The 50,636-nt window shown below is 31.5% G+C and overlaps 3 protein-coding genes across 4 annotated transcripts; all 3 read right to left on the bottom strand.

Annotated features, from left to right (window-relative positions):
* Positions 1-26,104: 26,104 nt before the first annotated feature.
* Positions 26,105-31,887, bottom strand: LOC133315778 (protein IQ-DOMAIN 14). Of its 2 annotated transcripts, none has more exons than XM_061517446.1 (7): positions 31,458-31,887; positions 30,760-30,806; positions 30,251-30,339; positions 29,219-29,620; positions 28,065-28,304; positions 27,286-27,417; positions 26,105-27,039 (listed from the first exon to the last, which is right to left on the bottom strand). In XM_061517446.1, the coding sequence occupies exons 3-7, from the start codon at positions 30,314-30,316 to the stop codon at positions 26,302-26,304; spliced, it is 1,578 nt and encodes a 525-aa protein (XP_061373430.1). In that variant the 5' UTR covers positions 30,317-30,339; positions 30,760-30,806; positions 31,458-31,887; the 3' UTR covers positions 26,105-26,301. The 2 variants fall into 2 exon arrangements, with proteins under 2 accessions (XP_061373430.1, XP_061373431.1); XM_061517447.1 differs by having other exon boundaries at positions 29,219-29,617; positions 31,458-31,886.
* An 8,306-nt stretch (positions 31,888-40,193) lies between these two features.
* On the bottom strand, positions 40,194-41,602 carry LOC133315795 (uncharacterized). Its single transcript, XM_061517468.1, has 2 exons — positions 41,542-41,602; positions 40,194-40,734 (listed from the first exon to the last, which is right to left on the bottom strand). The coding sequence occupies exons 1-2, from the start codon at positions 41,571-41,573 to the stop codon at positions 40,194-40,196; spliced, it is 573 nt and encodes a 190-aa protein (XP_061373452.1). The 5' UTR covers positions 41,574-41,602.
* A 4,626-nt stretch (positions 41,603-46,228) lies between these two features.
* LOC133315804 (uncharacterized) lies at positions 46,229-50,185 on the bottom strand. Its single transcript, XM_061517476.1, has 6 exons — positions 50,141-50,185; positions 48,521-48,914; positions 47,913-48,223; positions 47,767-47,820; positions 47,032-47,513; positions 46,229-46,611 (listed from the first exon to the last, which is right to left on the bottom strand). The coding sequence occupies exons 2-6, from the start codon at positions 48,817-48,819 to the stop codon at positions 46,312-46,314; spliced, it is 1,446 nt and encodes a 481-aa protein (XP_061373460.1). The 5' UTR covers positions 48,820-48,914; positions 50,141-50,185; the 3' UTR covers positions 46,229-46,311.
* Positions 50,186-50,636: the final 451 nt, after the last annotated feature.

Raw genomic sequence — 50,636 nt, 5'->3', positions numbered from 1 at the left:
AAAAAATATTTAGGAAGTGGATACATCTTAATGTATTAAAAAAAATTCCACTTACTCAAATATGTATTGAAGTGGATACATATGATGTATTTGAAAAAAATTCCCACTTACTCATGTACGTGTAGAAAAAACTTATCAGTACAAGTTTTTGTTGAAGATACCTAAGTAAATGAAAATGGTACTTTTATATGTTCATGTTTGCAACCAACTCTTAAAAAAATTTGCTAAATTTTTTATGTGTAAAAAACATAGTTAAATAAAATCACCTATAATGTAGTACTTGCTGACTGTCGAGGAAATTCAAAAAGGGTTGTTGTGAAAATTCAAATAAGACCAAAATGACTCTAATGTTGGAAAAAATTATTCAGCAAACTAAAATTATATTTTTCCATTTTATTTTACTTAAGGGTTGTTGTGGTAATTTAACCATATTTATTTATCTATATTTTATTTTTAACCAAATATAAACTTAACAAATTAAAATCAAATTTTTCGATAATATTTTATTCTATCAAATAATTTTTTTAAATTTTTCTATCAAACTTACTTCCCCACCCTATTTCTAATAATTATACTTCTGTGGTAAAAACAATGGGTTTTATTAATCTCATGTTAAAGGAGATAGTTATCTCATGTCATAGAGATAAATTTGTGGGCTCCACCACTGGAAAAATAAAAGAAAAGAAAAAAAAAAGTGGCACAGTTATCGAAGGGTGTGTAAGAGAGAAAATGTATCTTATGTAACATAAGAATAGTTTTTCTCAAAAACAATTTATCCTTCACCAAACGTGACTGCATGTCAATATGCGTGGTTTGCTAATTTCGATGAGCGAGGTTGCAGAGTGTGTGTGTTTAATGAGGTAAATGAGTCAAATTTAAATTTTATAAACTTGATATTAAGAGTCGGTAATAACTCGTATTAGATAACGAGGGACCGTGTGTACTAAATGACAAAGATTTGTGATTTGAGGGCATTTTTGATATATAATATAAGATCAGATCTAATAGTATAAGAATTAATTGTATAATATCTAATTGTATAAAATTTGATTAAATTTAATATTATTTAGTATTTGACATAATATTATATAAAATAATACATTATATAAGATAAATCATTCAGTATTTGATAATACACTGTATAATAATATTCGATAGGATAAAAATAAATATTTTTGACAAAAATACCTTTTAATAAAGAATTTATATAATAATTCCAAATATGTCATATGATATTAATTTTTGTAAAAATCTATTCATCAGTTGTCCGAAAAATATATTAATTTTTGTAAAAATCAAAATCTTTAATATTTTAAAAATTAATATATTGAAAATTAATTTTTATTTTAACATATTAATATTAAAATAATATATTAATTCTTGAGAATTGCACTGATCAACAATGTTAATACACCAACCCTTTCCATCCACCAAAAAAAAAAAAAGAATACACCAACCCTTTATCAAGTTTAATTTAACCCCCCAGACCTGATTAAGTTATACATTATTTTGATGTATTAAATGATTCGGCTTTGTTTACCGAAAAAAATAAAATGATTTGGCTTTATAAGTTTATATTATACGATGGTTACATCAAATAACTAAAAATATCATAACATATAGTATAAGTTTATACTATCAGATCTTATATCACACTAAATAGATACTTAGAGAAAAATATGTATGCATAATAATAATTTACTATTATCACTCAATATAGAAATTGTAATTCTATATATTGAGAAATATAATTCTATTTATTATTATCTACTACTTAAGTCCAAGATTTAAACAGTCTTCTACTATCTTCTTATTTTTCTTTATCTTTCAGTATAAGAATGACAACTAAACACTAAAATAATAAATAAATAAAAATTTAAGAAGATATTTAATAGAGATAAAAATTAAACTACTAATGAGTTAAAGAAGTTGAATTCAAATTTTATATTTTTAAGCAAGTCAAACCAAAACATTTAGATTTGGCACATTTAAACAAACAAATAAGCTTAAGTATAATATATATTTTTTACAAGCCAAATCTGAGCTTTAATTTCTTATAAAAAAAGTGTGAGCTTTGATTTCTTACCTTTAACTCAGTTCATTTAAAACCAGATTTAAGATGTAATGATAAAATTTATTTTATAATAGTTTAAATAAATATTAAACGAATTTTAAAGATTTATACATTTAGGAATTATCTTCATGCTATCCCATTTTTTTTCAAAATACTAATTGTTCTAAGATTTTTGTTCAATTTTAATTAATGTTATTTTAGAAAATAAAAGCAATGTTATTAAAACCGGCCCGGTCATTGACTCGGTCAAGGTACTGGGTCACTGGGTCATTAGTTTAACCAGTGGGTCACTAGTTCAACCGCATGATCCGGTAATTATATGCAATTTTATAATTTAATTAAAATTTATAAACATACTCAAATATCTAAGCAAAAATGACAAAAAAGCTCAAATATTTTAGTATAAAAAATAATAAATCACATATTGTTATACAATAAAGGATCAAACAAAAATATAATGATCGTGATACAAGGCTTTAGGTTCAGAAAATGACATCTTTAACTATAAATAAAATCAAAATTTTCTGCATAGTACATAATTGAGATAATATTAGTGTTGTAGGTACATAACTTATGTAAGTCAATAAGCAAAAAATATATTTAAATATGTCCATTATGATTTTTTTTTTTTTGAAAAAAAAAATTAAAATTTTGTTTGGGACCGGGCTGGGTCACCGGTTTTCATGAAAACTGGCCGGGTCGGACCAGGTCGCACCGGTTCTGATGCATGGCCGGTCTGTTGCTTGAACCGGACCGGTTATATGATCGGTTTACCGGTTCCCGGGTCGACCTGGCCGGGTCGGTTCGATTTTAATAACACTGAATAAAAGCACTATTTTTTTAATCTTATCTCTTTTTTGTTGGTATATTTATAAAATAAAATGAAAAAGCATTATGATATTTTGAAAATGTTAATAAACATTAATTTAATTAAATGTAATTACATTTTTTGATAATTGAGGTTATAAAATAGCTTTCTTAGCCATTATGTTTATCTTTTTTTTTTGGAGTTACCCAACCCTAATTATCTCTTTGAGACGAGTTGGCTCCCTCCGGTATCCCCACGAGCTTCGACTCTTTGAGCCGGCTATGAGACTAATCCAGAGTGCGGGGGAACAGTGATGGCTAAAGGTTCAGCCCCCTCCCCAAGAATGCATTATGTTTATCTTAAGAGAAAAGTGTTTGTTATTTTAAATGATATAATTTTGTATCGTTTTAAATGAAAATAATGTGTTTTGGACCTTTGGTATATGTTTACCTTCTCTCTCGTCCACAAAAACAAGATGAGAGAGAAAAATAGAGTATTGTGTAGGAGAGAGAAGCTAAAAACATACAAAAAAACACATTAATTTTACTTAAAGTGATATAAAGTTATGTCATTTAAAATGACAAATATTTTTTTTATCTTCAATATAAAATATTTTAAAACTATAAAAATAGTTTTTAAACTCTTGATTTAATTTTGATTACCATGTGAATTTTTAAAGGGAAAAGCATTCATAATTTTAAATGAAATAACTTTGTATTATTTCAAGTGAAATAGACATTTTTAGTATATATAATGTGATAATAGTTTGTGTATATCAAAATGTTTTTTTTTTGGTAAACGTATATCAAAATGTTTTAGTGTATATATATGAGTTCGCTTTTTCTACAGTCAATGTAGATAACTTATCTATATTGAGTCCAAAACGACGTCGTTTTGAGGCGAAAATCAATATATTTTTGTAATTATAATTTATTTCAGGGTTATAATAGTATTTTTTATTATAATTTTTTAATTTTTCAACACAAACTGACGTCGTTTTGGGAGTGAATGTAGATAACTTGTCTACATTTCCCGTAGAAACATTAAAGCCTATATATATATCTGGGTTTATCGTTTCTTAAGTTGTTTGAGATAACTTTATTTCCGACTATTAAATTACAACCGTACAAAGATGGATCAATGGTGATAAAGGAAGAGAGAAAAAAAAATCAGAACCATTCAAAGGTAAATCAATTAATATAAGGAAATAAATAATCAACGTAATTTTGGAGTGGACGAAGATATATATATCTCAAGTTGCTTGAGAAATATTTCTCTCTCTCTCTCTATATATATATGGGTAAAGGATTTCTCCAGGCAATAGAGATAAATTATCTCCGATGAGCTCAAAATGACGTCGTTTTGGGACAAAAATCAATGTATTTTTAAAATTCTAATATATTGTAGAGTTATATTAGTCTTTATCATTATAATTTTTAATCTTATAACCCAAAATGACGTCGTTTTGAGCTAACTGGATATAATTTGATCTCTAGTGACTGAAGAAATAATTTTCCCTATATATATGTGGGTAAAGGATTTCTCCGATCAATGAGATAACTTATCTCCAATAAGCCCAAAACGACGTCGTTTTGAAGCGAAAATCAAGGTGTTTTTGTAATTTTAATATATTGCAGGGTTATATTAGTCTTTATCATAGGGGTGTTCATCAACCGATCCAAACCAATTCAAATCGCGGTGACCGAACTGAAAAATCGAAAACCGAATTAACCGAAAATCGAAAAAACAAAAACCGAAAAAAAAATGCAAAGTTTAATTGGATCGGATTTTGCATGGGTTGGTGAAAACCGATCCAATCCAAACCGATCTAATTATTTCCCAACCTTACCATCTACCTACTTAGGCTTTTCCCTAATCATAGCCTAAAAATCATATAGCAAAATTCTAAATCCAAGACTTATTAACCCATCATGTTGGAGGAAGTAGGTTGTGCTTGATCCATTTTATGTTTTTTTTTTTGTAAGATACATAATATATTTTTATTACATAGGTTATTGTTGTACAGTAGCTCCTCTATAAGATGAAAATTTGGGTTACTTCGTATAACAGACAACCATATTATAGATTTTATGTTGAAAGTAAAAGATGATAATTTAACATTTTGTTGTACAATGCTTCTAGATTGCACAATAATCATCATACAAACTTTACAAAGTCGATACATATAAAAGATATGTTATTTGCCAAATAATCAGAATACAAATCTCAGGCTTTTCAAAAAATCAAAAATCGATCCAATCCAAATCGAAATTGGATTGGATCGTATCAGATTTGAAAAAAAATAAAAAAGAATGGATGATTACATGATTAAACCGAAGGGATTGGATCACATGATTTTTACTTCCAAAATCGATCCAATCCAGACCGTGAACACCCTTACTTTATCATTATAATTTTTTAATCTTGTAACTACAAAGCGACGTCGTTTTGAGCTCACTAAAGATAATTTTATCTCTAGTGACTTTAGAATTATTTTTCCATATATATATGAGAAAGAATATAGTTACAATTTATTTTCGTTTACAACCTCTTACAACCTATGATGCACGGACACGGGACACGACACGCCGACAAGTTAATTCTAAAAAGTGTCATATTTCGACACGTTCGGACACGTTTTGATATTAAATAAGATTTTTAATATATATAATATAATTTATATTTAATACATATAAGAGTCCATAATAAGTCATATAACCAATCAAATATTTAAATTTCGTAACATAAATATAAATATAAATAATTTTTCGTACTTTGTTAATTTTTCATGTCAAATTTCATAACAGAAAAAAATAAATTTATAATTTTTTTTTATATTTATTTAACAAATAAAATTAAGATTTACAAAAAAACAAAAAAAACGTGTCCGAGCGTTGATCGCGTGTCAGAAAAAGCTGATTGCGTGTCGGAAAAACGTGTCGAAACGTGTCGGAGAGTTGACTGCGTGTCCTCAAATGTTGATTGCGTGTCCTAGCGTGTCCATGTCGGACACGTGTCCAACACGCAAATTTTCCAAAAAGGAGCGTGTCTGTGCTTGTTAGCTTACAACTACATCTTAATCATTTATTTTCGCCAGTCTAACAATTATAATTTATTAGAAATTAACAATTAATTAATAAATGTGACCCAATAAATTATAATTGTTAGATTGACGAAAATCATCGATTAAGATGTAGTTGTAAGAGGTTGTAAACGAAAATAGGTTATAAGTATAACATTTATATATATATATATATATATATATATATATATAGGGAAAAACATTTCTCAAGCAGCTTGAGATAAGTTTATCTCCGGCCACCCCAAAACTACGTCGTTTTATTTATTTATTTCCTTATATTAATTGATTTACCTTTGAATGGTTATGATTCCTTTTTTTTCTCTCTTCTTTTATCACCATTGATCCATCTTTATACGGTTATTATTTAGTAGCCGAAGATAAAATTATCTCAAGCAGCTTGAGAAACGACAAGCCCATATATATATATATAAGGAGAGTATTGAGACCCAGAACTAAAAAAATTATATTGGCAAAGAAAATTTTGGATTTAAACATCAATAGACAAATAGTAATTTATGCATTATTTTTTTTTATAAAAAAATGATCATAAAGATTTTTGCTTCTAAAATAAAATGGTTTCTAATTCACATAATACGGGAATGTAGAACAATATCAATTTTTTTTTTTTGGTAGTTACATGGGGCTAAAAGCCCCACGAAAACAGAACAAAGCAGAAGACAAAAAAAGACAGCTACAACAAGAAAGGAACAGCACCTAACTAAAACCAGAAAAACAAACAGAAGCTAAAAACAAAATCAGCATGCAGCTATCTAGGAACTTCCTGGATCCAGCATATCCGCAGCAAGAAGGTTGACCAGCTCCTTATGAGGGGATGAGATAACAAAAAGACTGAAGGAATCATCCAAAGATTTCTTTGCTATCCAATCTGCACAACAGTTGCAGGATCTGGAAATGTACTTCAAGGAGACAGTCCACTCCCTATTTAGAGCCGCTCGAATCTTAGATACCAAAGGTACCTTTCGAGACTCATTACCATTCCTGGTAAGAATGCCAATGGCTTGTACAGAATCTGATTCAAGAACAACTTCCTTACAACCAGATTTCCAAGCAAAATCCAAACCATATAAAATAGCCCATAATTCAGCTTGCAAAGAGGAACAGGAACCAATAAAAACAGAGAAACCACCAACCCAATTTCCTTCCCAATCTCTCAATAAACCTCCACATGCAGCTCTCTCAGATGAAGCAGCACCATCAACATTTAATTTCAGAAAGCCTTGGGTTGTAACCGTCCATACAGCAGGGTCCTGATGGGGGAAATGGACTGAGCAAGAGGATGGAATTTTTTCCTGCTGAAGCACCTTATATCTTTTACTGTTTCGGCCAAAGATGGAGAAGGGTCTTCAGGTCTGTTAGCAGTAACATCATGATACTCTTTATTTCTCCAATGCCATATAAAGTTGCAGGCAGTAAAGAAAAGATCCCTCCAGTCAGCAGCATTCGGAATCCTATAAATCAAGTTAAGGGAAATCCACTCCTTGAAGTAGCTTGTGCTGAAAAAACCTGGGGGTAAAGGCTGGACCAGAGAAATTGACCAAACCTTTCTAGCTTTGTAACAATCTCTAAAAGCATGTAGATTAGTCTCCACTAAATCAGGACAAGAGGGGCAGGTATTGGAAGTTCCACTCCATTTGCTAATGTAATCCTTTGTTAGCATCTTACCATGAAGCATTCTCCACATTAGAAATTTGATTCTCTCTATTCCTTTCCAACTCCAAATCCGATCCCAACAGCTAACACCAGGATAGAGGCTTTGGCTTGTCAGTTTGTTATACGCATATTTTACAATAGATTGACCAGGAAGACTATTTCTCCAGCACATATAGTCCTCATCTGCTTCATCATCTGGAGGAGGGATAGCCATAATTTGGTTTACAACTCTACCATCAAAGTGATTATTAAGATAAAGAACATCCCATCACATCCCACTCCTGAGGAGAAAGTGGTGTGATTTATTTTGAGATTAGCAATATCGTCAGATGGAGGGACAATAGCTCGCTCAAGAAGACTAGTATTGAAGTCAGCCCAAACATCTTTCCAAAAAACAACCTTCCTCCCATTTCCAATTTGCCAGGATATATTGCTAAGCATATCTGGCCAAATTTTAGCAAGACTCTTCCATAAATGAGAATCATAAGGCTTACAAGATATCTCCCTCAATAAGTCTTTATTCCTGCCATATTTTGCCATTAGAACTTGAGCCCACAGCTGGTCAGGAGATTGAGTTAAATTCCAGGCACATTTTTGAAGGAAAGCTTCATTTTGCAATCTTAGATTGATAATCCCCAATCCACCTTGATTCTTCCCCATTTTGAGTTGCTCCCAGTTGACATAGTGGTATCTCCTGTGGTTGGCAGTGTCACCCCAAATAAAACTCCTTTGGAGTTTCTCTATGTCTTCACAGATACCCTTAGGAAGGAGGCTGCTCTGCATATGGAACATGGGAATAGCTGAGATGACTGATTTGGCTAAGGTTACTCTTCCTGCCATTGACAAGCAGCTTTTCTTCCATCCCTGGAGCCTACCATTAACTCTATCCATAATCTCACCATAGTGATGTTTGGTAATCCTACCATGCTTCATTCTATAGCCAAGATATCTGCCAATATTCTTAGTATATGCAAAACCACTTAACTCCATAATCTCGTTAGCAAGCTCAGAGGAGACATTCTTGGAGAAAAAAAATATTTGATTTAGGGTAGCTAACCTTTTGGCCAGACATCTCACCAAACATAGCAAGGCAGTTTATGATGGTTTGAATCTGTGTGAAGCTAGCTTCCCCAAAAAGCAGTAAATCATCTGCAAAAAGAAGATGAGATATGGCTGGAACTCCTTTCCCCGCTTTCATAGGTATCCACTCTTCGAGTTAGTAAGATCAGCAATCAAGTGGGATAATTTATCCATGCATAGCACAAAAATATAAGGAGATATGGGGTCCCCTTGTCTAAGACCTCTGCTAGGAGAAATACTTCCTGATTTAGCCCCATTCCAAAGAATCTCCAGATTAGTATTAGAGATGCAATACATGATAAGGTTGACCAAATGATCAGGCAGATTGATCTCGGAAAGCACTTTATGAATGAAACTCCAGGACATACGGTCGTAGGCCTTTTCAAGGTCAATCTTTATTGTGAAGAAACCCCTCTTACCTTTCATTCTATTCATAGAATGGACCATCTCCTGAGCAATAGCAATATTATCCTGAATTTGCCTATTGGGAACAAAGTTGACTTGTTGAGGGGAGACAAGCTTACTTAAGATAGGTTTCAGCTTTCCCACAATCAACTTGCTGATTCCTTTATATAGCACTGAACAGAGAGCTATTGGCCTAAATTGGGAAATTTTCTCAGGTTTAGCCAATTTTGGAATGAGGACAAGGAAAGTTTTATTGAGATCTTGCACTTTAGCTGGGTTCTTCTAGATATGGTTAACACACTCTACCACTTGATTCTTCAGTAATTCCCAGTTTTTTTGAAAGAAAAGGGCTGGGAAACCATCAGGACCAGGAGCTTTGAGGCCACCCATGGAGAAGAAAGCTTCCTTAATCTTGAGCTCCGAGATAGGATCATTGAGAGTCTTTAGTTCAGAGTCTAAAAGATCAGGCCAGTTAACTTTAGTTACATTCCAAGGTTTGTACAGATTTTCTTCTGCAAACAGATCGTTGAAAATTTTTAGGATAAGCTCCTTTAGATTCTCTTCATCTCTAACAGGAAACCCTTTATCATTCTTCAGCTCTAAAATCTTGTTCCTAGCTCTCCTGATGATAGTGGTAGTGTGATAGAATCTAGTATTACGATCCCCATCTTCTAGCCATTTGCATCTAGCTTTTTGGAACCAAAGGGCTTCTTCTTGATCCAAAACCCTGTTCAATTCTTTCTGTAGGGCTTTATCCATATCAGAATGAAACTGGTCCAAAAGGCTATCAGTATTCAATCGAGTTTCATGAAGCTTCTTTAAGAGGAACTCTTTTCTAATCTGAATACACCCAAAGACCCTTCTATTCCAAGACTGAAGGGGTTTAACCAATTCTTTTAGACTTTGGTTAATAGAAAGCTGAGGTTTCCACACAAACCTGAGGAAATGGGAAAAAGAAGAATGCTCCAGCCAAGCCACTAGGAATCTGAAAGGCCTCCCCTTCCTAAAATCCTCTTTTGGAGTCATAGTAAGTAATAAAGGGTTATGATCAGAATTAAGCCTTGGTAAAGATTTCACGTAAGCATCCTCATAAGCAACTCTCCAATCAACATTAACACAAACTCTCTCTAGTCTTTTGAAAACCCTGTCAAGATGAAGCCATTTGGGACCCCTCCAAGTAAAATTAGTGCCTCTACAGCCGAGATCTAAGAGGTTACAACTATTAAAGAAAGAGGAGAATTTCTGACATCTAGCCGAATTGACTGGAGCTCCTCCTTTTTTTTCATTAACTGAAGCTATCTCATTGAAGTCACCCATAATAACCCAAGGACCAACAACAACATTGCTGATTCTCATCAAATTCGACCACAACTCCTCCCGAATATCCTCTCTAGGATTAGCATAGACCACAGTTAAGAGAAAAGGGTTGCCTAGATTAATTGAGCAGGACATACGGATAAATTGACTATTCTTTTCGATAATTTCAATATTAAAGAACTCTTTCTTCCACAGGACCCATATACCACCTGAAAATCCAACAACTTCTTCTAACTCAAATCTATTGAAACCAAGTTGCTTGATCTTCTTCTGAGCAATAGCCCCACTAATTCTAGGCTCTAAGATTGCAACTAAGCCAATCTTATTCTTCTTTGTGAAATTACTGAGGGATGTCTTGAAAGTTCTCTTAGCAGCACCCCTACAATTCCACACAAGGCAATTCATTGGGTAACCAATTCATTATGAGGGTTACTGAGTCCCTGAACACTCTCTATCATAAGCATGATTTCATTAAAAGCTATGCTCTTCTCCATTTCCATATCCTCAAGGCCCTCTTTATCAGGAGGATCCTCTGGACTCAACTGAAAATCACCACTAGATTTGGAAATATTCATCTCTGCAGGCCTATTCTCCTCCTTGCACATCTCACACCTTGGGATTTGAACAACCTTATCACAAATATTAGAAGCTGCAATCTTCACACGAAGTTCCTTTTCTACCTCCATCGGATTAGTCACATTTCCAGCACAACAGGGAACAACTGTCTTAGTACGGCTATGTGACTTCTGTTTTGGCTTAATATTGGATGAAGGGAGCTCTGAGGCTTTTGAGTTTTTTCCTACTGATGTTGCATCAGAGGTAAAAACAAAGGATTCTGAACTTTCAGAATTTTTAGGTTTATAAATAGACTTTCCAGCAGCCTTACTCTTGGCTACTGTATATTTTCTGGTTGGGGATTTGAAGCTTGCTTTAGGAAAGTTACTCCCTTTATTCTCCTTACTCTCATTTGGCTTAATTCCTTCAGTCGATTGACTATTGTGTTGCTTCGAAACAGGGGGTCCAGCTTTGACTCCACTCTCATTTTTTTTTCCTGACTGGAAACATGTTTATTGGAAATATCAGCTCCAAAAGCTCTTTCTGCCTTACCATCCACTTTCTTTCCCTGTTGGTACTTTGGGAATTTCTTCTTCTGGACCACCATCCACGGTCCCACACCATGGTTTGCAGTTGGGGTCCCCTTGTCAATAATCGGTTCAGGAATCGGTCCCACACCATCAGGATTATGGCTGTTCTGCACAGGATGCACCAGATCTGGGCATTTTTCAGAGTTATGCCCATACTTCCCACAATGTAGACAAATCAAGTAAAGACCTTCATATTCCACCTTAAAAGTCTCCTCCTCCAGAATAAATTCACCTCTCAAAGGATTTGAGAGATCCAACTCAACACAGATACAAGCATATTTCCCTCTATCACCCATTGAAGTGGTTTTGTCGATCTTCAATACTTTACCAATAGAATTTCCAATCATTTTTAAAACTGAGATAACACAAAATTCAAGGGGAATACCTGGAAGCCGAATCCAGGCAGCCACGCGATGAATATTTGCTTTGTGAGGTTGAAAAAATGGCTCCCATTTTCGTATAGCCAGATAATGCCCCATCAGCACCCAAGGACCTCCATTTAAGGCTATATTTAAATCCTCCAGGCTTGAGAATCTCACCGAAAAAAAATCATTTACCAGATCAGCAACTGTGATAGGACCAGTTTTCGCCCATAAGGATTCCAGCTTGTTCTTCATATACATGACACCAACCTTTTTCCCCAGTAACTTCACTATGATCGCATTTTTCCAGGGGCTTCTGAGCCTCTGTTTAGCTTCCTTCGTGCATCGAAATCGGACTGAGCCATCCTCCCAATAGATGGTTTGGAAACCCATTTCGTTTATTACTCCCATTTTAGGATCCAGAGGTTCACACAAATCTTCCTCCGGTTCATCCTGCCAAGAGTCATCTTCTCCCATGTCGTTTCCCTCCGATCGAAGAGCCTCCGCGAAGGATTTGGGTTTGCCGGACGGAATCCGGTTCACCAGGTTCCCCAAGCTTGCCCCTCGGTTCGACGAGTCAGGGGAAATCTCCTCACCATTCTTAGATCTTTTCACACTCTTACGCATACATTCCTGAAGATTAGTTGCTGCGAAATTTTGTTCACCATTCTTGCCATTCGAAACACTCATGTTGCCCTAGCAGATAAGAAAAAATCGTGCGCGTGTAGAGCACGCACACCTAACCCATTTATGCGTATTCATTATAGAACAATATCAATTTATTCGTTCTATACGGATACGCATTTTTTCTTTATAACTTATTGGAAATGTTTATTTCTTTCTTTTTTGAGTCAATACAAAGGGTACAGGGACCACAAATATTAGAAATCTAGATTGATATCTTAATTAATACGAAAGTGATTATATATTATATTTTCAGTTCTAATAATAAGAGTCCACCCATGAGTACCTTTGTCGTCTCTGAAATAACTATGTCACATACCACGTGTAATACCATTTTTTTTTTTAAATAAACACAATTAGTGACTTCATAAGAAATTAAAATTTATGTGAATGTAAAAACTCTATCAAAACACTAAATAAATGGGCAGTTTTTCTCAAACAGTAATTTTTTAATTTTTATTTTACCCAAAACACATTTTAATAGTTTTACACATGTAAACATCACATGTGTAAAACACTATTTCACATAACACCTTATATTTCACTAGGTGACCCTATGTGGAATGGTGTTTTTACAAATAAAAAATTATATGCAGTGTGCCGTTTTGTAAAAGTGTCATATGGACTCTTCCCCATGTTGTCATATAAGGCGTTACGGCAAATAACTCCCACGCACACAACATAATTTAAAAACAAATTATTATTTTTCATAATTTGCTTTTTTATTTTGGAATTAAAAAAAGAATGTATATATACAAATAAAAATTAATTTTACATTCAAATGATACTGGCGAGTGGCGAGTTATATTCTTAAAGTTAGCCTATCAATTATTTTTTAGTAAATATTAAATTTTAGTATAACCTTTGAACTAAAAAAGATCATAAAAAAAAAACAAATTCATGAAAAAATTAAAATTATAAATTAATTGATTTCATTACATTAGTATATTGAAATATTTAGGGAATTATTTTATTTTAATGTCTAACATGCTCTTTAGAATATGCATAATAGTAAATTGTAAAATTAAATATTTATGAATTTTCTCATGATTGAATTTAAAATATTTTTTTTTCACATAAGTTTAAAAATTATTTAATAATGTATATATATACACATACAGAGAGATAAATATTTTTCAAGCAGTTTAAGATATATTTATCTTCGTCTATCCAAAAATTACTTCGTTTTGTTTATTTATTTTCTTATATTAATTGATTCACCTTTGAATAATTTTTTTTTCTCTTCTTTTATTATCATTGATCCATCTTTGTACAGTTATGATTTAGTAACCAGAGATAAATTTATCTCAAACAACTTGAGAAACGATAAGCCCGTATATATATAACCCAAACCTATTGTCTTGCGTCAATTTTCAATTCTCTCTTTCTTTTTAATCCGATGATTGAAGAATGTTCAATTTAATGAAAAAGTAATATAATAAAATAGGATGGGGTTATTTTACATAAGTGCAAATTATCGTATCAATATTGGCATTTGATTTTACTTTCATCTAATATTTTTAATTTTTTAATTATATGAGCTATTAAATATAAATGAATTAATAACTAAGAATAAGTGTAAGATTTTTTATTTATTTTTTGGTAAATAAGATTTTTTATTTTTATATCAATGTAAAAATAAACTGTCTTAATAAAATATGACGTAAATAAAAAAAAGAATAAAAAATAAAATATATTCCAAAAAAATGTGACTTTATGTGTCAATTTTTTTTTAAATAAATTATAGAAAAACAACATATATTTTATAAATTTATAGAAAATATAAATTATTGTAAGCAAATTATAAAAAAATTTCATAAAAAATTAACAATCAATCATTTATTCAAACATTATTTGTGAAGTTTACTTCTTTTCCCCTCGTACGTTGTTATATGTTGGGTTAGTCAGGTGAATATATTTTATTTTATATATTATATGTTTTTGTAGGCATCTTTCAATTCTTTTTTTTTTTCAAATATTATTCTATACTATTAATGCAAGCTTTTTTTAATTACGTCTACAATTTGAGTTCGTTTAACAATCTACTAAGAAACAGAAAAATATTTACGGAGAGTTAGTGCAGATAAATTATCTGCATTTATTAGCAAAATGATGTCGTTTGAAATTGAAATATTAAAAAAATATAATTATAAAGATTATAATAACTCTGAAATAAATTAAAATTACAAAAATCACATAATTTTTGACTCAAAATGACATCGTATTGAACTTACGGTAAATAATTTATATGTAATAATTATCGAAAAAACGAATCCATTAAGAAAAGAAAAAGAAAAAGAAAAACATTACGTTTAATCACAGGCTACCAATATATTAAACCAAATGAGACGAGGCATCCGTTTCCATGCTTCTTTATTGCGTATTAGGTGTGACAAGACATGAGGCTGTCATGCAGTCAACCCATGCATTAACTATATGTTCTCCGTTAATATCAAGGTTATTCAAAATCCGATATCCTTAGATAAAATATGGGAGTGGATCCATAAAACATGATATGCTCGTAAGGGAATTATAATTATATAATAATAAATTAATAATAATAAGAGAAAAATGAGAAAAAAATATTAATAGTTATAATTATATAATTATAACTATTAATTTATCTTTATATAATTATAATTTTTCCACATAATTATATCATACTTTATTTAACATGTCATTCATTTCCATAAAATATAGAAAGTTTTTGTACAGATACTAATCTATTGGTCATATGGCATAGAGTTCAGCACCACGTGAAATGTACAACTTCAGAAAAATATGAAACGTATGAAAGCCCCTGCGTGAGAATCGATACATCGTTAAAATCTATGTAGCATGATGTGACCCGCATTAATTGTATGTATACAGTACAAAATTAATTTTGGTATAGCAGACTTAAAACTCGTTAAACAAGATTTTCTTCAATTCCTTTTTTTTTTCTTTTCAAATTTGTTTTATTTTTTTATAATATTAATTTAGAAAATAATTATATATAGGGTGTTTTATTTTACGAGGAAGGATATTTCAACTAGCAAAATTTTCCACTACCAACTTACTACTTATCTAATCACCATTAGATTAATATTTTATCTCTCTTCAAAAACTTTTTAACATTATCTCTCTTTGATCTCATGGTGATGTGATGAGTAGTAAGTTAGTAGTAAGAATTCTAGGTAGTTAGAATATCCTCACTCTTATTTTACATAAGAAAATTTTCTTATACTACACACAATATATGAGTGGGCTCCACAAAAAAATAAAAAATCGATATGAGACTCACTCATGTATTGAGAACAGTGACTAAAATGCCACATTTTATCAATTTTTTTATCCAAATGCCACACAAATTATTTTTTACCAGAGTGCCACGTGTCATAATTCGCTACACTGTGTAGCGAATTTCGTGGCCAATAATTTCCTGACACGTGGTCATATTGCAGACGAAATTCGTTACACAGTGTAGCGAATTATGACACGTCAGCTTTTTCCTGAGAAAGTTGACATGTGTCAAAAAATCATTCGCGAACATAATATGCTACACAGTGTAGCGAATTATTACATGCTTGACACGTGTCATTTTTGCTAACTGTGCATTCTGCCGCAGCATAATTCGCTACACAGTGTAGCGAATTATTTGCAAGCATATTTCGCTACACAGTGTAGCAATTATGCCACGTGGCATTCTGAGAAAATTTACTGTTAGCGTGGCAGTCTGGTAATTTCTTTGGCCAGACGTGGCAAAATGGTCACTGCTCTCATGTATTGTGTGTGTAGCATGAGAAAATTATTTTCCATATATATATATAGGAACAATTCCCACTTTTTGTTTTTTATCTATTTTTTAATTTATTTTATTTTATAAATATTATTTTTTTCAAAAATATAATATAAACATATACGAATTCGAAAACCCAAATCTACACACACATATAAAACTATTAATTTTATTTTGATTTGATTGCTTAAAGTGACACAATTTAATGAAGAAATATAATAAAATTTTTTTTTTAATAAAGAGAGTATAATTAAACTTGTATTTAAATCATCTAAGAGAGTCAAATTTTTAACAAAAAAATTATTTACACATTTTGAATGAATTTTAAATATATATTGAAATTTTGTAATTACTTTTTAAGTAAAAAAAATTCTATTTTTTATGAATTCTATAAATAAATCCATATATCAACTTTTAAAACAAAAAGAATTTTAACATTAACACTATCATCAACTTTAATATATAATATTAAGGGAGGTTTTATTTATAACATCCTATCACTATTTTTCTTATCAAAATCAAATTAATAGTTATAAAATGACATCAAATAAGAGTTGTTAATTTAATTTTAATCTAACAATAGTAAAATGGTTGTAAGAAAAAATTAAATATAACTTAGCTACTTGTATAATATTTGATAAAGAAACATAATATAAAATTATTAATGTGTTATCATATTTAAAGTTTTTGGTTGAAATAGTTCGATATTAAAACTTATGTGATCAAATAATTTAGCTAAAGTAGGTGACTTTGTGCATTATTCACTTTTAAGTTCAAAAGATTTTTATATGTAGGGGCATAAACCATTAGTGTTCCTAGGAGTGGTAAATGAATCAAGGGCTTTTGGCTCGGCTTGTGAAGGCATGAGCTTACCTGTCTAAAATTGGTTGTTGGAACCAGGCTTAAACTTGTAAAAAACTCGTTTAACGAAAAGGCCATAGACTCCAATTCAAAAGCTCGGTCTTAGATCCTCTTAGGCTGGCCTAGTATATAAATTTTTATTTTTATTTTTTATACTACTTGCTCTCTCTCTCTCTCTCCTCAATCCATTTCACCCATTTTATTGGTTAAACAATTTTTTTAAATGATTTTGTTCTATATTATGCTGTTTGGATATACATTGAATTTATAAATATTTATGGAATTACTAATGTTGTTGATTATATATTATGTTTAGATAAATATTTGTTGTCTTATTTTTTTAAATAGGCTAAACCAAGCTTTTATATTTTGTAAACAAATCAAGCCACAGGCAGATAATTATATTCATAACATGTAACACACTTGATCAGACTGACACATTTAAATACAGACTTAACCTTTTAAGACCAAAGCTCGGCTTGGCTCTGGCCGTTAACACCCCTAATTGTGCCTAAATCTATTAGCTTAAACTTTTAGGTTAAATTGATTCTTTATAACATTTAATGTACTTTCAATAAATGGTAAATAATATTTCAAACGAAAACAAGTATGTATTACACAATCTTATATTTTTCTGGAATATTGATGGTTCTAAAAAATTGAGACTCACTCGAATGTTTATGTGCTCCTTAATTTTTCTTTTTGTTGTTAAATTTTATCATTTTATTCTATAAAGGATGTTTGGTAGGAGGATAAAATTTAAAATCCCAAAAAACTTAGGTTGGGAATCCAAGTTACCCACACTTGGTATAAGAATTCTGAAAATGTTCCTGGGAAAGTGAGATTATCGGGAATCCAATTTATGAAGTAGAATTTCATGTAAAAATACCATCGATAATTTGTATCTCTTCTACGTGTTCCTTCGCTGACATGTCTTCCTTCTTCATTCGTATCTGCGATGAATCAATGGATGAATGAATGTTTGTTAAGTGCAAAACAAAAAGACCAGGGTATAGTGTTAGTCTTCTTCTCTTCTCTGTTTATTTAAAAAAAAAAGGAAAGCAAAACAAGAGAGAGAGAGAAACAAATGTGTGGGCGATTGTTTTCCCCTGACTCCTTGCTAACGAAGAAAACGAAAAATTATGCTTGAACAGTGTGCAATGGAATCGAACTGGAGAAGGAGAACAATGAACACCATAGACAATGTGTTCTTCTTCTTTTCTCTTCCTTTCTCTCACTGAGTTGTTCTATCTATGCAAAATGGAGGCAAATGCTCTCAATTTGCTAATATGTTTTCTTTTTTCTATCTTCATTTTTTGGGTTTTATTTTTTTTAAAACCCATAATTTTTTTAAGTTTAAAACTTAATTAATTTAGTTCAATTTTTTCGTTCACAAGATTTAATCATTGAGGTCATTTTTGTAAAATTATTTCACATTCCCAGTAATATTTGACAATCAACCAAACATAAAATTAGAAAACTTGAGCCAACATTTCTGGTAATATTTTGACCTACCAAACAATTCTTTAGTCACACTCCCAGCATATTTCTGGGAATCATGATTCCTAAGTAAAAAAAAATTATTCTCTATCAAACGCCCCCTGAGTTCATTCACCAGAGCAATTATTTGTTAAATTGGGCTGAAACAATTATTGAGTGATGGATTATAGTAGTATTAGGAGCATATTAGCTTGATTTTATTTTCATGAGCTTAATGAGTTAGTTTGTCTTTGCAGGAAACCTAAGGCCCAACTAAAAAAAATTCAATTCAACAATAGAATGAAGCTTGGAAGAAAAGAAAGCAAAAGGAGACAAGAAAGGGGATAATAAAGCATAAAGCAACATCTTGGCAGCGTCCTTTGAGCAGAGGAGACCAAACAAAAGTCGCCACAGCAGCAACGACAAGGAGAATGTATATAGCGCCTCTACAATGCAAGTTTCAGAGAAATTACTGCAAAAGGAAAGGGACAACTGCTGTAAATAGGGCTCATCTAGCGAGGAGCAATGCGCTGATTTGAGAGGATTTGAGGAATGTTGAGCCATTGATTGACTGAATGGACAAGATTAGCTCAGAAAGAGTAAGCACATATGAAAAAAGAGTGGAACCTTTAGTGCAAGCATCATCTTCATCTTCTTCCCAGAGACTCAACTTTATCATTTTCAGTTTTAGTATAGTTTCCTCTGTAATTTTCTACTTTTAAGTTTTATCACGCTCCTAAGCATGAGCTAAATTACTCTAGTAGGTTAGAGTGACATAGAAGTAACCCTCTTTGTCTTAGGTTGATCTTGTGATGTATTCCATTTTCTTCAATGAATTGTGATTTGTTTCTTGGTGTATCTGATCTGCTGTTGTGAAGCCTTTTGCCTACTAACGATATTAAAGGCCAAAACCCTGATTGTAACTTCTCTCAAAGTAGCGTGGAGCAACAATAGAAATCTTAGGGTGTTTGCTCTGAGATAGAGGAGCACCTGGGAGGAGGAACACAATTATGTGTAAATTGTTTTGATTAACAATCCCTTCAGCTTACCTTTGTGAAAAGATGACAACATAATCTTCCTTGAGTTTCAATATAAAAAGACTCTTTAAGTAGCGTGGTGTAAAAGGCCTTTGCTCCAGGTTGCTTCAGTGTCATAGACAAAGCAATATGTCTCCATAACCAGGACGTTCGCTGGGAGCGTGATTCATTATTAAAAATGGATAAGATATTAGGATTGACTAAGAGGGTGAAAATATTGAACCATAACCTATGTTTTCCTTTATTATATAATCAACATTAATTATCTTCTCTAATATTTTGCAAAAACTTATAAAGAAATTACGAGTCAATTCTCTCTTTTATTCTCTGTTTCCACTACTAGTCTTATTGCTACTGATCATTAACTATTACATTGTATTTCTTTGTTAGAAAGTTCTTGTTTTCCGTGCTCTTTCACTTCTTTCAAGGCAAGTTCGATTAAGTTAAAAACGGACACCCAGTGCTTGGTCCATTTAGAATTATTGACCCTGTTCAATTAACTGGAGACCAGTGCTTTTCGGTGAACTTTAACTAAGAACAATCTGGCTCTTTGATAAGAGTGCTCCTTACTTTCTGTTTGCTCTTCGTCATTTCCTCTTCTTTTTATTTACATTTCTCTTAAGTGCAACTTTTACAATAGTTTCTTGAGGACGATAATCTGTAGCTCATAATAGATCCTATATTTTTTTATGCGTACGCTTGCGTAGTTTGGGTCATGGTAGTTAAAATCTCGATTTAAATCTGCGATTTTACAATTTTTTCAATCAAAACGATTTCATCAAAATTTCAAATGCTTTTACGATTTTTTTTACGTTAAGATTTTACGTTTTACGATTTTTTATCCTCCTTCCGATTTTAGGTAAAATCCCGATTTTAACTACCATGATTTGGGTAGTTTTGTTCTTTATATGATTAATTGTTCCTCGGACAGAATAGTTGCTCCACACTACTTTTGCTCCCACGTTTACCTGAGCACATCTCGACCCAACAAGTAAATTAGCTAAAGTAATTGACTTTGTGCATTATTCACTTTTAAGTCCAAAAGCTTTTTTATATGTGGGGGCATAAACCATTTCTGTGCCTAAATCTATTAGATTAAAGTTTTAGGTTAAATTGATTCTTTATAACATTTAATACATTCAATATGATTTTTCAAACAAAAACAAGTATATATTACATAAGGCAAAAGTGTGAGTCATTTTAAAGGATATAAAGTTTTGTCATTTTAGGTGAGAGAAAGAAATAGATCATTGGAAGGGGGGAGAGTGGACAAAAAAATAAAGGTGTCGGTTCCACCTTTTTGTGAGAGTAAAATGATACAAGCTGTGTCATTTAAAAGGACAAATAATTTTTCCTATTACATAATTGTATATTTTTTTGGAATATCATATTAAAAAAATTAAATTGAGGTTTTTCTTTTTAACATGAGGCATCTATTATAATTCTAATAATGATATTGTAGTTTTATAATGGGTTTATCATCTATCATTTAACATGACCACAAAAATTTTCCTACACACACAACATTTTGTGGGGCCCGCAGCAAAAAAAAAAAAAAAAACTCTGGCACGCAAAACGAATCTCTATAACATAACACAATCACTTTTCCTACAACATAACTCTTATAAAACCCTTTTATAATTAATATAAAAGAGTCGTGCTTTTGTATAGATTATATATTTTTTTAATAAATTTATAAAATTTCATTTTATTAAAAGTATATTAAAATTTGTCTTTAAAAAAAAATATCTTAAAATTTTTAAGTAAGAAAATATGTAAATCTTTTAAATAAATTTATAAAATTTCATTTTATTAAAAAACTGTTAATTTTTTATATAAAGAGTAAACTCATATTTTTTTTTAAGTTTAACTATTTTCTCTTTTCATTAAAATTTTGTTTTCTTATTTTTTTATAAAATTGATTTTTATTGACTTTTTCATGTAAAATTTAAGCTATTAACAGTCATATTTATTAAAAAATTACTGAATATGTATAAATTGTATGAATAAATTTAAATTAAGGTAAAATCATTAAATTTAGCTACTACTAACTCATTGAGAAATTAGAGTTCATATTTAATTTAATTTAACATATATCATAATGGGATAAGTTATTCTACCTACTCCCGTCTTGCCTACCTCTTTCGTTACCGTTGGACTACAATCTAATCCAACAGTTCATATTTACGAAATAAAATAACCATTTTTTTCTCTTTCTTTCTCCTCACTTCCTCTCCCACTTTTTTTCACTTCTCCCCCTTTTCCCATCCTCTACCCTATACTTATTTTTTTTCCTTTATCTTTGATCTCTGCCGAAATGAACGCGCACGGAAGCATTATGCGATTCATCGACCACAACATTTGAAATCATCGTCCTTAAGGATTCATATTTTATTCAATCCACTTTTGTCATTTCAAAGAAGTCCCCCACAACAAGCTTCATTGCTACCAAGAGAACACTTGAACCCGAGTTCTTACGCAAGGGAAATTGATTATTTTGACACTTGAATTGGTAACACCAAATATCTTTGATAAATACTTTTTGTAACGGCTTAGTCTCAATCGTATCATATTTTATCCTTTTTAACACCATGAAAAATTCCCCTACTTTCATAAGAAAAGAAGGGGATGAAAGATACGAAAATTAGAGGAGGGAAATTGTATTGGGAGATTTTGTGGTTTAACAATTGCTTCTTGGGTTAAACAGGTTTTGCTAACGACTCTGACTGTCATTCTCCCATTTCTATTTCCCATGAAAATGAAACACTAAGCAGTTTGCTTGAGTTCCTTGTCACAATAAAAACAAGATATGTTGGTCTTGTCAGCAGTGAGTGATCGACGAAAATGAGTTTATGAGAGCCTAATTTTCAACGACTCCAATTAGTATAGAACAAGTTCGCCCGATTTGATTTTTCCTTTCTATCTAGAATGAATAGCCAATCAAGCGCAACTTACTGCTATAACTAAACATGATAAGGACGATGATTTCAAATGCTGTGGTCGATGAATCGCATGATGCTTCCGCGCGCCTTCACCTCGGGAGAGATCAGAGATAAAGAAAAAAAAATAGGTATAGGGTAGAGGATGAGAGAAAGGGGGAGGAGAGAGAAAGGGTGTGGGAGAAAGTGAGGAGAAAGAAAGAAAAAAAAAGAGTTATTTTATTTCGTAAATATGAACCGTTGGATTAGATTGTAATCCAACGGTAATGAAAGAGGTAGGCAAAAGGTAGGCAATATAGGAGTAAGTAGAATAACTTTTAATTTTGAATTTTCGACTCTGTCCTTTATAAAATTTCAAAATTGATGGAAGGCTTGACGAAGATGATGGACGTTTGGGTGGGATGAGAGAGAAAGGGTGGAAGGCAATGAGGAGAAAGAAAGGGATAAAAAAATTTATTTTATCCCGCAAATCTCTAACGTTAGATAATATTATAATCTAAAGATGTGGAGAGAAGTAGACAAAGGTAGGCAAACTAAGAGTAAGCAGAATAACTTATCCCCATAATCATATATGTCAAATTCATATTATTATTAATTATGGATCTTTGGTTAAAGAGAGGCACATGAAAAGAAATACGCATAGCATGTTCCCTTATAAAAGGATAAAATTAAGGGTTTAGCTTTTCTTATGTTGTAGGATTGTAGGAGAAAAAATAGTAGAGAGAAGTTAAATGTGGGTCCCATATTTTATATTAAAAAAGAAAAGAAAAATTATTTGACACGAAAAAAAAATTTGTGTAGAAAAATGAGAGTATCTCATGTGACATGAGAGTATTATTTCCCTAAAATTAATAGTTACTTCTCCCTTCCAACTCTTTTGTAATCATTTTGCATATATACGCATAGTATGTTGCATTTATACTTGATTAAGTAGTTGGAAAATAAAAACTCTTTTTCTATTATAGAATTAGGATTTTATAAGAGTTATGTTGTAGGAAAAGTGATTGTGTAATGTTATAGAGATTCGTTTTGCGTGCCGTAATTTCTTTTTTTTCTTTTTTCTTCAAAAAATGTGGGCCTCATAAAATGTTGTGTGTGTAGGAAAATTTGTTGTATCATGTTAAATGACAAATACAAATTCCATAGAATTGACTGAAGTTGGACAAGAGTGTAAATAAATTGTTGTCTAGTTTTATTTTTCTTGTACACTACGTGAACAAATGTCGAATTAATAGAAATCCACATCAATAGAATTCGAGCAACGCGTATGAAATCAACCAAAACACGCAAGCTATTTACCAGTTTTGGTTTTTGCTTTGGCTTGTCAACTTCAAGCATATGTTGCCAGATATTCGAATTATGCAATCATTGTTCTTTGGTACCATCTTTGCTGATGTCTATTCTTCAAAAGAAAATGTGCATATTTTTGTTTCTTACCTAAGATTAATAATGTTAGTATCTTTCATACCTGTGTGTGTTTTGTGTGTCTTAGTTGTGCTGATGTGTCGTTTGGGGTACTCTTTTACAGTTAAGTTCACAGAGAAACAGACACAAAGAATTACGTTGGCTGAGGCAAAACGGCAAAACGGCAAAACGTATGGTCCGTGGTATCTTGTAAACTACAACAATAGGCGTGGGCTTGTTATTGGTTGGTGTACACAACATTCTTCCCTGTAGTAAAAAATTAAAAATAAGATTGCATGAAAGATGAAACGGAAATACTTTTCTTATGTTGTAGGAAAGTAGTTATCTCATGTTGTAGAAATAAAATTATAAGCGGAACCCATAAGTAAGAGGAGAAAGAAAAAAAAGTAGTGGAACCCATCTCTTTTTTGTGTGTGTAAGAAAATTATTTATCTCATATAAAATGAGATAAATATAATCCAAGATGAAATGGGACATTTCTTTCTTGTTCTAGTGCATCTTTTCTTCGCATATGCTATGAAAAGTAGTAGATTATATAATTGAGTGATGATAGTAGTCATCGCTCGGATCATTGAGAATGGCATTGGAAGTAGGGTACAAAAGGCTCAGCTTAGACCCGAATAAACTTGACATTGAAATCTAGTGTTTCAGTCTAATTTTTTTGATTGGGATCCTCTGAAAATTCACGTGATCATGTCATGGGAAGAATTATAATCATATAAAGGTGGGTCAATGGTAATAAAAGAAGAGAGAAAAAAAATGTTAAAATAGATAGTTACGAAATCATAACCATTGATTTACCCATGAATGGTTGTGATCTTCCAATTGATCATATCATGTGTTTTTCTCAGACGAGGGAATCCATTTCCAATTTTTTTTTTAAATTTGACGTGGCCCATAGAATCACTTTTAAATTAAATGAGTAACTGGATCCAAGTACCGAATTAAATTAGTAGTATATAAATTTAAATAAAAATATTTCTTCAGTTAATGCAGATAAATTATCTGCATTTACTTTCAAAATGATGTCATTTTGAGATTGAAAGATTAGAAAATTATAATTATAAAGACTATAATAACCCTGAAATAAATTAAAATTATAATAACACCATGGTTTCCGCCCCAAAACGACGTCGTATTGGAATTACTGCAGATAACTTATCTTCAGTAACTGCAGAAAAAGCGAACCCATAAATTTAATATATATAAATCGAGTCTTGAAGCAGCGATAAAGCTACTACTTTTTTTTCCCGATAAAATAAAGGGAAAAAAGACTATCATTTAAAAGAACACAAGTTGTGTCTTTTTAGATGATTTACAAAAAGTATGACCGATCATACTTTGTGTAAATCTGAAAAGTTGCTTTTTTCTCTCTCCTTAGTCACATCGCTGACGTGTACAGTGAAAAAAAAGTAACTTTTCATAATTACACGGAGTATGGCCGGTCATACTCTGTGTAAGTCACTAAAAGGACACAATTTGTGTCCTTTTGAATGACACACACTAAACCCTAAAATAAGTTATTAATTCTAATAGAAGGTGAGTTTGAATTTGAAAAATCATCTCTTTACAAAAATATAAGGATAAAATCGCTTACAATTAACCATTTTTTCCTGTTGGGAAGCTTTGTACAGTGAAGTTCACCTAAGTTTTAATACATAATATATAGATATTATACACACACTCCAAATAAGTCATTACATCAACATCAAGTGTAATTTTTTTTTAAATGACTTAAAGTTTAATTGTTTTGATTGAATATTTTTTTAAAAAAAAAAAATTAACCTTAACTCATTTGATAAAAATTCATGTTAAGCCAAACCTAAATCGAGTCAAATCGTAAGCTCCCAAATATTTCTACTCTAAATGGGAGCTTTAGTTAATTAGCAACACTAAGCCAAAGAAATTAGTAGATAGATGGATTTAAGAACAAAGAAAATTGAATTGTATAGCGCCATTGAACCCAAAAAAAGAAAAGTTCCAATCAAATTTATCAAACCATCATATTTCCTATCATGTTTTTATTAGTTTACAACAGGTATACTTCTTGTCAAACTATCACCAATACACTCAATCATAATCATAATATAACTGATAACACCACCAACATGGACAAAATAAAAATGGTTAAAAAAAGAATAAAAACAAAATAAATCACACAAATCTTGTAAAAGGCTTTCTTCCCACTCTTGCGGGCAAAGATACCGTTGAATCCACACTCACATTTCCTAAAGATTCAAGTGACTGATATTTATCTGGCATCCTCTGAGAGCTAGGATCCTTGCTTGAGAACAAGGACCCTTTATTCCATTTAAAGGGTCCAATTCCTTGGGACAAAGGAAATGAAAGTCTCCTCTTTGAATCACTGGTTGGAGTCCCACCAAACCTTTCTCTTGGATTACTACTAGCACGTACTTTGGCCTTGGCAGAAACTGTTGGAGTCATGTAGTTTGGCACAGAAAATGGTGGACAGCTTGTGAGACTATCATCATCCTTCAGTGGCACATCAAAAGGTGAATTAGCCCCCACAGCCCTTGGCCTTGTATGTTTTGAAAAGCTTGAGCTGTTTGCTTGTGGAGTTCTATATGGAGGAGTTCTGGCTGGTTTTGAAGATGTCAGAATAGTTGATTTAGTGGATTTTGGAGTTGGTGTATCCATATTGTCAAAGGCAAAATGATGCCTCATATGAGTGCTTGAGGCAGGTCTTGGACTAGTTTTCTGCTCTGAATATGGTCTTGAAGGTGTGAGTTGAAAATTGTTCAAGACTTGTCTTTCTTGTGGATTTGCTGCTGCAGGCAGTTGTCTTTCCAACCAGTTCCACCACCATGGAAATCCACCGGATCGCATATCTGTCACCGGTGTTTGAGTTGATTTTGGAGTGGCTTTCCACAACTGTTGGTAGAATCAATTAAGTTATAAGAAGTAGATGAAAAATTGAAATCAACTATGTTGTCTTATGTAATCTCATAGATGTTTTATTTTAAAATGCTAGTTTAAAAGATTTAAGTAAGAAAGTAATTGAACAGGTGATCCCATTCAAAATTGGAAAAAGAAAATAACAGAACAAATTTATAAAAGTGCCTTTTTTCTTTTTGATAAAGAATTAGATTGAAAAGTTTAGGCTGTGTTGGTGAGTACCTGATGTGAATATGCAAATGCCATTGCTCTTTCTCTTTTGATCATTGCTTCCACCTTCCTCTGCAACCTTGCCTCTATTTCCTCTTTTGTCAGTAAGCTATCATCCCACTCATCATTGTTACCTGCCTCAGACTACACCAAAATTCCAAAGTAACAAAATCACTTACTTTTATTTTCATAAAGATAAAGGCAGTAGGAAAGCCACCAGGCTTTTCACATTACAGTGAATAACATAATACTAACTTTATATCTAGCATGATATAAATCATAAGGAAGAGCAGGATCATCTATAGTTGAATAGATCAAATTGTGATTGCACAATCCCAGGATTATGAAGTATATAGTAACTACATACCACCCAAAACATGAATAGTTCATTAAATTTATATAACTGGTTATTTAGGAAATTAAGTCATAGTGTAACCCACCCCAACGGCTCATCTAGTCATAAAATTTGAAGGAGTCAACTGGCTAAGAAATAGCTGGTAAAGTCCTTTGCAATGAGTGAAAGGACTTGGGATCAAAACCCACATTCACTTGGGAGAGAGCAAGGGAAGAGAGATGGCTACCTACCATTGTGTAACCCACAGCAACAGGAAAAAAAGCAAAAAACATAGCTTTACCATTAAGGCATCACAACAAAGGGTTGTATTTAGTCCTTTAATATTGAAGTGCCTAAATTAACAAGTATTCAACATTTAAAGTGAGTTGGCCAAGCATAAGTTCTCAATAAGTTTCCATTAGGTAGTCCAAAGGGTTGTCCAAGTTAGAGAGCTTACAGCATGGCCTAAAGTCAATTTCCCCAAGGTACTTGCCACATCCTTGTCATTCTTGAACTCAGCTTGATATCGTGCCTGGTTTTCCAACATCTGGATTCTTCGAGATTGAATCTGAGATTGAACTCGCACCAAAAGCTGCATGTGTTTCATGGCATTAACAGTCTGCCTCTTCACATTCTGTCCTCTTACCACTCCTTGAAGCCTCACCAGACCCTTTAAAGCTCTAAAACTCCTCCTGGCCTGTATTGCAAGTACTAAATATCACAAGGGGGATCCTTTGTTTCATATCAATGAAGAGCAGGTAGAATTAATGGATCAAGGGGCAACATTCTGCAAGTAAATACTGACCCATTCATGTTCTCAAGGTAAACTGACACAATAATCAGTCAATTCAGGCTCATAATTTTCCAAGGTTGACAAAATGAGCATGGCTACATTTATTTTTGCCAGAAAATAATTTTACATGAAGTGCATTTATGTTGCATTTTTTGATTGTTGGACAAATTTAATTGTCAATATGAAGAATAATGAAGTACTCCCTCTGTTTCAAAATATGTGCTGTTTAAGGTTTTGCACAAGTATTAAGAAAGTCATTAAATATTCTCAATTTTAAGAAAATATAAGTTCATTTGACTTTACCATCCTCTTATTCCATTTATGCTCTTTCATTCCACTTGGTAGAAATACCAAGAGATAAGGATAAAATTGAAAAAAGGGATAATAATACATTTTTAGTTTTATAAAGTGAAATATAATTTAAAACAAACTAGAATATCTAAAGTGACAATTACTTTGAAACAGATGGAGTATATTATTCATTTAGTTTTCTGCACTTTCAAACAATCGCAATTTTTTATGATATGCATCTAAACAAACAAGTAGCAATATGGGAGCCAAGAAAGATTTGGATAATGAAGTTTATGGTCTATCTTTCAATTCTGAGTTTTATTAACTTGCGCTCATTACAAAGTATTCATTACCCTTTACTAAATCATCATAATTACATAAAGAAGAAAGAATTAAATACTTTTTAGATTTTCAAGTTATTAAATACTTCTGTTTTCATTTCATATTCCTTAACATGTATCTAAGGGAAGACATTAACAAAACCTGAATTCTATTTATGACATTAACAAGAAAAAATGAAAGCTTACCATATAACCTCTATAAGTAGCCTGGATCTTAGTAGCTGAGGCATGCTGGTTCCTTAAAGTTGGTTCTGGTCTGTGGCCAACCTCCTTGTGGTGATGAACAATCCGGGAAGAAGCAGCTTTGGGAGAGGCAACTCGCGGAGAAAGAGCCCTAGGAGAAGCATTCCTCGGAGATGGAGCCCTTGGAGAAACAGCTCTAGGAGGGACAACAGGTGGGGTTTTGGGTTGGTCAGAAGGCGTGGGAGGCCTTATTGTTAATATTTGTTGCTCTCTTTCAAAGTCCCCAAAGATTTTTTCAATGCTGCTTGGCTCTCTGAAGAGGGGGATGAAAGAATTGGTCTCTCCATGCCTTAGTTTTCCTAGACCTTTCTTCTTCTCTTTTGTGCTTTGATTATCCGAATCCTGCTATATTATTAAAAATGATTAGATATATCAATCTGCAGATGGAAACAAGTTCACCTTGATAACAAAACTTCTTCTAACTTTAAAGGCAGAGTTATGCAAAGACTGACTTCCAAATAAAATGGCCATCATTATGCAGATGTTGCTTCCTGCTTCAGAGTTCAGATAAAAAGGGCATAAAAACTTAAAACTAATGCATAAAGCAATATAATGTAAGAATGGTTGATGAATGGCAAGGAACCTCCTAGATCAATTTTGCAATATTTCAAATTATCTATTAGTGATTATGAAGGAACCTAATTGACATTTGACAGATTTTTTTTCATGTGGAACATCATTATACATCAACAAGGCCTATCGACCAGAATTTAGGTGCTGTAGAAACTTGGAAGCTTCATAAGGATGAAATTTCTTAATATTGCCACAGGTCTGTCCATTGCAGTCCAGTGTCACTAAATCTGCTACAAAATTATTCATCAAAATTCCAGCCTTAAATGGTTAACCTTTTTGGCATGTAAAGGGGATGTCAAAAGAAAGCCAAATATAACAACAACAAGAACAACATATAAAAATAAATCAAAGATTTCACATTTCTCTGTACAGACAATGTAGGAAGGAACTTATATTAACTACCTTCCCCTTGGAGTGGTGTGTGAAAATCCTCTTGATTGCAGAAAACCAACTTCCCTTCTTTCCCATGTCAATAGCATTACTGTTTCTTCCTGCAAGAGAAAATGAAGATAAAAGATAATGGCCTGTGCAAGTGTGCATGCTGGTGTTTATTTATAATTAATAATTTTTCAGCTATCCCAAAATATAAGATGAATTCAGTAGTTGTATGATCAAAATCATTCATGTCTTATATACTGTGAAGAATTATACTTCAAGTTAACGATTCTTACATAACAAGACAGACCAAGGACATATGATAAATTAAAGATGGAATAGCATACAAGAACACAAAAAGGTTCTCATATAAACATAAATCATTCTGCTCTGACAGCATCATCTAAGGCTATATATATAACAATCAACATGGAAGAACAATATTATGCTTCTTCTTCTTCTTTTCATTTTTTTTTGGTAGATATTACGTTTGTTCTTTATCTAGGCAAGAAATTGTTAAAGAGAGTTAAGCTCACCAGAACGATCGCCAGCAAGGAGGCAGCATCTCTGTTTTATCTTCAGGCTGTTGATGGCCAAAAAATAATTGAATAAATAAATAACAAATGAAAATGAAATGAAAAACCCTTTTCATTCACCCATGAATTATGCAGAGGAAAGAAGAGAAAAAAGGTATAATTTTTAATCCAATTAATTTTGATATTTGTATTAACAAAGATACCAATCTAAGGGTACATGAAGAAGGTAGCACTGTCAAACATTAAAAGCCCAAAAAAAAAAAGAAGGAATTTTTGTTCTATAATCAAAGGAAAATTGAGAAGAAAGAAAATCCTACATGATCTGCGAAGGCTTAGTCAATTCCATTAGAGAGGAAAGACCAAGTAATGAACATGTCAGATAGAAAGTGAATTGTTTTCCGACAGTTTTAAAAAACAACAACAATAATCTTAAGAAAACATAATCTTCTGACAGTCTCGAGAGTTGAGACCAAGTTAAGAGGATCCCGAGGTACGGTCAATTTATGTTCTGTTGATGAGAATTCAGAAGCAAAAGGGGAAAAAAAAATCATAATCATAATTCAGACATGTCCATGCCCACAAAGATTTATAACCATAATAATAATAATAATAATAATTAACAAATTTAACACAACCCCAAAACCTTAAATCTTGAAAAGATACTAATAACAAACACAAAACACTAAAATCATAGATACCTTGTTGGTTGGCAGTAACTTCCAACGTTGCTAGAACTTCTAAAAGTGCTGTCACAGACAAAGGACAGAGCAAAGAAGAGGATACCCTCTCTCTAACTCTTTTTTATCCTCCTTCGCCTTTCCAGCACCACATGATTCTTCTTCCTTGGTTGGCTTTCTCAAATATTAATCTCTCTCTCTCTCTCTCTCTCTCTGGAGGTTGGAATCCAATTCCCTTTGGTTGTATGAAGTTACTTTCCTCTAGCCACCTTTCAACTTTTTGTGGGATTTATAATTATAATTTTCTTTGTTTTTGTGGGAATTATAATTTTCTATCTTTTGGTTCTATAATGATGATGATGAGAGGAAGAGAAAGAGGGTGCTGGTTGGCCACTTTCTCACTCAATGTAGACAACTTCAACCAACTTTACTTCAATGGGAAGACTATGTGGACACCAACAAAGAGGATTACATTTGCCACTTATTATAAACGGTTGAGTTTGGTACCCTCATCTTTATTTCTTCTTCCTTATTAATTCTATTATAGCTTTCATTATTGCTACTTCACCAACATTTTCCTATGCACCTGTTGTTAATTTGAGATCTGACAAAAAATAAAATAATATATATATATATATATATATATATATATATATATATATATATATATATATATATATATGCATAGATCTTTATTTATGGCCATGTTGGTGTAGCTTTCTCAGAGCCCTGTTATCCCTACCCTCCTCCAATGCTTGTAACACACGCGCTCAATATTGCTATTTTTTTTTTATTTCTAATTATTTCTTTGAGACGAGTTGGTTCTCCCGATATTTTCATAAATTTCGATGTTTTGAGCCGGTTATGAGACTAATTCGAATTGCGGGATGGTTCAGAGATGGAAATATTTAAACTCCTCCCAAAGATAATATATAAGGATCGAACTAAGTATCCGTTTGGATGAGCTTTTATTCATAAATAAGTTGATTTTTTTAAAAATAAAAATTCTTTTGAGAATTTTTAGATGTTTGAATAACAACTTTTAAAAAAAACAAAAATAAAAATAAAAATTAAGATGCTATTTTTTTTAGCCAGTAGTTGTTGCTTTTGAAAAGAGCAGAAATTAAAAGATAATATGATTTTATTTTGTGGAAATAAGATAATATAAATTTTAAAAATACAATTTTAACCTCATCTAATCATATCTATTTTATCTCTCTTTGTCCCATGATCATGTTATTTTATCTCTCCTTTATTTTTATTTTATATATAAAAAGTGTTTTTTATTTATTTTAACATTCAAATAACTTTTTTTATGTAAAAGTGATTTTCAGATCATACATCCAAACGTAAAATAACTTTATCTTTTAAAAAAAATTATTTAAAAAAAAACAATGCATAAAAAATCATTTTTATAAAAGCTCATCTAAACAGATTCTAAGTCTCTTTTTCTTTTCACTTATTCTATTCTTTTATTATCAACTGAAGTATTCCGGTTTGATATTGATGCTCTATATTTATTGGAAACATGTGAACATACCATGAAAGGTATCATTGAAATTCAATACATTGGAATAAAAGGGGATTTTTGAACTTTGCCTTCTTGTCTTGTTTGAGATTGTTGATTTGGAACATTTGCTAGAAAATTTGACAGTGTCATGAATAACATGATAACACATTATTTTAGTATATCTAGCATAATAGTTGATTGAGATTATTATTTGAACTTGGATGTGATTTTAAACTAATTGCGGATACGTGTCGGTATTGACAAACTTAAGTCGTGTTCGGTTCAAAATCTCTGATCTTAAAAATCAAATGTCATATTAATCTTTTGAAAAGTCTTAGTTTAAGCGTAGAGTCAAAAACCAGAGAATGCAGGGTCCTCTTTCCGTTTGAGTTGTGGCAGGGTTAGTAAGAATCCAAAAGCACCGCGTGGAATAACGTTGACATGGGACCACAAATAGTCATATACTATGATTGCACCATGGAATGGTTCATCTTTAAACTAGAATTACAAGTAGTATAAGAGACATTATCATTGTTATAAAAATAATAAATTTTACATTCAATTTTAATTTTTAATTTCTGTATAATTATAATTTATAAAAAATTAATAATTAATTGATAGTTATAATTTAATAAATTATATTTTTCAATACATATAAATTAATAAAAGATAAGATAGTATACCTACATTTTTTTCGTACCTACTTTATTTATTTCTCTCTAACATCGTTAGATCATAATTTCAATTGACTTTTATCTTTTCTCTCACATTCTATTATTAGTTGGGATTATGATTTAATGATATTAAAAAAATAGATAAAAAAAATATTAAAAAAAATATGCATAATATCATATCTCGATCAATGACTAAAATTAAATATAAAACTTTTTATTCATATATCAGTATAAGTTGATCCTGTCCCTCAATGATAAAGATTATTATTATTATTATTATAAATATTATATGAATGGTGATTTATTAATATTAAATAATATTATATGATTAGGTAATAAAAATAATGATAAGTAATGGTTAAACTACTATTAGTATTCATATCAGTTGTGATTGAAAATTGTGGATTTCTAATGATGATTTTTTTTTTCAAATTAATAAGTTATATGATTAAGTTAAAAATATTAAGCATTAATTTCAATCTTTCAAGTATGCAACTATTAAATTCAAGCCAACTTGTGTAATTGCTTTTGTTTCACGCATGATATAATGAGGTGAAATTTATACCACATAAAGTTGACATAAAAAAAAATGAAAAAAAGTGATTTTGATTGTTGGCGATGACACATGAAAGTATTTTAAGGAGTATAACATACATCTTAAAATTGAGAGATGTAACTTAAAAGTCATCTATATTAAATAACATATATTCTTTATCACAAAAAAATTTATAGATTAAATTGTTGGCATTTTTGAAAAAAAATGGAAGAAACATTTTCATTGTTTAAGTTCAAAGTTTCATTCTTGTCGTATAATTATATGTTTTTTCATTTTCATCCCAAATTTATTAAAATTCCTCAAATTAGTCCTAATTGCTGATACCGTTTGAAATGTTAACGAAGTTTAACAACAAGACATTGTTTGTGTATAAAAATGCATAATCGGCAATATCTGATTAAGATTATTTTAAATTAGTGACTTGTAATAAATATAATAACTTTTTAAAAACATTGAGATGAAAATAAATCTTAAAATAAAGTTAAGGGACAATTGAAAATCTTCCTATAATAAATTTTTGAATGATTTTCTTTTAAAAGTTTTATATTTGTGTATTGAAAAATTATTTTTCTATATAAATTAATTTTTAAAAACCTCATAAAATTTAATAATCTTTTTAAAAAATTTAATTTTCACATTGTACCACTTAACTAACTTCCTAATATTTCAAAGTCATCTTTCAGATTTCTTATGGTCTTTTTCTATCAAGTTATTACCACGTCAATTTTCAAGTTTGAATGTAAAAATACATTTATTATAATTTATATATCTTTTAGGAGGCAGGATGTTTTTGCACGTATAAATTACACTCTCGATCATCGCTGGTAATTCTATTAAATAAATATATGAATAATTATATACAAACAAATCAATAACCAAGATTTGATATAAGATTTCATATTTTTACACCGGTAATCTTGTATATAGGATGTCATGTTAACAATTTTTGTTAACATTTGTAAAAGTGTTAGTTAGCATTTGTTAACATTAATTTTAGCAAATACGACCACAACCTCCACTGTCTAGCCAGCCACTATGTTGATTTAGTCAGCAATTGTTCAACCACCACTTCGTTCATCTCTCTCACGATGTGTCACAACGCCTTTGTTCCCTCCCCTTTTACCTAAAATGCGTTTAGTCAAAAAATATATACCTAATAGACATTTCTGAATTAACATAACATACAATATATGCACTTTATCAATAAAAACATCAAGTTGGTTTTACAAATTACATTATAGAATTAGAATGAGGAACTTGTACTCAACATTAATAATGAACATGGCGTAGTATATAGCAGGGCGTGGTTTTCACTCAATAAAAATTGGAGTGGGGGGGGTTGGAGTACCCTACCCCACATGAAGAGGCACATCCTGCGTAGGGATAATGTTGGTACATGGAAATCACAGTTCACAGAGGAGAGAAGCACAACATGAGAAATAAAGGACATAAATATTGAATGGGCCAAGCACGCTGGAGCTGGAGCTGGAGTTGAGTCATGTGACTTCAACCATTGTTGGAATGAAAAAGGCCAAACACATGACAAGTCACACGCAGCATCCATTCATGAAAGCCTAGACTATACCACTTTGTTGGAAAAACACAAGTCTCCTCATTACTTGCCGCTACCACATTCATTTTTAGTATTATTATTCCTTCCTTTTTGCATGTCTTCGCACGTGACCCATCATCACAGAAAATAAATAACTCATTTGGACCTTACTAGCTTCCATTTAATCATCTTAAATTTAAAAAAAAAATTACTTTTTATTTTATTTTTTAAAGTGACAAATACTTTGAAACTAATTAAAACTTTTAAAATGATAATTATTTTGAGAATTTTGAGGTAGCTTCCTACATATGTTTATTTAGTTAGAATTTGATAATTGTGTTTTGGTTGTAATGTTTCCATGATACAAATAGGAAGAGAATCCAAGGGATGAGTCCCCATATTTTGGTCTACATTTAGGGGGCGTTTGGTACAGGAGAAATTTTTATTTGTCCGGGAATCTCAAATTTCAAAAATATGATTTTTACATTCAGTTTACGATAATATCCGAAAATTTAAAATTTAAAAAAATTCAGTTTCCCGGAAATCCTACAAAATACCGCATACCAAACGGCCCCTGGGAGGACGATTATACTCAATTGAGACTGAAAATAATAAATAATAAATAATAAATATGAAAATGACTTGAGAATGGATAAAATAAAAGTGCGTTTGAACATTCATGACTTACATTTGGAATCTCCATCAGCTTCAGAGTTGTCGATGATAGATTCCTCCTGTATGCAACCCCAACTCTTTGGGTTGTTTATCTGTGTGGGAAATTGGGAATAGATCAAGGGGGAAACTTAAAAGATTCCTTCAACTAAGCACTTTTTCGTAACAAACAAAGACCACAAGGTCATCTCGTGCGTCTAGGTTGGAGTAGATAAGAAAGAGAACAACGCACTTGATTGCGACATAATTAATTACAATAATTTTATACATAAGTAAATCTCTAATTAAGATTTAAATTCTCTCATTTCTCTTAAAAACATAAAAGTCTTAAAATCATTATATATATAGGGAATATTATATTTATAAAAAATTTTGTTTACAAACTATAGTATGTCTTATCGGTAAGACCCTCTTGATTGAAGTCTTACCGGTAAGACATAGTTTAATTTGTAAGTTTGTAAAAAAAAAGTTTGTCAATATATACATAGGGAAATGTTATATTTACAAACTTTTTATTTACAAACTCTTACAAATTACACAATATCTGACCAATAAGACACTATTGAGTGAAGTATTACTGGTAGACATAGTGTAATTTGTAAGTTTATAAAAAAAAATTTGTCAATATAACCCTTCTCATATATATATGTTTATAACTTTTACAACCTCAACAACTATGTATTTAGGGAAGTACACATGTGAGTGAATGTATTTCCCAAAATACATATTTTAGTTTGTAAGAATTTGTAAATAAAAAATAAATATAATATTTCTCTATATATATGAGAGATAGGTTATCATGCCTATCTTTTTTATGTCTATTTTATCTTCTCTTCTCCAATCACATTTAATCAGAATTTCAATTAATTTTTATTATTTTTCTCTAATTTTGAAATTTTAATCTAACAATATTATTGGAAGAAATATGTAAAATAGACATAAAAAAGTAGGTATAATATCTAACGTTCTTATTAAATTGGCGAAATCTTGGAGGGCTTTTGACTATGATTCATTTAATCTAGATAGGGTTGTCTTAATTCTTTCCTCTGATTGATAGCAAAAGCACACTTGTGAGTGATCTCTTGTAATAAATGGTAAAGCATGTCTTGGTAGGTAACCAATATTGTCCCTCAACTACATCATGATGCGATGCTGTCTGTCATTAATGTTGAGTTGAAGCACAAATGTCAATTCACAAGGTGCTTCAGTTCCATGTCTCATGAACCCCCATTTGCAAATTGCTCCCGGCTTATGTTAGCGAAACCGATAGAGATGACATGTGTTGCAAAAAAACTACTGTACAACTTGTTCGTTCAAAGAACAAAGAAAATGCAATTCATTCATTTGTTGCTTTATCATGTCACATATTCTCTTTTTCTTTCGGTTGTCCTTAGTGCTAACTGCTAACAGAGTAATTCCTATTGATTTAAATGGATGATGCTATGAAAAAATCTGTTGGAAAAATAGACTAAAAACTTGCATAAGAGCGGAAGAATATATGTATTTCGAATGTTTCAAAATCATCAAATAAAAAACTAATCTAAAGTATTTATAACTACGACTAATGTTGAAATAAAATTAATTTCCGACAATCGCTCTAAAAACTTATTGCACATATCCGACAAGTGTTTTGATGAAAATTAGTGTTTCAAGCACTAATTTATTATTATTTTTATACATATTAGTTCACTATTTTTACTTAAGTTGAATAGGTTGAAAGAGAGATTTTTAATTAAAACTAAATAATAATTAAAATAGAAAATAAACAAAAATGCAAAATTAAATATTCAAGCAATTAATAAAAACTAGTTAGGAATTCAATTTCTCCTCTATGTTATGAATTAAAATCTTAATTAATCATCATTTTTATATTGTCCATCAATTCTCCTAAATTAATTAAAACTCAATTTCTTGGTATTTTACTCCCTTAAAGAATCATAATTCTTTGGTGTTTCCTAAGAGAGCATTGAGAACAAGAATCATAAAAATGGTATATGACACAATTCATATGTTTATTCGCATAATCATACAAAAAATTAATGATGAATGAGACAAACCAATTTCATATACCAAACATTCCTATTGTTATATACAAATCATAATTCAATTTACAAGAAAAACTCAAAGGCATTAAGCAAATGCACATTTATTCAATATAAAAAGGAAAGATTATATTAAAAGATTAACTCAAAAACATAAAAATTCAATTGGGTTTCCTCTTACCCTAATTACAAAGGAATTCAGCTACTCATGGCAAAAATAAAGACAAAAGAAAACATAAAGGCTTCCTCAAACACCTTGGCAATGAAATTGTGATGAATCTTTGATCTAGCTTGACTGGAACATATATCTGGCTATCCGAAAGATGAAACATTGGCAACTCGCGCTCCCTAATGTCTAGGATTCTCTCCCTTGATGAAAAGTCACTTTAGAAAGTTATGAAGGTAATATTTATAAAGACGTCAACACCTAGGACAATTCATGACTTTCTAAAAGTGGCTTCACTTTAGAATGTCATAAGTTAATCTTTATGATTCCATATCTTCCAAATTATCTAAAACTCCAAAAAAGTATAAAAATTAACTTAATTAAACATATAAAAAGATAACTTAATAACAATTCATCTAATAACTTCAATATTAACAATTTATGACATTACATTCATATTTTGATCCTTAATTTAAAAATTTTAAGGCTCCATTTTATATCCAAAACATCATGAACTTAAGGTTTATTACCTGCTAGGGCTTCGAACACCGATTAATATTAAAAAAAAAACTCAAAGAAAAAGAAAATTAAATTTCTTGAAATTTCAAGTCATTTTTTAAAAAGCGTGAACTTTTGTAACGCTAAAACAAAAATTTGCTACAAAAATCATAGTTAAAAGTTAAAACAAGGTATTTGAGTTGTTTACCAAAAAAAAAAAAAACAAGGTATTTGAGTTCAATACAGCACTCAAGACTAAGAGTCTCACTTAATTGTGAGTTTTGAATTAACAAAAGGTTACTTTCATCGAAGATAATTATTAATTTGCTTTAGTTTTAACAGTGCTAGTAATGCTTACTTCACTCTGGTCTAGAAGTTGAAAAATTGTAAATTACGTAAAGAAGCTAAATATGAAATAATTTTTCGTCAATAAATTGGCAGAGGAACCATATATCATTAAGCAGAAATTAAAAAATAGAAACGGGGTAGTTGATAAGTTAAAAGTGAATCATGCAGACTACCAAAAAAAAAAAAAAAAATTGAATCATGCGTGTGAATCAGAGTCACATTACTGGTCAGAAAACAACCTAACTTGTTCTTTCCGATACAAATTAGATAACCACTATCCTTGCTCTACAAGGTTTTATTTTATGAATTCTGTTTTCGGAGTGTCTTATAAGCAAATTAACAAGTCCACACATAGCAATTAGTTGGCTGCGTTTGTTGACTTAACAAGTTAAGGTTTAGTTCTTGTTTCGTGAACTCTTTTTTTTTTTTTGTTAAAATCTTTTTAACCCTAAAATAAATAATTCCAAAGAAATACTTAGATTAAGAAAATAATTCTTCAATTCTAAATTCGTCAGATTGAATATAGAAATGAAGTTAACATTGTGATTCTGAGCTATGCATAAAAATATTTAAATTAAACCCACTTAAAATTGGGTCATAAAATTGAATATGTTGTAAGTAGAAGATAACCAAACTCAGTGAATGAAATTAAGGCCAAAAGAAAAAAAAGAACAGGTATGATACTGATGGGGAATAAAAATCACCAATTGGATTGGACACTACACAAGAGTTGGACTAATCAATTAAATTGTCCAATATCATCATCTGCCATAACCATTCTACTAAGAGGACTAGGCCCAAGCTTCTTTCTTCTCATAATACTCCTCTTCCTAATAACTTCCATTTGATTTCTTCTTCTAATCTGCATCATTGCCTCTTCCTCAATGACAAACCTTCTCATTAGAACATCATCAGTCAATGATTTACCCCTGAACACTCTTCTTCCCTCTGTGCTGAGCCTAGCACTAGGAACTCTTTCTTGTGCAGTTTGTAATGGTTTTGATCTTGGGTAACTATTACTTCTTCTAGGTGGAACCTCAGCTCTCAAAATCTCATTGTAGGAATATATAGGTGCACAAAGACAAACCCTTGTAAAGGAAGTTGCAACCTTTAGAGAGGAACATTTTCTTAGCTTGTTCTTGTTGGGACTTGGTGTAGGGACTTGGGGTGATTTTGGCATTGTCCTCCATAAAGTGGCATTTGCTGTGGGAATTTCTGAGGATTTGGAAATGCTTTTCCATAGGGTAGCCACCTCTTTTGCTCTCTGATACCAGGGCTTCCTGCAACTTGAAATGAAACGAATGTCATGCATGAAATCTTGAGATGATGCAGCTGCATGATTCATACCCTTCACTACATTCATTTTTTTTTTTTTTCTCTCACTTGAAAAGATACAAGCAATTATGCAAATTGAAAATGAGTTAAATTTATTAACTTTTTTTTTTCCCATAACTATCAAAGAACCATTTTGTACGGTCAGACTTTGTAACAAAGTTAATCTAAACTTGCCTGTGCCAACTGGGAAATTCCAAATATAGGTTCACTGTTGAAATTTTCTATAAAGCAGGCCAGCCAGAGAAAATGGACCTTCCTACCTTGGCGTGAAGTTTGGGCTTGGTCAAATTCATAACATTACCAAGTTTGAAGAACTATAATCTCCATAGATTAGACTTGGTCTACACAAAGGTTAAACCAATCAAAAAATCTAGAATAATGAGCCGGTTCTCCCCAATTTTAGTTTTAGGCCTTCTAGAGGAATAATGCGAGCATTGTCTCCACATTCAACTAAAAAAAATGGTTATAATGTCCAACCTTTTAGATGATCACAATTTTACATAAACATTTATTTATTAGCATGCATACATATATACATACATACACGTTCAATTCAGATGCATGGAGATCAATGGTAACGGTTGAAATGAAAAATAAGACTTCTTATTTTTACACCAAACTAAAAAAATCGCTCCCATGTATATAGTGATTCATATGGCGAAGAGTTGAATACATAAGATAAATTATAAAGTGGGGTGTGTGTTTAAGTTGTGAAGGAGAGAAAGGGGCAGAGGAAGATAAGAAGGGCATACCTTGTGTTTGAATGGTTCTTTGGATCTTGCATGAACAAAGAAGAGTGAAAGTATGAGAGAGTTGGAGGAAGAGAGAAAAGTATTTTCATTTGTGTTGAGAGTGAAGAAGAGCCTTTTGTTCCAGTTTGTGACTCAGAGATTGGGTTGGCAACGTGCTTCTTTCCTTTTCTCCCATTCTTTATTGTAAACCAACGCCTTTCTTTTGCTTTGGTTGCCATGATTCCTTCTGATTTTTGAGTGAGAGAAATATATTTGAAATTTCAAAGGCAAAGTGAAAAAAATGTTACTACTTTTAATGTGATTACCAAGGTGGCCCCTATCTCTTCAAAAAAAGGGAAGAATGCCCTTATTCAATTCATTACTTTCTGGAGCCTTAATCATATTTTTCCCCCTAATGTTTATGATTGCCAGGAAGAGGAGATCACTGAGGTCATTAATTGTTATAAAACATGCTTGGCCTGCCTTTATGACAGAAAAATTATTGGCTGCAAAACCACAACTCTGTTCACTTGCACAGACTAACAAACTATTTGTAAAGAACCTTGAGATACACCACTCTAAAAGCTAGCTCAGTGCCCAAGATCTTATAAAGGCCATATTAGTTGTCCATCTAATCAATGTGGGACTATATATCTCAACACGCCCCTCACGCAAGAGCCTTTTTAGGCTAGAAGCGTGGAAATTGCACAGGCCCATTTTTGGTTTACCTTTTTGTGCTTTTTTATTTATTTATTTTAATTCCACTTTTTAAAGCGGGGGACGGTGAGGCTCTGATACCATGTAAAGAACCTTGGGATACACCACCCCAAAAGCTAGCTCAAAGAGTGGGAGTGCCCAAGATCTTATAAAGGCCATATTAATTGCCCATCTAATCAATGTGGGACTATATATCTCAACACTATTAACTCATTCTTCGTATAATATATCAAGGCAATGATAAGTGGACCAAAATTTATTATTATTTTTTTTTTAATTATGTAAAGTTATTTGATTTCATGAGAATTTGCAAATGTTATGTGATCCTGCACGCGTTTCAAACATAAATTTTATTGTACATGATGTGTTATGGCTTTCACGTATTATCTCTCTAACATCACCCATTAATTATTCTAAACATGCTGATAATTGGACCTGCCATCATTGTGAGAAAGCTGTATATATAGCGGAAACACAAAAGTTATAAAAAGGACGCGATTTAGTAAAATTTATTGATAAAACGTATACAAAAAAGTTACTACATAGCTATAAAGATTGTAATTTTTTTGTAATGATAATAAATTTCTTATCCATACCAAATATCTAATAAACCTAAATTGCATATGTCACCAAATTTCATCAATTAAGATAAAAATGTGTTCAATCTTTTGAGTAAATCTTGTAAGAGGAGGGTAAGACCATTTCGCTTTTGGTACAAAGAAGTTAAGATTCCAAAATAAGTAATGATTATTGTAAATAACCACTCTAACCCAAAATCTTAAAGTGTTGCGTAAGAGCCTTTTTAATGGTTTATATTAATCTCGGGCGGTGAGGATCGAACTCATTACCTTGTGGTCAAGGAAGCTCTTATATCATGCAATGAGCCATCTCAACCCAAAACTTTTTAAAGGTTTATATTAGGGTTCGTCTTTTCTGCCGTAAACTTAATACGACGTCGTTTTGGGCGAAAATCATGGTATTTTTATAATTTTAATTTATTTCAGAGTTATAATAATCTTTATATTTATAATTTTTTAAGATTTTAATACCAAAACGACGTCGTTTTGAAAATAAATGCATATAATTTATCTACAGTAACTCCATATACATTTTTTCCTTTATATTTCTGTAACAATTAGCTATAACATCAATTCATAATCGCCCCCCAACTTCTATGAGCGATAACATCAAAAAAAAAAAAAAAAAAAATTTGCATCAAATTGTAGGGAAACGTAATTAATAGCTGCACGTATCTGCAATTAATTCCTTGCCTCAACAATATAAACCTATACCTATCACTATCATCTTTCTTCCAATTCAAAGTATATCTAGAAAAGGAGCTATAATTTCCTTTCATGTGAACATCACCATTTGAAAACGCTCCATGCCATGCATATATAGAAGGAAGGATTTAATTCCAATAAATGTGAACTTGTGCTGTGCAATTATTACACAAGCTCCTTCACCTTTTCTGTTTATGATGATAATGGGGACGTTCAAATAGAGGAACTTTTTTTTTTCTACGTGCCCAAAAACCGGTGTTATCAATTCTTGACTCATATACAATTAATAGCCTTTCACACATGATTTTCGAAAATAGAAAATAATGCATGCACGATTAAATGCTTCACAAACACTCACACACCACAAGTTATTGGATAACGAATAATACCATGTTGTAATTTTTATGAATCGTTGAATCTACCTTAAAGTCTATAAGGAATGTGTAGAATAAAATATGTGCAAGTATCATTGCTCTTTGAATATTTCAACCATCTACCTCCAATTTTTTTAAAGAAAACCAAACAAGAAGAAGAACTCTCAAAGGTTTCTCATTTAAATTCATAATGAAACCATATAATTAATAAATAACGGACAGAGATGTAAAATCATATTTTAAAATTCTACAATCCGATATGGTTATAATTATTTTGCCACTTGATGATGTATTAGATTATTAAAATTCGTTAAAGGTGTTGTGGTCCTTTATATTTTTATCCCCAAAACTCCAAAAAGCTGCAACAAAGAAAAAAAGACATTATGATTGGAGATGTTGGTTGGCATATGAGCAATTGTCATTCAATAATTAAAGATTGCTATTAATATGCCGAGAGATAAATTATGAAATTAGGTTACATGCAATTTCTTATGGAAACTGATTCTTATGAAATAAGACTCGAAACTCATCAAGGGTGGACTCAATTTTTCTTTCCTTCGTTAAAATTTCTATTTCTATATCTAGTTAGGTAACAAGGGCTTGCCCAAAGAGTATAAAACCACCAGAGTCATAGTATTTAATGCGCTTATAACCTAAACCTTTTTTTTTTTTTTTTTTTTGTAAATTATTATTAATATTTGAGTGGCTGGGAAGGGTCAAAAAGAATAAGAGGTTGCAGAATCTGAGTAATCTTTTGCTTTTTGTACATTGTAGACCATGGAAATCATTTTGTTCACTTTGGATTGGAACGAAGACCTTCCAATCAAAAGCACAAAGAAAGAGATGTTGCTATTGCGGTATGGCGTCTGCAACTTTACTAACTTTCCGGAATTTAAGGTCTAGTGAACATATCAAATAACCGCTTTCAAGAAAAAAAAAATTGAAAAGAGAAACTAAAGAAAAATGTCTGAAAAATATAATAACTAGAAAAAGATATAAAATATGGCTCAACTTTCTCATGTTCGGGATGAATCCAGATTAATATTTTAAAAACCCTTTCAAAAATGATATTGGAAAGGGTTAAATATATGCTCTCATCTCCATCTGTTCAGTTCCCACTAACTAAGCTACTATCATTTGGTTTTTTTCTTTTTCTTTTTTTGGTATTGTGTGTGTGTGAAGAAAATTGTTTCATTGAGCATTTGGTTTGTATAATTCAATCTAGGAATAAATTTAGCTTCCACCATTGCCATGACATTGAGCGATGCCAAAATAAAGCATTCATTGATGTGATATTAGGGTCGAGATGGCTTACAGTGTACTATAGAAAAGTATACTACAGAACCCGACAACTTGAAGGTTCATCAGTTATGCAAAATTAAAATCAAATGGATTAGTTGGCGAGCACTGGAAACATATATCATGATGCTGCATGGCATATTCACGTGCAATCCCTCTCTTTCTTTCTTTCTTTCTCTTTTTTTTTTCGGTTCATTATTATCTCTTATTCACCAAACCAAACATTTAGTTAGCCCCACACCCACTTAAGGAATATCCAAGTCCTAAGGAGAGGGACATTTAACACCCATCAACTCAAATTATTTTCTTTTAAAAAAAAAATAGTTCCTCACAAAATTGAAGCCACTTCAAGCTGAATACTTACTCACAAAAAATGAAACGGTTAAAATATATTTTCAATTTGGTTTCTATACAAAAAAATGATTTTATCCTTATATATATAATCATTTTTAACTATGTGAGATTGTTATAGAATCACTGTGAAGTATGGATCAAATTAAAAAATCAGTGTCACATATAAGGACCAAAAATATATACGTGATACTCATTTTTAACTTGGTCCTCACACTTTATTGTTGTGTTACAACTCCATTAACTCCAAAAGTATTGTTGAGATATATAGTCCCACATTGGTTGTATGAGCAACTAATGTGGAGCTTGTAAGGCCTTAGACATATCCCAAGGTTCTTTACATAATATCATAGCCTCGCCGTCCCCCACTTTCTCTTGTGGAGTTTCTTAGCACAGGTAGGTTGGGCCTGTTGCATTGTCCACTCTTCAAGCCCAATGAGCTAGTCCCACATTGATTGTATGAGCAACTAATGTGGAGTTTATAAGGCCTTGGGCACTCCCACCCTTTGAGCTAGCTTTTGGGGTGGTGTATCCCAAGGTTCTTTACAAGCATATTATGCATATAGGGATTAAATTAAAAATAATAATTATACATATCGAGATTAAATTTAAAAAAAAAAAAATTGTACAAGAATTAAATTAAAAATATATTTTGACCAATAATATTATTCACTGTGACCATAAAAGTTAAAACAACTTCTGTCAAGTTATGAAGGAGAAAAAATGAGCTACAAATTATATAGTCACTACAGATTGAGAAGTCTTATTCACTGGTTATCAGGTTCCCCTGAGCATTTCTTGCTCCAACCAACTGATCCAGCTTTGCGCTCCCCACGCTTTCTTTTATTTTTGGGAAAATTTACATCACTATTTATGCAAGACTTCATAGTTGATTGCTCTTGAGACACGGCAGAATTTGCTGCTATGTTAAAATCTGACATGGGGTTGTCTTCACCTTCTTCACCTTTCTCCATGTCCTGAGGCTTCTCAATGGAATGGTGATGTTCACTTTTAAAGGTGTGCTCCTCTGTTTCAGCTACCTCTTGTATCAAGACATTGTCTAACATCTAAAACCATCCATCTCAAATTTCTTAGTCTACCAAATTTAGCAATAGCATTATCTCAAGCAACACTTTTAGTAGGTTTGATGTCTGATATAGATTCCCGGCAAGGAACAAACAGAATATAACAATGTTTCAAAAGAAATGTCTAGAAAGAGGCATTTATTTGTTGGATTGTATATACCTATCTCATGAGGAAATTTTTTTATAGAAAGTTGTTTTGAGTAGCATATGAAAAATACCGAATTTGATACAAAAAGATGAAAATGAAGTCTGCCTTTATGGTATTTTATGTAACAAACTTTTCTTACATAAATATGAAGACCCAAATAAATCATATTTGATTGCATAAAACACATAATAAGAAATTGACAGAAATTATAGGAAGAACTAAAACTATGTTATACATAGTTTGAGAAAACTTACATCTTCACATGAGTCCCCGGCCAGGGCAGGATGGAGGGTGACATCAGTAGCAGACAATAAGCCCACAGTGCTCTCAATTATATCAGGAACAATAATTGGAACTTCTCCATAACTTGAAACAGCACTGTCAGGAATAACAAAATCTCCTAAATCAAACTCAGCTACATGGTGAGTTGAATTATAAATAGCCCCAACAGATGATGTGTCTCCATTCCCTGCAGAGATTGTAGGACTTTGAGCTGAGCTAGTCTGCATATCACCATGAGGAAGAATGCTCCAATTCTCTGATGAAGAAAACTTTGAAGCATTTTTGGCCATGATCGAATCGACTTGACTCTTTAGCTTGTGGACTCTAGAATGTAGATTGTCAATTTTCCAAAGGAGCTGCTCAAAGGAAGTATCAGCATCGCTGAACTCAAAGAAAGCTTGATCTTCACCAATGCCAAACCTGTCTGTTGAATCCGCACACAGGTCTGTGGTCACTATAACAAAAGATTAATAAAAAAAATTAGTCATGAGTTAGATATTTGAGGCATAAGAAAGATGATAAAATGAAAGACAATTCCACACACACAAAACACTAACATAATGGAGTTGAATAAAGCAGTTTCTTTTTCTTCATCCTTTTCCTCATAAGCGAAAATAATACAAGAGATGTTAATGTCGCCAGTGACTTAACATGATATGCAGCAGAAAGGTATTATGTATCATTCATTACAAAGCAGGATTTCTAACCTGGATTACCAAAATCATCAGCTAAACAGCCATCAGGATCAGACTTCTTTTTCTCTACAATATATGTAATGGAAAAAGTCACACACTTCTCTGAAGCAGGGAAAAGCGGCAGGTATCAAGATAAATGAGTGCAAAGAAGTTTGTACCAAGATAGGACAAAAGATAATGTTGTGATGTATACGATGCCATTTCAGTTGTGTCCTCAACTTTCTTTCTTTTTCTTCTCTTTTTGGCCTTACTTCTGTACTGGTTACTTGAAAATGGCAATGACTTTGAACCACACTCTTCTAAGGTAAAATGATCAGGTTCCATATGTTTTCTTTTATCATATTCTGCAAGCTCTTTACTATATTTTAATGCTTGTGAGTCAATTTCCTTCATTCTTAGTTCTGTCCATTTCAAACGCCACATTAGAGGTCGTATAAAGTTCCTCCAATGATCTGTCAACTTCTTCTTCCTACAGTTACACAGAAATTAATATATGCATAAATAACTCAAATTATAATGATTACTATTATATTGTAATAAACACAAAACATTCAAGAACTTTTCTTCACCATTAAGAACCAACTAACTCGGTATAGTTGTATATACCACTACCAATTGATGACTAGCATGAGGAAGCACAGGTTAATGGACTCAGAAAAAGACATTAATGATAACAGACAGCACAAACAATGATGATAGATTTTCCAATACCAATCTATTTCCATGCAAGAGAGTTTAAAAGTTACTGATTTGGAATAAAAATCACCTCATCCGAAATGAACAATCAAAAGCATCAAACGTGCATGCCAAGCCATTATCACCTAATAATTCTGACTCCACTTCAGCATCACTCACTCTAGGACAATTTTCAGCATCAGAAGTAGTGTCAGCAAATGAACTTGAATACTCAGTTTCATCAGGGTCCTCATTTTTGTTAGATGCAAAATCACCCTTATTTGTCCAACTCACTATATCAACATCAGTGTCCTCCAAGACTTTTGTAGTATTAGTTTGTTCATCCAGAAAGGGCTCCACCTTAATGATGGCCTTCTCACTGTCACCCATGTAACTCAAACCCTTCTATTCCACCTTCTCCTTAATTGATGCAACTTCGAGGGTGAATTTTGTCTTTCACAAACTTAGCTCCCTTTAATGTTTTCCTGGTCAAATTAAAATTCATCCAATTCAAAATCAACTCATTAAATATACAGTTGATATTGGTTTGATAGTAAATAGCTCAAACAATAAAAATAGCAACTTCTACACGCAAAAAAAAAAGGGTTATAAAATCCAAGATTTCAAAGGACTTTGCTTATATGAGAAAGTTACAGGTCTCTTGCTGCGCGTGTGTGAACAGATCATAGAACAGAGTAATGAAGGTAAAAATAGAAAGAAAGAAAAAACGAATTGTTAAATTGTAGTGTCCAAACATATTTTTTTATATAATATAGAGCAAGCTTATACTTATAATCTTTTTTTTTTCTTACAGTGTTTTACAACCATATCTTATCACCGTTGATTTCCGCCAATCAACGGTTATCATTTTAGCAAATTAAATTCATTAATTAATTAATTATTAATTCACAATAAATGATAACCGTTGATTGACGAAAATCAACGGTAATAAGATATGGTTGTAAAAAAAGAAGTTGTAACTATAACCTTCCTCTTTTATATATATTCTAATTTAAAGAAGTTGGAATTCAATTTAAATGATTTGGAATCCATGATAAAACATACATGAGCCTTTTGAACAATAATAGGTTAATCATTCTCCCTTTTTATTTAAAATTAATTTAAATATTTCTTATCAAAGTAAATAAAGATATGACTGTCACTTTCAAATTTTAATTGAAACTTCTTAATTTGTTTTGATGGCTCTGTAAATAGAATCAATCTTTTTATCTCTGCAATGCACAGGTTTTTTAATTTCAGACCAAAAAAAAAAAAAACTGTATACAAATAATTAACTTAAATGATCAAAGTGTGTAAAATGATCAAAGTTGTAATACATTCCAAGCTTCACTGAAACAAATAATTCATCATAAATTCAGTTTTGCACTACAAGATCTAAAAAACTCAAAATATTATCACTAAACTTAAAAACACAGAAATCATGTTCACAAACAGCAAGGTAATTAAGCTAATGTACACCGAATCAGAAGAAACCAAACAACGGCAAGCTAATTGCAGTATACAAAGACTTGGGGGAAGGACAAACACTAACATATGTATGTGTTACAACTAATACATGAAGATATATGGCATATCACTACAAAAGTAGGTGTATGACTGTGAACTAAGAAGATATATTGAACTTGGAAAACTTTACGTGCATGTGTTGTGATACAGTGTGTATAGTGAAAGAGAGGAACAGTGATAGTACCCAGAGATTGGAATAAGATTAAGATGCGAGTGAGGATAGTTGGAGTTGGCGGCGTGAAGGACAAAGTGAGAAGTTAACGTTATATTTATAAACCTAGGAACGGTGAGAACGCAGGTACCGAATATATTGCTCTATGCTTCCCGCTTTTCTTGACACGTGTCGGGGACTACCCTAACTTTAACACTTGCCCTCATTATGATTCACTCAGTTACGCAATTAATTTGAGAAAACTCTGTTTTGATATTATGTTTTAATTTTTTGGAAGATTCAAACTTGAAGAAAATTGGCTTAAAATTATTTTTAAATATTTAAAAAAAAAGCTTGCTTCGTGTGAACAAGAAAATAAGTTTTAATCATTTAATATTATATTATTAAAACAAGTAATGAATGTAAATTAATAATATAATAATATTATATTATAAATTTTAAAAAAAAAAGCATTTGGTAGAGGAAAAAAATTTTACCTGAAAATCACGCTTTCTGAAAATATGGTGGG

Source organism: Gastrolobium bilobum, unplaced genomic scaffold (assembly GCF_033153095.1).
Source record: "Gastrolobium bilobum isolate Gb01-03AN ecotype WA unplaced genomic scaffold, APGP_CSIRO_Gbil_v1 utg10138, whole genome shotgun sequence".
NCBI classification, from domain to species: Eukaryota; Viridiplantae; Streptophyta; class Magnoliopsida; order Fabales; family Fabaceae; genus Gastrolobium; species Gastrolobium bilobum.
Note: the sequence above shows the minus strand (reverse complement) of the source record. Positions and strands in the feature narration are given on the sequence as shown.

What these genes read in the sequence shown, in the direction of transcription:
- LOC133315778 (XM_061517446.1), bottom strand. Translation starts at nt 30,316, where the DNA reads ATGGGAAAGAAGGGAAGTTGGTTTTCTGCAATCAAGAGGATTTTCACA. An exon ending in CTACTTATAGAGGTTATATG is followed by an intron (nt 28,305 to 29,218) that starts GTAAGCTTTCAT and finishes CTTGCAATACAG; the next exon opens with GCCAGGAGGAGTTTTAGAGC. An exon ending in CATTTGCATATTCACATCAG is followed by an intron (nt 27,040 to 27,285) that starts GTACTCACCAAC and finishes TTCTACCAACAG; the next exon opens with TTGTGGAAAGCCACTCCAAA.
- LOC133315795 (XM_061517468.1), bottom strand. Translation starts at nt 41,573, where the DNA reads ATGCAAGATCCAAAGAACCATTCAAACACAAG. An exon ending in AAGAACCATTCAAACACAAG is followed by an intron (nt 40,735 to 41,541) that starts GTATGCCCTTCT and finishes TTCAAGTTGCAG; the next exon opens with GAAGCCCTGGTATCAGAGAG.
- LOC133315804 (XM_061517476.1), bottom strand. Translation starts at nt 48,819, where the DNA reads ATGGGTGACAGTGAGAAGGCCATCATTAAGGTGGAGCCCTTTCTGGAT. An exon ending in GATTGTTCATTTCGGATGAG is followed by an intron (nt 48,224 to 48,520) that starts GTGATTTTTATT and finishes GTGTAACTGTAG; the next exon opens with GAAGAAGAAGTTGACAGATC. An exon ending in TTATCTTTTGTCCTATCTTG is followed by an intron (nt 47,821 to 47,912) that starts GTACAAACTTCT and finishes CATATATTGTAG; the next exon opens with AGAAAAAGAAGTCTGATCCT.